Raw genomic sequence first — 57,243 nt, forward strand, 5'->3', positions numbered from 1 at the left:
CCAAATCCTGGATCCCTGAATTCCCAAATCCTGGATCCCTGAATTCCCAAATCCTGGATCCCTGAATTCCCAAATCCTGCACTGCTGTGCCCTAGAATTCCCAAATCCTATATCCCTGCGTTCCCAAATCCTGGATTCCTGAATTCCCAAATCCTGCATCCCTGAATTCCCAAATCCTGGATCCCTGAATTCCCAAATCCTGCACTGCTGTGCCCTAGAATTCCCAAATCCTATATCCCTGCGTTCCCAAATCCTGGATGCCTGAATTCCCAAATCCTATATTCCCTGAATTCCCAAATCCTGGATCCCAGAATCCCTGGATGGCACAGCTCAGTGTGGCTGTGTCACCAAATCCTGTGTCCCTGTGTGCCCCTGAGTTCCCAAATCCTATATCCCTGTGTTCCCAAATCCTATATCCCTGTGTTCCCAAATTTTGTGTCCCTGTGTGCCTCTGAGTTCCCAAATCCTGGATCTCTGTATTCCTGAATCCTGTGTCCCTGTGTGCCCCTGAATTCCCAAATCCTATATTCCCTGAGTTCCCAAATCCTGGATCCCTGAATTCCCAAATCCTATATTCCCTGTGTGCCCCTGAGTTCCCAAATCCTGGATCCCTGAATTCCCAAATCCTGCACTGCTGTGCCCTAGAATTCCCAAATCCTATATCCCTGCGTTCCCAAATCCTGCATCCCTGAATTCCCAAATCCTGTATTCCCTGGGTGCCCCTGAATTCCCAAATCCTATATTTCCTGAATTCCCAAATCCTGGATCCCAGAATCCCTGGATGGCACAGCCCGGTGTAGCTGTGTCGCCAAATCCTGTGTCCCTGGGTGCCCCGGAGTTCCCGAATCCTATATTCCCTGTGTGCCCCTGAATTCCCAAATCCTGCACTGCTGTGCCCCTGAATTCCCAAATCGTGGATCCCAGAATTCCCAAATCCTGCATCCCTGTGTACCTCTGTAATTCCCAAATCCTGGATCCCTGAATTCCCAAATCCTATATTCCCTGAGTTCCCAAATCCTGTGTCCCTGTGTGCCTAAATTCCCAAATCCTGTATCCCAGAATCCCTGGATGGCACAGCCTGGCATCGCTGCGTTCCCAAATCCTGTCCCACCAAGCCCTCCCGGATGTCCCCAAGCCCCTCCCTGGTGTCCCCAAGCCCCTCCCAGTGGTTCCCAAGCCCCTCCAGCTTGTCCCCAAGCCCCTCCCGGATGTCCCCAAGCCCTCCCGGGTGTCCCCAAGCCCCTCCAGCTTGTCCCCAAGCCCCTCCAGCTTGTCCCCAAACCCCTCCCGGATGTGCCCACAACCCTCCCGTTGGTCCCCAAGCCCCCCGGCGGGTCCCCAGGTCCCCCCAGCTTGTCCCCAAGCCCCTTCCGGATGTCCCCAACTCCTGCCGGGTGTCCCCAATCCTGTCCAGATGTCCCCAAGCCCCTGCCGGGTGTCCCCAAGCCCCTCCCGTTGATCCCCAAGTCCCCCCAGCTTGTCCCCAAACCTCTCCTGGATGTCCCCAAGCACCTCCCAGGTGTCCCCAAGCCCTCCCAGGGATCCCCAAGCCGCTCCAGCGGGTCCCCAATCCCCTTCCGGGTGTCCCCAAGCCCTTCTCGCGGGTCCCCAAGCCCTCTCTAGTGTCCCCAAGCCCCTCCCGTTGATCCCCAAGTCCCCCCAGCTTGTCCCCAGTCCCCTCCCTGGTGTCCCCAAGCCCCTCCCGGATGTCCCCAGTCCCCTCCCGCGGGTCCCCAAGCCCCCACAGCTTGTCCCCAAGCCCCTCCAGCTTGTCCCCAATCCCCTCCCGGATGTCCCCAAGCCCCTCCCGTTGGTCCCCAAGCCCTCCTGGTGTCCCCAGTCCTCCGTTGGGTCCCCATGCCCCCAGCTCGTCCCCAAGCCTCCCGGGTGTCCCTAAGCTCCCCCAGCTTGTCCCCAAGGCCCTCCCGTTGATCCCCAATCCCTCCTAACGTCCCCAAGCCCCCTCAGCGGGTCCCCAAGCCCTCCCTAGTGTCCCCAAGCCCCTCCTGGGTGTCCCCAGTCCCCTCTAGTGTCCCCATCCTCCCGATGTGCCTTAAGCCTTCCCAGTATCCCCAAGCCCCAGCGGGGCAAGCTCCCAGCTTGTCCCCAAACCCTCCTGGATGTCCTGGCCCTCCGTTGGTCCCTGCCCTCCCGGATGTAGGATGCCCCTCCCCAGTGTCCCCAAGCCCCTCCCGGATGTCCCCAAGCCCCTCCAGCTTGTCTCCAACCTCCCGGATGTCCCCAAGCTCTCCTGGTGTCCCCAATCCTCCCAAGGGTCCCTGCCCCCAGCTCGTCCCCAAGCCCTCCCGGGTGTCCTAAGCCCCACAGCTTGTCCCCAAGCCCTCCGGGAGTCCCCAATCCCCTCCCGGATGTCCCCAACCCCTCCCGGTGTCCCCAATCCCCTCCCGGCTGTCCCCAAGCCCTCCCTAGTGTCCCCAAGCCCCCAGCCCGCACCAGGTCGCTGTTGCTGCCCGCCGCTGGCCCCGCCGGGGGTCGCTTGGCTCGGGAGCGGCGCGGGGGCGACGGAGAGGGACATCTCGGGGCAGCGGCGGGCCAGCGGGACAGCGTCTGGGACATCGGGGGTGAGGGACGCCGCGACACGGCGGGAATCCCCAGCGAGGGGATCAGAGGGATGGGAGGTGCGGAAATGGGGTCGGCTCGTTATGGGGTGGGGAATGGGGAGAAGTTGGGGGGGAATAGAGTTTGGGGTTATGGGGGGACAGGATTGGGGTTTATGAGGGCAGATTTAGGGTTATGTGGGGGCAGAGTTTGAGGTAATGGGGTGATAGATTTGAGGGTTATGGGGGCAGAGTTTGGGGTAATGGGGTGACAGATTTGAGGTTATGGGGGCAGAGTTTGGGGTAATGGGGTGATAGATTTGGGGCTTATGGGGGCAGAATTGGGGGTTATAGGGGCGGAGTTGGGGTTACGGGGGCAGAATTCACAGTAATAGGGGCAGAGTTTGGGATTATGGGGGCAGAATTCACAGGTAATAGGGCAGAGTTGGGGGTCATAGGGGTGCAGAGTTTGGGGTAACAGGGGGACAGATTTGGGGGTTATAGGGGCGGAGTTGGGGTTACGGGGGCAGAATTCACAATAATAGGGGCAGATTTGGGGTTATGGGGGCAGAATTAAGTAATAGGGCAGAGTTTGGGTTCTAGGGGTGCAGAGTTTGGGGTAATGGGGACAGATTTGGGGTAATAGGGGGCAGAGATTTGGGGGTAATGGGGGCACAGTTCAGGGTTATGGGGCAAATTTAGGGCTTATGGGGCAAATTTAGGGCTTATGGGGGGCAGCAATGTTAGGGCAATGGGGGCAGAGTTGGGGGAATGGGAATAGAGTTTGGGGTTATGGGGGACAGGGTTGGGGTTATGGGGGCAGATTTAGGGGTTATGTGGGGGCAGAGTTTGGGGTAATGGGGTGATAGATTTGGGGCTTATGGGGGCAGAATTGGGGTTATAGGGGCGGAGTTGGGGTTATGGGGGGCAGAATTAAATAATAGGGCAGAGTTGGGGGTTCTGGGGGGCAGAATTGGGAGTAATAGGGGCAGAGTTTGGGGTTCTAGGGGTGCAGAGTTTGGGGTAACGGGGGATAGATTTGGGGGTAATGGGGGTAGATTTAGGGGTAATGGGGGACAGATTTGGGGGTTCTAGGGGTGCAGGTTTGGGGTAACAGGGGGATATTTGGGGTAATAGGGGCAGAGATTTGGGGGTAATGGGGGCACAGTTCAGGGGTTATGGGGCAAATTTAGGGCTTATGGGGCAGCAATGTTAGGGCAATGGGGGCAGAGTTGGGGGTTATGGGACTAGAGTTTGGGGTTATGGGGGACAGGGTTGGGGTTATGGGGGGATTTATGGGGGCAGAATTCACAGGTATGAGGCAGGTTGGGGTTCTAGGGGTGCAGAGTTTGGGGTAACCGTGGGACAGATTTGGGGGTTATAGGGGCAGAATTGAGGGTTATGGGGGACAGATTTGGGGGTAATGGGAAGCAGATTTGGGGGTAATGGGGTGATAGATTTGGGGCTTATGGGGGCAGAATTGGGGGTTATAGGGGCGGAGTTTGGGATTATGGGGGGCAGAATTCAAGGTAATGGGGGCAGAGTTTGGGGTTCTAGGGGTGCAGAGTTTGGGGTAACGGGGGACAGATTTGGGGGTTATGGGGACACATTTATGGCTAACAGGGACACATTTGGGGCTAACAGGGGGACATTTAGGGCTAACAGGGACACATTTAGGGCTAACAGGGACACATTTAGGGCCAACAGGGACACATTTAGGGCCAACAGGGACACATTTAGGGCTAACAGGGACACATTTAGGACCAACAGGGACACATTTAGGGCTAACAGGACACATTTGGGGCTAACAGGGACACATTTAGGGCCAACAGGGACACATTTAGGGCCAACAGGGACACATTTAGGGCTAACAGGGACACATTTGGGGCTAACAGGGACACATTTAGGGCTAACAGGGACACTTTTAGGGCTAACAGGGACACATTTAGGACCAACAGGGACACATTTAGGGCTAACAAGACACATTTAGGACTAAAGGGGGACACATTTATGGCTAACAGGACACATTTAGGGCTAACAGGGACACATTTGGGGCTAACAGGACACATTTAGGGCTAACAGGGACACATTTATGGCTAACAGGGACACATTTATGGCTAACAGGGACACATTTATGGCCAACAGGGACACATTTAGGACTAACAGGACACATTTGGGGCTAACAGGGACACACTTAGGGGCAATGGGAACACATTTAGGACCAACAGGGACACATTTAGGACTAAAGGGGGACACCTCCCCCCACTCACCCTGCTCCGGCTGCAGCGGGGGGGTCCCGGCCGTGCTCCCCTCCCCCATCCTGCCCCCCAGCCCCCCCCAGGGGGAGGGGCTGCAGGACTCCCCCCCGCTCGGCGGGGCTGGCGAGGAGGAGGAGGAGGAAGCCGAGTTGGAGGAAGGCCGAGTCAGGGGAGGAGGGGGCTGCTGGGACCCCCACCCCGCCGCGTCCCCAAAAGGGTCTGGCGAGGGGGCTTCCCGCCGGTTGGGGTCTGTGTCACCTCGGGGTGTCACCCTGCTGTCCCCCCAGAGCCCCTGGGGGAAATCGGGGGGGCTGCGGGGTCGGGGGGCTGGTTTGGGGTCAGTTTTGGGGTCAGTTTTGGGGCTCTGGGGGGTGTCTGACTGGGGGTTGTGCCACCGGTTGGGGTCTGTGCCACCCCCCGGTGTCACCCCTCTGTCCCCCCAGAGCCCTTCGGTGAAACTGGGGAGGTGACCGGAGGGGCTGTGGGGTCGGGGGGCTGTTTTGGGGTCAGTTTTGGGGTCAGTTTTGGGGCTCTGGGGGATGTCCGGCTGGGGGTTGTGCCACCGGTTGGGGTCTGTGCCACGTCGGGGTGTCACCCCGCTGTCCCCCCAGAGCCCCTGGGGGAAATCGGGGGGGCTGCGGGGTCGGGGGGCTGTTTTGGGGTCATTTTTGGGGCTTTGGGGGGTCCAGGGTCGAGAGTCCGGCGAGGGTCCTGGCGGGGGGTGACAGGGAGAGTCCAGCCCGGAGTCCTCGACATTCTCCGGGGACGAGGACGAGAAAGGTGACGAGGACGAGGTGAGGACATAGCTTCGGGGGGCTGCGGGAGACCCCCGGGGTTAGAGAGGGGTGACACGTGGGGGTCTCCATCCTACAGCCCCCCCCCCGGACCCCAAATCCTCACCCGGGAAATCCTCGGATTCGAACGCCGATTCCAACGGGGGGCCGAAGAGGGCGGCGGAGGGGAGAATGTCCTGGGGGGGCTTGGGGGGGACACTGGGACAGAGAGGGGACAGAGAGGGGTCAGCAGCCACCCCAGGACACCTCAAGGACAGAGAGGGGACAGAGAGGGGACAGTGAGGGGACACAGTGGGGGTCAGCAGCCACCCCAGGACACCTCAAGGGGGACAGTGAGGGGACAGAGAGGGGTCAGCAGCCACCCCAGGACACCTCAAGGACAAGGGGGGACAGAGAGGGGGTCAGCAGCCACTCCAGGACACCTCAAGGACAGAGGGGACAGCGAGGGGACAGTGAGGGGACAGAGAGGGGTCAGCAGCCACCCAGGACACCTCAAGGGGGACAGAGGGGGACAGAGAGGGGACAGAGAGGGGACAGTGAGGGGACAGAGGGGGTCAGCAGCCACCCAGGACACCTAAAGGACAAGGGGTGACAACCCCGAGCCACCCAGGATACCTCAAGGGGGACAGAAAGGGGACAGTGAGGGGTCAGCAGCCACCCAGGACACCTCAAGGACAAGGGGGACAGTGAGGGGACAGAGAGGGGTCAGCAGCCACCCAGAACACCTCAAGGACAGAGGGGACAGAGAGGGGACAGTGAGGGGACAGAGGGGGGGTCAGCAGCCACCCCAGGACATCTCAAGGGGGACAGAAAGGGGACAGAGAGGGGGTCAGCAGCTACCCAGGACACCTCAAGGACAGAGGGGACAGAGGGGGTCAGCAGGCACCCCAGGACACCTCAAGGACAAGGGGGACAGTGAGGGGACAGAGGGGGGTCAGCAGCCACCCAGGACACCTCAAGGGGGACAGAGAGGGGGTCAGCACCCAGCCAGGACACTTCAAGGAAAAGGGGGGACAGAGAGGGGACAGTGAGGGGACACAGTGGGGGTCAGCAGCCACCCAGGACACCTCAAGGGGGACAGAAAGGGGACAGAGAGGGGGTCAGCAGCCACCCAGGACACCTCAAGGACAAGGGGGACAGTGAGGGGACAGAGAGGGGTCAGCACCCACCCAGGACACCTCAAGGACAGAGAGGGGACAGAGAGGGGACAGAAAGGGGGTCAGCAGCCACCCAGGACACCTCAAGGACAAGGGGGACAGTGAGGGGACAGAGAGGGGGTCAGCAGCCACCCAGGACACCTCAAGGACAGAGGGGACAGAGAGGGGACAGAGAGGGGGTCAGCAGCCACCCAGGACACCTCAAGGACAGAGGGGACACAGTGGGGGTCAGCAGCCACCCCAGGACACCTCAAGGGGGACAGAGAGGGGGTCAGCAGCCACCCAGGACACCTCAAGGGGGACAGAGAGGGGGTCAGCAGCCACCCCAGGACACCTCAAGGGGGACAGAGAGGGGGTCAGCAGCCACCCCAGGACACCCCAAGGACAAGGGGTGACAACCCCGTGCCACCCCAATCCCGTACCTGTTCACTGCTGCCACCGGCAGACCTCTGCCCGCGGTGTCACCTGCGGGGACAGGGGACACGCTGGGGGTGCCACAGCCACTGCCACCCCCCGCCAGGACCCCTGGCCATCACCCAGTGTCCCCAAGATCCCCCAGAGGGTCTCACCCGCTGCCAGGGTCCCCTCGGGGTCGGTGTCACTCGAGGCTGGGGGCAGCGGTGCCACGTGTCCTGCGGAGGGGTGGCACTGAGGGGACACCGAGCCACCGCGACCCCAACGCTCTGGGGGGGCTTGGGAAGGGGGGTGACAAGGGGACAGGGAGTGGGGCTCAGGGAGGGTGGCATTGTCCCCAAGGAATGGGGTTCAGGGAGGGTGGCATTGTCCCCAAGGGGTGGGGTTAAGGAGGGTGGGATGTCCCCAAGGAATGGGGGTCAGGGAGGGTGGCATTGTCCCCAAGGGAAGGGACTCAGGAAGGATGGCATGTCCCCAAGGAATGGGGGTCAGGAAAGGTGGCATGTCCCCAGGGATTGGGTTGAAGGAGGGTGGCATTGTCCCCAAGGAAAGGGGCTCAGGGAGGGTGGGATGTCCCTAAAGACTGGGTTTAAGGAGGATGTGATGTCCCCAAGGTCATGGTCCCAGGAATGATGGGGTGTCCCCAAGGAATGGGGCTCAGAAGGGTGGCATTGTCCCCAAGGACAGGGTCTTAGGAAGGATCTGATGTCCCCAATGGAATGCTCCCAGGAAGGATGTGACATCCCCAAGGACAGGCTGTCAGGAAGAATCTGATGTCCCCAAGGAATGGGGCTCAGAAGGGTGGGATGTCCCCAGGGACAGGGCCCCAGGAAGGATCTGATGTCCCCAAGGAATGGGGCTCAGAAGGGTGGCATTGTCCCCAAGGACAGGGTCTCAGGAAGGATCTGACGTCCCCAAGGAATAGAGCTCAGAAGGGTGGCATTGTCCCCAAGGTCAGGGTCCCAGGAAGGATGTGACATCCCCAAGGACAGGCTCTCAGGAATGATGGGATGTCCCCAAGGTTCAATGTCCCCTCCCCGCAGTGCCACTCACGGGACGCCTGCCTGCGCACGGTGCCCTGCAAGACAAGGTGACAACGCTCAGGTCACCCCGCCAGCCTCCCAGGTGTCCCCACAACCCCCCCAGGCTCACCCCACCGCCGGGCGCCAGGATCAGATTTCCCACGGTGGCCTTCAGCTGCTCCACGGTGGCCTCGGCGCTGCCGGCGGCTTCCCGCGGCTGCACCGGCTTGATGTGAACGTAAAATTTCCGCGGCTCGTCCTCGTCGTAGTCGGAATCGCTGGAGGAACATTCCGGATGCTCCGCCTCGCCTGAGCCCCACATTAAGGCGATTTTTTGGGGCAATTTCCCGTCACATTCTAGAAAATTCCCTCCCTTTTTCCCCATTTTGTCCCCAGGATACTCCTCACCTGAGCCCCAATTTAAAGTGATTTTTTTTTAGGATTTCCCGTCACATCCTAGAAAATTCCCTCCCTTTTTCCCCCGTTTTGTCCCCAGGATACTCTTTGCCTGAGCCCAAATTTAAGGTGATTTTTTTTTTGGGATTTCCCGTCACATCCTAGAAAATTCCCTCCCTTTTTCCCCCGTTTTGTCCCCAGGATACTCCTCGCCTGAGCCCCAGTTTAAGGCGATTTTTTTTTGGGATTTCCCGTCACATCCTAGAAAATTCCCTCCCTTTTTCCCCACTTTGTCCCCAGGAATCTCCTCACCTGAATCCCAATTTAAGGCGATTTTTTTCAGGATTTCCCGTCACATCCTAGAAAATTCCCTCCCTTTTTCCCCACTTTGTCCCCCCAGGATACTCCTCGCCTGAGCCCCAATTTAAGCCGATTTTTTTTGGGATTTCCTGTCACATCCTAGAAAATTCCCTCCCTTTTTCCCCATTTTGTCCCCAGGATACTCCTCTCCTGAGCCTCACTTAAGGCGATTTTTTTCAGGGATTTCCTGTCACATCCTAGAAAATTCCCTCCCTTTTTCCCCGTTTTGTCCCCTGAGGATACTCCTCGCCTGAGCCCCAATTTAAGGCGATTTTTTTTTTGGGATTTCCCGTCACATCCTAGAAAATTCCCTCCTTTTTTCCCTGTTTTGTCCCCAGGATACTCCTCGCCTGAGCCCCAATTTAAGGCGATTTTTTTTTTGGGATTTCCTGTCACATCCTAGAAAATTCCCTCCCTTTTTCCCCCATTTTGTCCCCAAGGATACTCCGGGCGATGTCCGGGCGCACGGTGAATCCGTCCTCGTCCACCTCCGGGCAGCTCTGTGGGGACACGTTGGGGACATTCCCAGTGTTCCCAGTTTTTGGGGTGGGGTGGAGGGGTTGGGGGTTGCTGGGTGCTCACCAGGTCGTTATCCGGAGATTCCCTGGGGAGTGAGAGGGGGAGAGTCAGGTGGGGATGTGGGGAAAGGGGGTGGGAATTTGGGAATTTGGGGATGTGGGAATTTGGGGATGTAGGATGTGGGAATTCAAGGATATGGGAATTCAGGGATATGGGAATTCAGGGATATGGGAATTCAGGGATATGGGATGCAGGGATATAGGACGTGGGAATTCAGGGATATGGGAATTCAGGGATGTGGGAATTCAGAGATATAGGATGTGGGAACTCAGGGATATAAGATGTGGGAATTCAGGGATGTGGGAATTCAGGGATATGGGAATTCAGGGATATAGGATGTGGGAATTCTGGAATATGGGTTGCAGGAATTCAGGGATGCAGGGATGTGGAATTCGGGGATATGGGAATTCAGGTATATGGGAATTCAGGGATATGGGAATTTGGGGATATAGGATGTGGGAACTCAGGGATATAAAATGTGGGAATTCAGGGATGCAGGAATTCAGGGATATGGGAATTCAGAGATACAGGATGTGGGAATTCAGGGATTTGGGATGCAGGAATTCAGGGATGTGAGGATATTAGATGTGGGAATTCAAGTATATGGGAATTCAGGGATATGGGATGCAGGTATATAGGATGTGGGAATTCAGGGATGTGGGAATTCGGGGATGCAGGGATATTGGATACGGAAATTCAGGGATATGGGATGTGGGAATTCCGAGATGGAAGGATATGAGATGTGGGAATTCAGGGATGCAGGAATTCAGGGATATGGGAATTCAGGGATATGGTATGTGGGAATTCAGGGATATGGGAATTCGGGGATGTGGGATATTGGATATGGAAATTCAGGGATGTGGGATGTGGGAATTCCGAGATGGAAGGATATGAGATGTGGGAATTCAGGGATATAGGATGTGGGAATTCAGGGATACAGGATGTGGGAATTCAGGGATGCAGGGATATTAGATGTGGGAATTCAGGGATATGGGAATTTGGGGATGCAGGTATATAGGATGTGGGAATTCAGGGATATAAAATGTGGGAATTCAGGGATGTGGGAATTCAGGGATATGGGATGTGGGAATTCCGAAATGGAAGGATATGAGATGTGGGAATTCAGGGATATGGGATGTGGGAATTTAGGGATATAGGATGTGGGAACTCAGGGATGCAGGGATATTAGATGTGGGAATTCAGGGACATGGGAATTCAGGGATATGGGAATTCAGGGATATGGGAATTCAGGGATATGGGATGTTGGAATTCAGGGATATTAGATGTGGGAATTCAGGGACATGGGAATTCAAGGATATGGGAATTCAGGGATATGGGAATTCAGGGATATGGGATGTTGGAATTCAGGGATATTAGATGTGGGAATTCAGGGACATGGGAATTCAGGGATACGGGATGCGGGAATTCTGGGATATGGGATGCAGGAATTCAGGGATGCAGGGAATTCAGGGATGTAGGATGTGGAAATTCAAGGATGCGGGAATTCAGGGATATGGGAATTCAGGGATATGGGAATTCAGGGATATGGGAATTCAGGGATATGGGATGTGGGAATTCAGGGATCTAAGATGTGGGAATTCTGGGATATGGGATGCAGGAATTCAGGGATGTGAGGATATTAGATGTGGGAATTCAGGGATGCAGGAATTCAAGGATATGTGAATTCAGGGATATAGGATGCAGGGATATAGGATGTGGGAATTCAGGGATATAGGATGTGGGAATTCAGGGATATAGGATGTGGGAATTCAGGGATGCAGGGATATTAGATGTGGGAATTCAGGGACATGGGAATTCAGGGATATAGGATGTGGGAATTCAGGGATACGGGGTGCGGGAATTCAGGGATGCAGGAATTCAGGAATATGGCATGCAGGGATATAGGATGCAGGAATTCAAGGATATAAGATGTGGGAATTCAGGGATATAGGATCCTGAATTCCTGGGATCCCGCAGCAATCCCATCCCGTATCCCTCACCCCGCGTCCCTCTCGCGCTCCTTGCGGCTCAGCCCCGGGATCCGGAAGGCTTTGCTGCGGCTCCTCTTGGCTCCTGGGGAGGTCAGCAGGGGTCAGGGACAGCCCGGCCGGCCCGGCGCTCCCGGCGCCCCGCAGACGTACTTGCCTTCCTGCGCCGGAGCCAGCCGGTACTCGTCGAAATCCAGAGCTCCTGCCGGGGGGAGAGGGAGCAGGGGTCAGCCGGGAGGGTTGGGGGGTCGTTTGGGATTGTTTGGGGTCGTTTGGGATCATTTGGGATCAGGTGAGATCGTTTGGGATCAGCCAGGAACGTTTGGGATCGTTTGGGATTGTTTGGGGTCGTTTGGGATCGTTTGGGATCAGCCAGGATGATTTGGGATCGTTTGGGATCAGCCAGGATGATTTGGGATCAGCCAGGATGATTTGGGATCGTTTGGGATCAGCCAGGAACGTTTGGGATCATTTGGGATCAGCCAGGATCGTTTGGGATCAGCCAGGATGGTTTGGGATCATTTGGGATCAGCCAGGAACGTTTGGGATCGTTTGGGATCAGCCAGGAACGTTTGGGATCGTTTGGGATCAGCCAGGAGCATTTGGGATCAGCCAGGATGATTTGGGATCGTTTGGGATTGTTTGGGGTGGTTTGGGATCATTTGGGATCAGGTGAGATCGTTTGGGATCAGCCAGGAACGTTTGGGATCGTTTGGGATCAGCCAGGAACGTTTGGGATCATTTGGGATCAGCCAGGATGATTTGGGATTGTTTGGGATCAGCCAGGAACGTTTGGGATCCTTTGGGATCAGCCAGGATCGTTTGGGATCAGCTGGGATCATTTGGGATAATTTGGGACCAGCCAGGATGATTTGGGATCAGCTGGGATCAACCGGGATGGTTTGGGATAGTTTGGGATCAGCTGGGATAGTTTGGGATAATTTAGGATCATTTGGGATCAACTGGCATTGTTTGGGATCAGCTGGGATCAGTCAAGATCAGCTGGGATAATTTGGGGTCATTTGGGATCGTTTGAAATCAGCTGGGATTGTTTGGGATCAGCCGGGATCATTTGGGATCAGCCATTACCATTTGGGATCATTTGGGTTCAGTCTGGATCATTTGGGATCGTTTGGGATCCTTCAAGATAGTTTGGGATCATTTTGGATCATTTGGGATCAGTCTGGATCATTTGGGATCAGTCAGGATAGTTTGAAATCATTTGGGATCTTCCAGGATAGTTTGGGATCATTTGGGATCATTTGGGATCATTTGGGTCCAGTCTGGATCATTTGGCATCATTTGGGGTTGTTTGGGATCATTTGGGATAATTTGGTATAGTTTGGGATCAGCCAGGATCATTTGGGATCATTTGGGATTGTTTGGGATCAGCCAGGATAGTTTAGGATCCTTTGGGATCATTTGGGTTCAGACTGGATTGTTTGGGATTGTTTGGGATTGTTTGGGATCGTTTGGGATCATTTGGGATCGTTTGGGATCAGCCAGGATTGTTTGGGATTAACCAGGATCATTTGGGATAATTTGGGATGGTTTGGGATGATTTGGGATCCTTTGGGATGGTTTGGGATGGTTTGAGATCGTTTGGGATGGTTTGGGATCCTTTGGGATGATTTGGGATCCTTTGGGATCCTTTGAGATGGTTTGGGATGATTTGGGATTATTTGGGATAGTTTGGGATGATTTAGGATGATTTGGGATCCTTTGGGATGGTTTGGGATGATTTAGGATGGTTTGGGATGGTTTGGGATCCTTTGGGATGTTTTGGGATGGTTATTTGGGATGGTTTGGGATCATTTGGGATGATTTAGGATGGTTATTTGGGATCCTTTGGGATGGTTTGGGATGATTTGGGATGGTTTGGGATTGTTTGGGATGATTTGGGATCATTTGGGATGATTTGGGATCCTTTGGGATGGTTTGGGATGGTTTGGGATGGTTTGGGATGATTTAGGATGGTTTGGGATGGTTATTTGGGATGATTTGGGATGATTTAGGATGGTTTGGGATCATTTGGGATCATTTGGGATGCTCCGGGATCCTTTGGGATCATTTGGGATGGTTTGGGATCATTTGGGATGGTTTGGGATGGTTTGGGATGGTTTAGGATGGTTTAGGATCCTTTGGGATGGTTTGGGATGGTTTGGGATGATTTGGGATGGTTTGGGATGGTTTGGGATCATTTGGGATCATTTGGGATGCTCCAGGATCCTTTGGGATGGTTATTTGGGATGGTTTGGGATCTCACCCGGCCGCTCTCTGCCCGTCCCCTTGCTCTCGGCGAAGCGGCGCAGCAGCATCTCGGTGCCGATGTTCTCCACGTTCTGCTTGAACTCCTCGTGCACCTGAGGGGAAACCCCAAAAATGGGAATGGGATCGGGAATGAAGGGGGGAAACCCCAAAATGGGAATGGGATGGGGAATGAACAGGGAAAACCCCAAAAAATGGGAATGGGATTGGGAATAAAGAGGGAAAAAACCCTAAAAAATGGGAATGGGATCGGGAATGAACAGGGAAAAACCCCAAAAACGGGAATGGGATCGGGAATGAAGAGGGGAAACCCCAAAATGGGAATGGGATCGGGAATGAACGGGGGAAACCCCAAAATGGGAATGGGATGGGGAATGAAGAGGGAAAACCCCAAAAATGGGAATGGGATGGGGAATGAAGGGGGGAAACCCCAAAATGGGAATGGGATGGGGAATGAACAGGGAAAACCCCAAAAATGGGAATGGGATGTGAAAAAAACCCCAAAAAATGGGAATGGAATGGGGAATGAAGGGGGGAAAAAACCCTAAAAAAAAGGGGAATGGGATGGGGAATAAAGAGGGAAAAACCCCAAAAACCAGGAATGGGATGTGGAATAAAGAGCGGAAAAAAACCTAAAAAAACGGGAATGGGATGGGGAATGAAGAGGGGAAAAAAACCTAAAAAAAAAGGGAATGGGATGGGGAATAAAGAGGGAAAAAACCCTAAAACCCAGAAATGGAATGTGGAATAAACCCCAAAAAACAGGAATGGGATGTGGAATAAAGGGGGAAAAAACCCCAAAAACGGGAATGGGATGGGGAATAGAGGGGAAAACCCCAAAAATGGGAACGGGATGTGGAATGAAGAGGGAAAAAAACCCAAAAAAATGGGAATAGGATGTGGAATAAAGAGGGAAAATCAGGAATGGGATGTGGAATAAAGAGGGAAAAAAACCCAAAAACGTGAATGGGATGTGGAATAAAGAGGGAAAAACCCCAAAAACTGGGAATGGGATGTGGAATTAAGAGGGAAAATCAGGAATGGGATGTGGAATAAAGAGGGAAAAAACCCCAAAAAACAGGAATTGGATGTGGAATAAAGAGGAAAACAGGAATGGGATGTGGAATAAATAGGGAAAAATGGGAATGGGATGTGGGATAAAGAGGGGAAAAAAACCCCAAAACCAGGAATGGGATGTGGAATAAACCCCAACAACCGGGAATGGGATGTGGAATGAAGAAGAAAACAGGAATGGGACATGGAATAAATAGGGAAAAATGGGAATGGGATGTGGAATAAAGAGAAAAATGGGAATAGGATGTGGAATAAAGAAGGAAAGATGGGGATGGGATGAGGAATAAAGGGGAAAATCGGGCATGTCGGGGGGCTCAGGTGAGCTCACCTGGCCGATCTGGACGTGGGTATCCTCCACGGAGTGCGAGTAGGAGCCGATGAGACCCTTCATGTGCCGCAGGTGAGCTTCCTCCACCTCCTGGAAACGCTGCGGGGGGACAGCGGGGTTGGGAACGGGGGGATGTCCCCAAAAAAGGGTTTGGGGTGGGATGGATGTCCCCAAAAAGGGTTTGGGATGGGATGGGATGGGATAATGGGATGGGATAATGGGATGGGATGGGATGGGATGGGATGGGATGGGATGGGATGGGATGGGATGGATGGGATGGGATGGATGTTCCCAAAAGGGTTTGGGGTGGGTAGGATTGGGTGTAGGGGTGGGTGGGATGTCCTCAGGGAGGGGTTTGGGGTGGGTGGGATGTCCCCAAAAAAGGGTTTGGGATGGGATGGGATGGGATGGGATGGATGTTCCCAAAAAAGGGTTTGGGATGGATGAAATGTCCTCAGGGATGGGTTTGGGATGGGTGGGGTGTCCCCAGGGACATGGAGTGGGGTTTGGGATGGGTGGGATGTGCCCCAAAAAAGGGTTTGGGGTGGGTGGGATGTCCCCAAAAAAGGGTTTGGGGTGGGATCCCTTCCCACATCCCATCGGTGCCCATCCCTTCCCGGATCAATCCCATCCCAAATCCCACCCCACCCCATCCTATCCCAAATCCCATCCCATCCCAGCTCCCACCCCATCCCATCCCACATCCCATCCCATCCCACATCCCAGATCCCATCCCAGCTCCTACCCCATCCCAGATCCCATCAGTACCCATCCCTTCCCAAACCCCATCCCAAATCCTATCCCAAATTCTATCATTGCCCATCCCTTCCCAAATCCCATCCCAGATCCCATACCAAATCCCAGTGGTTCCCATCCCATCCCATCCCTTCCCAGATCCCATCCCTTCCCAAATCCCATCAGTGCCCATCCCATCCCAAATCTCTTCCCAAATCCTATCCCAAATCCCATCCCAGCTCCCATCCCATCCCAGCTCCCGTCCCATCCCAGATCTCAGATCCCATCCCAGATCCCACCCCATCCCAAATCCTATCATTGCCCATCCCTTCCCAGAGCCTGTCCCAAATCACATCCCTGCCCAGATCCCATCCCATCCCATCCCAGATCCCACCCCATCCCAAATCCCATCCCTGCCCATCCCTGTCCAGATCCCATCCCAAATCCCACCCCATCCCAAATCCCACCCCACCCCATCCAAATCCCATCCCTTCCCAGATCCCATCCCAGATCCCATCCCTGATCCCATCCCAGATCCCACCCCATCCCATCCCAAATCCCAGATCCCATCCCAAATCCCATCCCAGATCCCAGATCCCATCCCAAATCCTATCCCAGATCCCATCCTATCCCAGATCCCACCCCATCCCAGATCCCATCCCAAATCCCAGTGGTTCCCATCCCAAATCCCTTCCCAGATCCCACCCCATCCCAGATCCCATCCCACCCCACCCCATCCCAAATCCCACCCCACCCCATCCAAATCCCATCCCTTCCCAGATCCCATCCCAGATCCCATCCCAAATCCCACCTCATCCCAGATCCCACCCCATCCCATCCCAAATCCCATCCCAGATCCCACCCCATCCCAAATCCCATCCCAAATCCCATCCCATCCCATCCCAGATCCCAAATCCCACCCCATCCCATCCCAAACCCCATCCCAGATCCCATCCCTGCCCACCCCATCCCAGATCCCAGATCCCATCCCAGATCCCATCCCAGATCCCCATCCCATCCCAAATCCCACCCCATCCCAGATCCCACCCCACCCCATCCCAAATTCCATCCCAAATCCCACCCCATCCCAGATCCCATCCCAGATCCCACCCCATCCCATCCCAAATCCCAGATCCCATCCCAAATCCCAGATCCCATCCCAAATCCCACCCCACCCCATCCCAAATCCCATCCCATCCCATCCCAGATCCCATCCCATCCCAGCTCCCATCCCATCCCAGATCTCAGATCCCATCCCAAATCCCACCCCATCCCAGATCCCACCCCATCTCAAATCCTATCATTGCCCATCCCTTCCCAGATCCTGTCCCAGATCCCACCCCATCCCACATCCTATCATTGCCGATCCCTTCCCAGATCACATCCCAAATCCCATCCCATCCCACCCCATCCCATCCCAAATCCCATCCCAGATCCCATCCCATCCCAAATCCCACCCCATCCCAGCTCCCACCCCAGCCCATCCCAAATCCTATAATTGCCGATCCCTTCCCAGATCACATCCCAAATCCCATCCCTGCCAATCCCTGCCCAGATCCCACCCCATCCCAGATCCCATCCCACCCCACCCCATCCCAAATCCCACCCCACCCCATCCAAATCCCATCCCATCCCAGATCCCACCCCATCCCATCCCAAATCCCATCCCAGATCCCACCCCATCCCAAATCCCATCCCAAATCCTATCCCATACCATCCCATCCCAAACCCCATCCCAGATGCCATCCTTGCCCACCCCATCCCAGATCCCAGATCCCATCCCAGATCCCATCCCAGATCCCATCCCATCCCAAATCCCACCCCCGTCCCAGATCCCACCCCATCCCATCCCAAATCCCATCCCATCCCATCCCAGATCCCATCCCGTCCCAGATCCCACCCCCACCCCATCCCAAATCCCACCTCATCCCAGATCCCATCCCATCCCAGATCCCACCCCATCCCACATCCTATCATTGCCGATCCCTTCCCAGATTGCATCCCAAATCCCATCCCAGATCCCATCCCAAATCCCATCCCAAATCCCATCCCAAATCCCATCCCAAATCCCTTCCCACCCCAAATCCCACCCCAAATCCCACCCCAAATCCCACCCCAAATCCCACCCCAAATCCCACCCCATCCCAGATCCCACATCCCATCCCAGATCCCATCCCAAATCCCTTCCCATCCCAGATCCCACCCCATCCCACCCTATCCCAGATCCCAAATCCCACCCCATTCCCACCCCAATCCCCCAGCCCGCAGTTCGCACCACGGCCGAGTCCAGCATGCGCTGCTCGAAGTCAGCTCGGGCAGCGTTGTACTTCTCCACGGCTCTGCGCAGCGCCTCGCCCGCCTTCCGGGACTTGAGCTCCGCCTGCGCCACCGCCACGGGGACAGCCGGGGACAGCGTGGGGACAGCGTGGGGACAGCGTGGGGACAGCGTGGGGACAGCGTGGGGATAGACAGGGGACAGACAGGGGATAGAGAGAGATCGTCAGTAAGGGGATAGGGACCGGGCAGGGGACAGGGGACAGCCGGGGACAGCCGGGGGACAGCCGGGGACAGCCGGGGGACAGCCGGGGGACAGACAGGGACAGACAGGGACAGACAGGGACAGACAGGGGACAGAAAGAGATCGTCAGTAAGGGGACAGGGACCGGCCAGGGGACAGGGGACAGACGAGGAAAGACAGGGATTGTCAGTAAGGGGACAGGGGACAGCCGGGGGACAGACAGGGGACAGCCAGGGCACAGCCAGGGGACAGAGAGAGATCATCAGTAAGGGGACAGGGGACAGCCAGGGGACAGGGGACAGACAGAGATTGTCAGGGATGGGACAGGGGACAGCCAGGGGACAGGGGACAGACGAAGGAAAGACAGGGATAGTCAGGAAGGGGACAGGAATCATGAGGGAGAGGACAGGGGTCATCCAGGGGGACAGGGACCATCAGCAAGGGGACAGAGACCAGCCAGAGGGGACAGGGACCATCCACAAGGAAGACAAGGACCATCAGGGAGGTGACAGGAACACCAGGGAGGGGACAGGGGTCACTGTGGGGGAACAGGACCATCGGGGAAGGGTCAGGAATCCCAGGGGAAGGGACAAGAACCACTGAGGCAGGTGACAGTGACCATGGGGAGGGGACAGGGACCACAGGGGGGTGACAGTGACGATGGGGAGGTGACAGTGACCACTATGAAGGCCACAGGGGCCACCAAGGGCCACTCAGGCACCACCAAACCAGGGCCAGGGGAGACAGAGCTCAGCAGGGTGACAAATGTGGGGAGGTGACAGTGACCTGTCACTGAATCCTCCCACCGCGGGGAGGTGACAGTGACCATGGGGAGGTGACAGTGACCATGGGGAGGTGACAGTGACCATGGGGAGGGGACAGTGACCATGGGGAGGTGACAATGACCATGGGAAGGGGACAGTGACCATGGGGGGGGTGACAAGGACCACTCAGAGAGAGGTGACAGTGACCACAGGGACGTGACAATGACCATGGGGAGGTGACAGTGACCATGGGGAGGGGACAGGGAGGAGGAACACAACTACTGAGAGGGCACAGTGACCACTGAGGGAGGTGACAGTGACCACTGAGGGGGATGACAATGACCATGGGGAGGGGACAGCGACCATGGGGAGGTGACAGTGACCATGGGGAGGGGACAGTGACCACAGGGACGTGACAATGACCCCGGGGAGGTGACAGGGCAGAGTAACAGAACCACTACGAGGGGACAGTGACCATGGGGAGGTGACAGTGGACATGGGGAGGTGACAGTGACCCCAGGGACGTGACAACGACCCCGGGGAGGTGACAGTGCCCACAGGGAGGTGTCACCTTGTCGATGTCCTTCTGGCTGGTGGCCTCCCGGCGCAGCCGCTCGTACTCGTGGCACTTGCTGTGGTAGCTGTCCCTGGACTTGGGCAGCAGCTGTGTCACCCCCTGCAGCAGCTGGACAGCCGCCAGCGTCCCTGCCACCTCCTCCTTGGACTGAGGGGACAGCCAGGTCACCGGGATGTCACCCCCTGCAGCAGCTGTGTCACCCCCTGCAGCAGCTGTGTCACCCCCTGCAGCAGCTGGACAGCTGCCAGCATCCCTGCCACCTCCTCCTTGGACTGCGGGGACAGCTGTGTCACCAGGGTGTCACCCCCTGCAGCAGCTGGACAGCCGCCAGCGTCCCTGCCACCTCCTCCTTGGACTGCGGGGGACAGCCGTGTCACCGGGGTGTCACCAGGGTGTCACCCCCTGCACAGCCGCCAGCGTCCCTGCCACCTCCTCCTTGGACTGCGGGGACAGCCGTGTCACCAGGGTGTCACCAGGGTGTCACCAGGCTGTCACCAGGGTGTCACCAGGGTGTCACCAGGGTGTCACCCCCTGCAGCAGCTGGACAGCTGCCAGTGTCCCTGCCACCTCCTCCTTGGACTGAGGGGACAGCCGTGTCACCAGGGTGTCACCAGGGTGTCACCCCCTGCAACAGCCGCCAGTGTCCCTGCCACCTCCTCCTTGGACTGCGGGGACAGCCGTGTCACCAGGGTGTCACCAGGGTGTCACCAGGCTGTCACCCCCTGCAGCAGCTGTGTCACCCCCTGCAGCAGCTGGACAGCTGCCAGCGTCCCTGCCACCTCCTCCTTGGACTGCGGGGACAGCCGTGTCACCAGGGTGTCACCAGGCTGTCACCCCCTGCAGCAGCTGGACTGGGGGTTACTTGGGGACTCTTGGTGACACCCGCTGACCCCCGGTGAGCCCTGGTGACCCCTAGTGACACTTGGTGACACCTCGGGACACCTGGTGACACTTGGTGACCCTCGACGACCCCCGCTGACCCTCGGTGACACTCAGTGACACTTGGTGACTCCTGGTGACACTCAGTGACTCTCGGTGACATTTGGTGACACCTGGTGACACTGGGGGATGCTTGGGGACGCCTGGTGACATTCAGTGGCCCTCAGTGACACTCAGTGACACTTGGTGACCCTTGGTGACCCCCGCTGACACTCAGTGACATTTGGTAACACCCAGTGACACTTGGTGACAGTGACCCCTGCTGACCCCCGCTGACCCTCGGTGACCCTCTATGACCCCCGCTGACCCCCAGTGGCACTTGATGACACTCAGTGACACTCAGTGACCCTTGGTGACACCTGGTGACACCCGGCCTGGCCAGTGACACTTGGGGACACTCAGGGATGTTTGGGGACACTTGGGGACACTTGGGGACACCTGGGGACACTTGGTGACAGTGACACCCAGTGACACTGGAGGATGCTTGGGGACGCCCGGTGACATTCAGTGACCCTCAGTGACACTCAGTGACACTTGGTGACCCTCGATGACCCCCGGTGACCCCCAGTGACCCTCAGTGACACCCGGTGACACTCTATGACACCCGCTGACCCCCGATGACCCTCGGTGACACTTGGTGACATTTGGTGACCCCCGCTGACACTCAGTGACATTTGGTGACACCCGGTGACACTTGGGGATGCTTGGGGACACTTGGTGACAGTGACCCCCGCTGACCCCTGGTGACACTCGGTGACACCCAGTGACATTCAGTGACCCTCAGTGATCCCCGCTGAGCCCCGGTGACCCCCAGTGACAGCCGGTGACACTCAGTGACACCCAGTGACACTTGGTGACAGTGACCCCTGGTGACCCCCGCTGACCCTCAGTGACCCTCTATGACCCCCGGTGACCCCTGGTGACATTTGGTGACACCCAGTGACACTCAGGTACACTTGGGGATGCTTGGGGACACCTGATGACCCCCAGTGACACCCGGTGACACTCAGTGACACTTGGTGACAGTGACACCCGGTGACACTGGGGGATGCTTGGGAACACTCAGTGACCCTCGGTGACACTCGGTGACACTCAATGAACCTTAGTGACACTTGGGGACATTTGGTGACCCCCGGTGACCCCCGCTGACCCTCGGTGACACTTGGTGACGCTTGGGGACACCCGGTGACACTCAGTGACACTCGGTGACACTCGGGGATGCTTGGCGACACTTGGGGACACTTGGGGACACTCAGGAACACCTGGGCTGGCCGGTGACACTCGATGACCCCCGGTGTCACTCAGTGGCTCTTGGTGACCCCTGCTGACCCCCGATGACCCTCAGTGACCCTCGGTGACATTTGGTGACATCCGGTGACACTTGGGGATGCTTGGGGACACTCGGTGACCCCCAGTGACACCCAGTGACACTTGGTGACAGTGACCCCTGCTGACCCCTGCTGACCCCCAGTGACCCCTGGTGACCCCCGGTGACACTTGGTGACACCCAGTGACCCTTGGTGACCCCTGGTGACCCCCAGTAACACTCGGTGACCTTCAGTGACACTCAGTGACCCCTGGTGACACCCGGTGACACTTGATGACCCCTGGTGACATTTGGTGACACCTGGCCTGGCCGGTGACACTCGGTGACACTCGGTGACACTCGGTGACACTTGGGGACGCTTGGGGACACTCGAGAACACCCAGTGACACTTGGTGACCCTCAGTGACACTCAGTGACCCCCTCTGACATTCAGTGACACCAGGTGACATTTGGTGACCCCCCATGACCCTCAGTGACCCCCGATGACCCTCGGTGACACTTGGTGACACTCGGTGACACTCGGTGGCACTCGGTGACACCCGGTGACACTACCTTCCTGTGCACCCGTCCCTGCTCCTCGCCGTAGCGCGCGATGTCCCTGAGCAGCTCCTGCAGCTTCCGCACCAGCTCCAGGTGACACAGCGCCAGCTTGTCCGATGTCACCCGGAACACCTCCCACAGCGGGGCGAACGTCCTGCGGGGACAGCCGGCAGGGGGACAGTGTCACCAGAGTGTCCCCAGACTGTCCCAACACCTCCCACAGCGGGGCGAACGTCCTGCGGGGACAGCCAGGGGACAGTGTCACCAGAGTGTCCCCACAGTGTCCCCAGATTGTCCCCAGACTGGAACACCTCCCACAGGGGACAGCCGGCAGGGTGACAGTTGTCCCCACAGTGTCCCCAGAGTGTCCCCACAGTGTCCCCAGAGTGTCCCCACAGTGTCCCCAGACTGGAACACCTCCCACAGCAGGGCAAATGTCGCTGGGAGGGTGACAGTTGTCCCCAGATCGTCCCCAGATTGGGACACCTCCCACAGCGGGGCGAACGTCCTGTGGGGACAGCTGGCAGGGTGACAGTTGTCCCCACAGTGTCCCCAGGTTGTCCCCACAGTGTCCCCAGATTGTCCCCAGATTGGAACACCTCCCACAGCGGGGCAAATGTCCTGCCAGGGGACAGTCAGCAGGGTGACAGCTGTCCCCACAGTGTCCCCAGGTTGTCCCCAAGGCGGAGCTGGCAGTGTCACCTACCCCAGCTGGGTGCCGTTGGTCGCCATCTTGGACAGCTTGGCCATGGCCTTGGCGTAGTTCTCCTCGATGGTGGCCCTGGGGACAGCGGGGATGGGGTTTGGGGACATTGTCAGGGGGTTTGGGGACATTGTCAGGGGGTTTGGGGACATCTTCTGGGGGATTTGGGGATATTCTCAGGGGGTTTGGGGACACACTTGGGGGCTTTGGGGACACATTGGGGGGTTTTGGGGACACATTTGGGGATTTGGGGACATTCTCAGGTGTTTGGGGACATCCTCAGGGGTTTGGGGACATCCTCAGGGGTTTGGGGACATTCTCAGGGGGTTGGGGACATCTTCAGGGGTGTTTGGGGACATCTTGGGGTTTGAGGGATCCTCAGGGTTCTGGGACATTCTCAGGGGTTTTGGGGACACACTCAGGGGGGTCTGGGGACATTCTCAGGGGGTTTGGGGACATCTTCTGGGGATTTGGGGACATCTTCAGGGTTTGGGACATTCTCGGGGTTTGGGGACACCTCAGGGGTTTGGGGACATCCTTAGGGTTCTGGGGACACTCCAGGAGTTGGGGACATTCTCAGGGGCTTGGGGTAATCCTTAGGGGTTTTGGGGACACCCAGGAGTTTTGGGACATTCTCAGGGGGTTTTGGGGACATTCTCAGGGGGGGTTGGGACCCTACAGGGGTTTTGGGGACACATTTGGGGGTTTTAGGGACATCCTGGGGGTTCTTGTGGTCCCCAGGGGTTTTTGGGGACATCCTCAGGGGGGTTTGGGGACACATTTGGGGGTTTTCAAGACACACTTGGGGATTTGGGGACACTGCAGGGGGTTTTGGGGACATCCTCAGCGGGGTTTGGGGACATCTTCTGGGCATCTGGGGACATCCTGGGGGTTTTGGGGACATCCTCAGGGGCTTTGGGGACATTCCCAAGGGTTCTGGTGGTCCCCAGGGGTTCTGGGGACATTCTCAGGGGGGTTTGGGGACATTCTCAGGGCTTTGGGGACACTCCCAGGGGTTCTGGTGGTTCCTTGGGGGGATTTGGGGACATCTTCAGGGGTTTTGGGGACACCTTCAGGGGGTGTGGGGACATTCTCAGGGAGTTTGGGGACATCTTCAGGGGGTTTGGGGACACCCAGGGGATTTGGGGACATTCTCAGGGGGGTTTAGGGACATTCTCAGGGGGTTTGGGGACATTCTCAGGGGAGTTTGGGGACATCCCCAGGGTGTTTGGGGACAGCTTGGGGGGTATTAGGGGACATCTTCAGGGGTTTTGGGGACATTCTCAGAGGTCCTGGGGACACCCTTGGGGGTTTGGGGACATCCCCAGGGGTTTTGGGGACATCCTTGGGGGTTTTAGGGACACACTTGGGGATTTGGGGACACTCCAGGGGATTTTGGGGACACCCCAGTGATTTTGGGGACATCCTCAGGGGCTTTGGGAATCCCCAGGGGTTTTGGGGACATCCTTGGGGTTTTGGGGACACTCTCAGGGGTTTGGGAACACTCCAGGAGTTTTGGGGACATCCCAAGAGTTTTGGGGATCCCCAGTGATTCTGGGGACACTCTCAGGTATTTTGGGGACATTCTCAGGGGGTTTGGGGACATCCAGGAGTTTTGGGGACACCCCAGGTATTCTGGGGACATTCTCAGGTATTTTGGGGACACTCCCAGGAGTTTTGGTGACATCCTCAGGGGGTTTTGGGGACACCCTCAGGGGATCTGGGGACACCCCAGTGATTCTGGGGACACCCTTGGAATTTTGGGGACACTCAGCTATTTGGGGACACTGTCAGCTATTTGGGGACACTCCCTGGTATTTGGGGACACTCTCAGGGGTTTGGGGACATTCCCAGGGGTTTGGGGACACTCTCAGCTATTTGGGGACACTCTCAGTGATTTTGGGGACACTCTCATGGATTTGGGGACACTCTCAGGGGTTTGGGGACACTGTCAGCTATTTGGGGACACTGTCAGCTATTTTGGGGACACTCTCAGTGATTTTGGGGACACTGTCAGTGATTTTGGGGACACTCTCAGGTGTTTGGGGACACTGTCAGCTATTTGGGGACACTCTCAGCTATTTGGGGACACCCCCAGGGATTTTGGGGACACTCTCAGGGGTTTGGGGACACTGTCAGCTATTTGGGGACATTCTCAGTGATTTTGGGGACACTGTCAGTGATTCTGGGGACACTCTCAGGGATTTTGGGGACACTGTCAGTGATTTTGGGGACACTCTCAGTGATTTTGGGGACACTCTCAGTGATTTTGGGGACACTGTCAGCTATTTGGGGACACTGTCAGCTATTTTGGGGACACTCTTTGGTACCTCTCCCTCACGAAGTCGGCGAGCTCCTTGGTGTTGATCTGGCCGTGCTTCATGTTGTGGTACAGAACATCGAACCCTGCGAGCTTCTCGCCCTGGGGGGGAAAAATCCCAAATCCCAAATCCCAAATCCCAAATCATCCCAAATCCTAAATAATCCCAAATCCCAAATCATCCCAAATACCAAACCATCCCAAATCCCGAATTCCAAATAATCCCAAATCCCAAATCCTAAATGATCCCAAATCCCAAATCCTAAATAATCCCAAATCATCCCAAATCATCCCAAATCCCAAATAATCACAAATCCTGAATCCCTGAGACCCCAAATCCCAAATCATCCCAAATCCCAAATCCCAAATCATCCCAAATCCTAAATAATCCCAAATCCTAAATAATCCCAAATCCCAAATCCTAAATAATCCCAAACCCCAAACCCCAAATCCCAAACCCCAAACCCCAAACCCCAAACCCCAACCCCCAAATCCCAAACCCCAAATCCCAAACCCCAAATCCCAAATCCCAAATCCCAAACCCCAAACCCCAAACCCCAAACCCCAAATCCCAAATCCCAAACCCCAAATCCCAAACCCCAAACCCCAAACCCCAAATCCCAAATCCCAAACCCCAAATCCCAAATCCCAAACCCCAAATCCCAACACCCCTGGGGTATTTTTGGGGTATTCTTGGGGTATTCTTGGGGCATTTTTGGGGTATTTGCCCCCCCGACCCCAAATCCCAAATGCCAAATCCGAAATCCCAAATCCCAAATCATCCCAAATCCCAAATCCCAACCCCCCTGGGGTATTTTCGGGGTATTTTTGGGGTGTTTTTGGGGTATTTGCCCCCCGACCCCAAACCCCAAATCCCAAACCCCAAACCCCAAATCCCAAACCCCAAACCCCAAACCCCTGGGGTATTTTTGGGGTATTTTGGGGGTATTTTGGGGGTATTTTGGGGGTATTTTGGGGGTATTTTTGGGGTATTTGCCCCCCGACCCCAAACCCCAAATCCCAAATCCCAAATCCCAACCCCCTGGGGTATTTTTGGGGTATTTTTGGGGCATTTTTGGGGTATTTTTGGGGCATTTTTGGGGCATTTTTGGGGTATTTTTGGGGCGTTTTTGGGGTATTTTTGGGGTATTTTTGGGGTGTTTTTGGGGTGTTTTTGGGGTATTTTTGGGGTATTTTTGGGGTATTTTTTGGGGTATTTTGGGGTGTTTTTGGGGTATTTGCCCCCCGACCCCAAACCCCAAATCCCAACCCCCTGGGGTAATTTTGGGGTATTTTTGGGGTATTTTTGGGGTATTTTTGGGGTATTTTTGGGGTATTTGCCCCCCGACCCCAAACCCCAAATGCCTGTCCCGGTTTGGGGTTCAGGGGAACCCCGCGGGGGAAACTGAGGCACGAGGAGGAGGAAGAGGAAGAGGAAGATGGTGAGACGAAGCAGGAAGTGCCAGAAATGTCACTTCCTCCCCCAAAAACCGGATTGGGGACATTGAATTGGGGTTGGGGACAGCGACAGGGACAGGGACAGGGATGGGACAGGGACAGGGACAGGGACAGGGACAGGGACAGGGATGGGACAGGGATGGGGACAGGGACAGGGACAGGGACAGGGACAGGGAGAGGGACAGGGACAGGACAGGGACAGGAAGATGGGACAAGGACAGGACAAGGGACAGTGGCAGGGTGGGACAGGATGGGGACAGGGGACAGAGACAGGGACAGGGACAGGGACAGGGACAGGGACAGGGATGGGGACAGGGACAGGGACAGGGACAGGGACAGGGACAGGGACAGGGCAGGGACAGGGATAGGGACAGGGACAGGGACAGGGACAGGGACAGGGACAGGGATGGGGACAGGGACAGGGGACAGGGACAGGGACAGGGACAGGGACAGGGAGAGGGACAGGGACAGGGACAGGGACAGGGACAGGGACAGAGCAGCAACAGGACAGGGATAGGGACAGGGACAGGGACAGGGACAGGGACGGGGACAGGGATGGGGACAGGGATGGGGACAGGGACAGGGACAGGGACAGGGATGGGGACAGGGATGGGGACAGGGATGGGGACAGGGACGGGGACAGGGACAGGGACAGGGATGGGGACAGGGACAGGGACAGGGATGGGGACAGGGATGGGACAGGGACAGGGACAGAATCTCCCCACCCATCACCTCCCACCCTAATTAATTAATTAGCAGGATTAATGAAGGCACTGCGCCTTGAAAATTAAGAAAATTTTAAAAATATAGAAAATTAAGAAAATTTTAAAAATTAAGAAAATGAAGGAAATTTTAAAAATTAAGGAAATTAAGAAAATTAAGAAAATCAAGGAAATTAAGGAAATTAGGAAAATTCAGAAAATAAAGAAAATTAAGAAAATTAAAAAATCAAGAAAACTAAGAAAATTCAGAAAATTAGGAAAATTAAGAAAATTGAGGAAATTAAGAAAATTAAGAAAATTGAGGAAATTAAGAAAATTCAGGAAATTTTAAAAATTCAGAAAATTAAGGAAATTAAGGAAATTAAGAAAATTAAGGAAATTCAGAAAATTAAGGAAATTAAGGAAATTAAGGAAATTAGGAAACTTAAGAAACTTAAGAAAATTAAGGAAATTAAGGAAATTAAGGAAATTAGGAAACTTAAGAAACTTAAGAAAATTAAGGAAATTAAGGAAATTCAGAAAATTCAGAAAATTCAGAAAATTCAGAAAATTCAGAAAATTAAGAAAATTAGGAAAATTAAGAAAATTTTAAAAATTAAGAAAATTAAGAAAATTAAGAAAATTAAGAAAATTAAGAAAATTAAGAAAATCAAGAAAATTAATTAAGGCAATTAATTAAGGCAATCACCCTCCAAGGTGGTTTCCCACTTACCCAGAAGTGCTCAGTGAAATAGGACATCTTTGGGGACAGCCTTGGGGACAGCCTTGGGGACAGCGGGGACCCCGCAACCAGCTGCCGGCGCCCTGCAGGGACAGCAAGGTGACACCAGGGTGACACCAGGGTGACACAGGAGTGACACCAGGGTGACACCAGGGTGACACTGGGGGTGACCGGAGCTTTACCAGGGTGACACCGGGGGGGACACCAGGGGGGTCACCAGGGGTGACACCTGGGCTTTACCGTGGTGACACCGGGGGGGACACCTGGGCCTTACCAGGGGTGACATCGGGGGTGACACCAGGGCTTACCAGGGGTGACACCTGGGCCTTACTGGGGTGACACCGTGGTGACACCGGGGTCTTACCAGGGGGACATCGGGGCTTTACCAGGGGTGACACTGGAGCCTTACCGAGGGGACACCAGGGTGACACCAGGGGGGTCACCGGGGGTGACACAGGGGCCTTACTGGGGTGACACCGGGGGGGACACCTGGGCCTTACAGAGGGGACACCGGAGCCTTACCGGGGGTGACACTGGGGGTGACACCGGGGCCTTACTGGGGGGACACCAGAGCCTTACCGGCGGTGACACGGGGACCTTACTGGGGGGACACCAGAGCCTTACTGGGGGGGACACTGGAGCTTTACCGGGGTGACACCGTGGTGACACCGGGGTCTTACCAGGGGTGTCACCAGGGCCTTACCGGGGGTGACAACAGAGCTCTACCAGGGTGACACCGGAGCCTTATCAGGGGTGACACCGGGGCTTTACCGTGGGGACACCAGAGCCTTACCGGGGGTGACACCAGGGGTGACACCTGGGCCTTACTGGGGTGACACTGGGGGGACACCGGGGTCTTACCGGGGGTGTCACCAGGGCCTTACCGGGGGTGACAACAGAGCTTTACCAGGGTGACACCGGGGCTTTACCGTGGGGACACTGGGGCCTTACCGGGGGTGACACCAAGGGGGACACCTGGGCCTTACTGGAGGGACACCGGGGGTGACACCTGGGCCTTTTTGGGACGTCACCTGGCCCTTACCGGGGTGACACTGGGGGGTGACACCGAAGCCATACCGAGGGTGTCACCGGAGCCATACCGGGATGTCACCGGAGCCACACCGGGATGTCACCGGAGCCACACCGAGGATGTCACCGGAGCCTCCCCGGGCTCTCGGCACTGTCCCCACCCCGCACCGCTCCCGCCTGTCTCACGTTTCCCGGGAAAACGCGGCGCGTTGCCATGGAAACCGCAAGGTGTCCCCTTAATCCCACCCGGTGCGACCCCTCCAGAGGTGGTGACATCCCGGTAAACCGGAGGGGACACCGAGGGGACACCGGGGGGACACCGGGGGGTGGCGCCGGGCGCGACACCGGAGCCGCCGGTCAATAATAAATGAGAGGCTGCTGAGCGCGGCGAGGATGATATCGATCCATACCGGCCCTGCCCGCGCCCCCAAAAATCCCAAAAAACACCCCAAAAATCGCCCCAAAAATACCCAAAAACATCACAAAAACACCACAAAAATCACACCAAAAATACCGCAAAAATCATCCCAAAAACCCCTCAAAACACCCCAAAAAATACCCCAAAAACACCCAAAAAATCCCGATCCGCACCGGCCCTGCCCGCGCCCCCAAAAATCCCAAAAAATATCCAAAAAATACCCCAAAAACACCCCAAAAATCCCGATCCACACCGGCCCTGCCCGCGCCCCCAAAAATCCCAAAAATATCCAAAAAATACCCCAAAAACACCCCAAAAATCCCGATCCATACCGGCCCTGCCCGCGCCCCCAAAAATCCCAAAAAACACCCCAAAAAATACCCCAAAAACATCACAAAAACAGCCCAAAAATCCCGATCCATACCGGCCCTGCCCGCGCCCCCAAAAATCCCAAAAAATATCCAAAAAATACCCCAAAAACATCACAAAACCACACCAAAAATCACACCAAAAATACCGCAAAAATCATCCCAAAAATACCCCAAAAAGCACCACAAAAACACCCCAAAAAACGCCCCAAAAAACACCCCAAAAATCACCCCAAAAACACCTCAAAAACACCCCAAAAAACGACCCAAAAACCACCAAAAAACTACTCCAAAACCACCCGAAAAAACACCCCAAAAATCATCGAGAAGGACCCGAAAATCCCGATCCGCACCGGCCCAAAAATCACCCTAAAAACACCCCAAAAATCACCCCAAAAATACCCCAAAAACACCCCAAAAACACCCCAAAAACACCTCAAAAACACCCAAAAAAACACCGAGATGAACCCAAAAATCCCGATCCACACTGGGCCTGCCCGCGCCCCCAAAACCCCAAAAACACCCCAAAAATACCCCAAAGAAACCCCAAAAACCCCCCAGAAGATCCCCAAAATCCCGATTTTCCCCCAAACCCTACCCGCGTCCCCCAAACACCCCAAAAACCACCCCAAAAACCCCCAAAAACGCCCCAAAAACACCCCAAAAACCCCCAAAAACCACCCAAAACCACCCCAAAACCCCTGAGAAGAACCCAAAAATCCGATTTTCCCCAAACCCTACCCAGCGCCCCCCAACTCCCCAAACCACCCCAAAACCACCCCAAACCCCAAAAGACCCCCCAAAATCCCCTAAAACACCCCAAAAAACACCCCAAAAATCCCGATTTCTCCCCAAAGCCCCAAAAACACCCCAAAAACCACCCCAAAAACAGCCCAAAAAACCCAAAAAACACCCAAAAACACCCCAAAAAACACCCTAAAACCCCCAAAAATCCCGATTTCTCCCCAAAGCCCCAAAAACACCCAAAAACACCCCAAAAAACACCAAAAAACACCCAAAACCACCCCAAAAATACCCAAAAAACCCCAAAAATCCCGATTTCCCCCCAAATGGAGCTCGCTGGGGGGGTCGCTCTGAGCGCGGGACCCCCAAATATGTCCCCAGATGTGTCCCCAAGCTGTCCCCAAGCTGTCCCCAAGCTGTCACCTCCCCGGTTCCCCATCATGCACCGGAGAGCGACAAAACAGGAAACCCCAAAAATCGGCGCCACCCGCCCGAGTCCCCCCCCGAGCATCCTCGGTACACCGGGGGGTCTGGGGGGTCACCGGGGGGTCACCGGGGGGTGACAGGGGGTGACAGGGGGGTGACAGGGGACCCCAAAATCCCCCCGTACCGGCAGAGCCACCTGTGTCACCAGCGCGGCGCGGTTGTCGCCGGTAAAACGGCGCGGAGGGGACACCGGGAGGGGTTTGGGGGGGATTGGGGGTTACCGGAGCCCCAAATCCCACCGGATCCCCCCGCCGGACCCCCGAATCTATCCCTACCGGACCCCCAAATCCCACCGGACCCCTAAATCCCTACCGGACCCCCAAACCGATCCCGACCGGACCCCCAAATCCCTACCGGACCCCCGAACCGACCCCAACCGGACCCCCAAATCCAGTCGGACCCCCAAACCGACCCCAACCGGACCCCCAAATCCGGTCGGACCCCCAAATCCCACCGGACTCCCAAATCCCTACCGGACCCCCAAATCGACCCCTACCGGACCCCCAAATCCCGCCGGACCCCCAAACTCACCGGACTCCCGACCCTACCGGACCCCCAAATCCGGTCGGACCCCAAACCGGACCCCTACCGGACCCCCAAACCGACCCCTACCGGACCCCCAAATCCCACCGGACTCCCGACCCCTACCGGACCCCCAAATCTCTACCGGACCCCCAAACCGACCCCTACCGGACCCCCAAACCGACCCTCGCCGCTCCCGCCCGGCCGCAATCGCCCCGCCGGTCAAAGTCCCCTCCGGTGACCGCCGTGTCCCCGGGCGGAGCGGGGAGTGCGGGCTGGGGGGGCTGCGGTAGGACCCTCCGGTAACCCCGAACCGCAGCCGTGACCTTCAGCGGGGACCGGGGGGGACCGGAGGGGGGTTGGAACCCCAAAAGCCTTCCGGTAACGGGCGGAACGGCGGGAAAACGGTGGGACCGGAGGGGGGTTCGCACCCCAAATTCCCCCGGTAACGGGGAACGGCGGGCGGACCGGAGGGGTATTGGAACACCAAATCCCTCCCGGTAACGGGCGGAACGGCGAGGGGAGCGGGGTGGTACCGGAGGGACCGGCGGGGGGGTTCGTACCCCAAAACCCTTCCGGTAACGGGGGAACGGTGGGACCGGAGGGGGGGTTCGCACCCCAAAATCCTCCCGGTAACGGGTGGAACCGGAGGGACCGGCGGGGGGGTTGGAACCCCAAATTCCCTCCGGTAACGGGGAACGGCGGGAGGAACGGGGAGGGACCGGAGGGGGGGTTGGAACCCCAAATTCCCTCCGGTAACGGGGAACGGCGGGAGGAGGAGGGTGGGACCGGAGGGACCGGAGGGAGGGCTTGCACCCCAAATCCTGCCGGTAACGGGGAACGGCGGGAGGAACGGGGAGGGACCGGAGGGGGATTCGCACCCCAAAACCCTTCCGGTAACGGGCGGAACGGCTGAACCCCGAAAGGAGGAGGAGGAGGAGGAGGAGGAGGAAGCGGAGAAGCGAGCCGTGCACCTGCAGCGCGGGAGGCGGCGGGGGTGGGCGGGGGAAGCACCGGCAGCGCGGCTCTATCACCGGGCGGAGGATCTCCGGTACGGCGGGGCGGGGGGGAGCTGCGGGCGGGGAGAACCGAGCGGGAACGGGCGGCTCGGTGCTGCGGGGAGCTCGGCGGCGGGGCTGCCACCGGGGGAACCACCGGAGGTACCGGAGGAACCACCGGGGGAACCGGTGGAACCACCGGAGGCACCGGAGGCATCACCGGGGGAACCGGAGGAACCACCGGGGGAACCGGAGGAACCGGAGGAACCACCGGAGGAACCGAAGGAACCACCGGAGGAACCGGAGGCATCACCGGAGGTACCGGAGGAACCACCGGAGGTACCGGAGGCATCACCGGAGGTACCGGAGGAACCACCGGGGGAACCGGGGGAACCGGAGGCATCACCGGAGGATCCACCGGAGGAACCGGAGGAACCGGAGGCATCACCGGAGGTACCGGAGGCTCCACCGGAGGCACCACCGGAGGCTCCGGGGCGCTCCGGTACCACGCGGGACTCACCTGCGGGGTCGCCGCCGCCCCCCGCCCCGTTCCGCGCCGCGCCGCCGCCCCGGGAGCGCGCCGGGACCGGCGCTGGCCACGCCCCCTCCCGCCGAGCCGCGCCGCCATTGGCCAGCACGGTGACCGCAGCCGCTCCCCATTGGCCGAGCCGCCGCCGCGCCGGGGGAGGGGCGGGGCTTGATTTGCATATTTAAAGCGGCCGCCGCCCCGCCAGCCGAGCGGGAAGGAGCCGCCCGTGCCGGGGATGGAGAGATGTCGCTGTCCCCAGGCTGTCACCGAGCCCCGGCTGTCGCTGTCCCCAGGCTGTCACCGAGCTCTCGCTGTCACCCTTGCCGGCAGCGCCACCGCCCGCCGCGCCGCTCCCGGTGCCGCCGCTGCCACCCAACACCCCGCCGGTTGTCACCCTGCCTGTCCCCACCCTCCGCCGGTTGTCACCCGGCCTGTCCCACCCGCCGGTTGTCACCCGTGCTGTCCCCCCCCGCCGGTTGTCACCCGCCCTGTCCCCTCCCGCCGGTTGTCACCCTGCCTGTCCCCCCCTGCCGGTTGGTTGTCACCCTGGCTGTCCCCCCATCGGTTGTCACCCTGCCTGTCCCCCCCTGCCGGTTGTCACCCGGCCTGTCCCCCCCCGCCGGTGCCAGCCGGTGCCTCGCTCCCCGCTGAGCTCATCCCTTGTCACTGTCGCAGCTGCGGGAGAAGCCACCGAGCCACCGGCAAGGCGGGGACAGGGGGAGGCGACATGGGGAGGCGACATTCCCGGCGGGAATTCTCCGAGCGTCACGCGGTGGCTCCGGTTACCGCCGCCGCCTTTTGTCGCCGGCGACACCTGGCAGGTGCCACCGCGCTGGGGTGGCGCTGCCGGTGACACCGCAGGGAGGCAGGGAGGGGACAATGGCTTGGGGACAATGGGGTGACGATCCCCGCGCGGCTCAGCCAGGGTCGGGTCGCTGTCACCTCCGTGTCCCCGCGGTGTCCCCGCGGCCACCGGCAGGGTGACAATGGCGGGGAGAAGCCACCAGACCCCGAGCAGGGACAGGATTTTGGGGCTGGGGGGACAGCGACAGCCGCGGGGACAGTCGCGACCCTCGGGGGACAGAATCCCCCCGGAGCCACCTCCCCAAAATAGCCCAGCGAGGAGAGAGGGGATGGGGAGGAAGGGAATTTGGGGAAGGGGAGGTTTGGGATTGGCTGGAAGAGGAGGTTTGGGGTGGGAAGAGAAATTTGGGGTGGGAAAGAGGGTTTGGGGTGGGGAGAGGAATTTAGGGTTGGAAGGGGAGGTTTGGGATTGGCTGGGAGGGGAATTTGGGGTGGGAGGAGAATTTGGGGTTGGAAGGTTTGGGGTGAGGAGAGGAATTTAGGGTTGGAAGGGGAGATTTGGGGTTGGAAGGAGAATTTGGGGTGGGAAGAGAAGATTTGGGGTGCGAAAGAGGGTTTGGGGTGGGAAGGAGAGGTTTGGGAAGGGGAGGTTTGGGATGGGAAAGGGAATTTGGGGTTGGAAGGAGAATTTGGGGTGGGAAGAGGAATTTGGGGTTGGGAAGAGAAGGTTTGGGGTCGGGAAGAGGAGGTTTGGGATTGGCTGGAAGGGGAATTTGGGGTGGGAAACGGAATTTGGGGTGGGAAGGAGAATTTGGGGTTGGGAGAGGAGGTTTGGGATTGGCTGGGGGAGTGGGAATTTGGGGTGGGAAAGGAAGGTTTGGGGTGGGAAGGGGAATTTGGGGTTGGGAGGGGAGGTTTGGGGTGGGTTTGAGGTGGGTTTTGAGGAGGTTTGGGGTGGGAAGAGAAGGTTTGGGGTGGGAAAGAGGGTTTGGGGTGGGAAAGGGAATTTAGTGTTGGAAGGGGAGATTTGGGATTGGCTGGAAGGGGAGCTTTGGGGTGGGAAGAGAAGATTTAGGGTGGGAAGAGGAGGTTTGGGATGGGAAAGGGAATTTGGGGTGGGAAGAGGAATTTGGGGTGGGAAGGGGAATTTGGGGTTGGAAGGTTTGAGGTGGGAAGAGGAATTTGGGGTTGGAAGAGAAGGTTTGGGATTGGCTGGAAGGGGAATTTGGGGTGGGAAGGTTTGGGGTGGGAAAGAGGGTTTGGGAAGGGAAAGGGAATTTGGGGTGGGAAGGGGAGGTTTGGGAAGGGGAATGTGGGGTTGGAAAGAGAAGGTTTGGGGTGCAAAGGGGAATTTGGGGTGGGAAAGAGAGGTTTGGGATTGGCTGGAAGGGGAATTTGGGGTTGGGAGGAGAATTTGGGGTGGGAAGGGGAGGTTTGGGGTTGGAAGGGGAATTTGGGGTAGGAAGGAGGTTTGGGAGGGGTTTGGGGTGGGTTTGGAGTGGGAAGGGGAGCTTTGAGGTGGCTTTGGGGTTGGAAGGGATGGCTTTGGGGTGGCTTTGGGGTGGCTTTGGAGGGGATTTTGTCCCCTGATCCTGCCAGGTTTGTGGGGCGACACGAGGACACCCCAAACACCCCCAAAACCCCCCAAAATCCCCAGAAACCCCATAAATCCCCCCAAAAACCCTCAAAACCCCCAAAAATCCCCCCAAAAATCCCCCAAAAAACCCTCAAAATCCCCCCCAAACCCCCCCAAACCCCCCAAATCCCCCGAAAACCCCAAATCACCCCCAAACCCTCAAAACCCCCATAAATCCCCCAAAATCCCCCAAATCCCTCATAACCACCCAAAATCCCCTGGAATCCCCAAAATCCCAAATCCCCTAAAAACCCTCAAAATCCCCAAAATCCTGAAACTAAAACCTCCAAAATCCCCCAAATCCCCTCAAAACCCCCAAATCCCCCAAAAAAGCTCCTCCTCCTCCTCCTCCCCCTCGCGGTGAGCTGCAGGGTTGCGATGAGGATGAGGATGAGTTGCAGTTGCCATGGCAACGCCGCATCCCAGCGCAGAGCATCCGGAGCCTCCCCGAACCCCCCCGGAGACCCCAAAAAATCCCCCAAAACTCGTCCAGGGGTTGGTGAGAGTCTATAAGCAGTTCCACCCCGAAAAAACAAAAAAAAACCCCAATAAAAGCAAAAAAATCCACCAAAAAACCCTAAAAAACAAAAAATAAATCCCCCAAAAATCCCCAATACAGCCGAAAAAATCCTCCAAAAAAATCCCCAAATCCGCCCAAAAAAATCCTCAAAAATCCCCCAAAAATCCTCAAAAAACCTTTTTTTTCAAAAAAACCCCAAAAAATCCCCCAAAAACCAAAAAAAATCCCCCAAAAACCACCAAAATCCCCAAGAAATCTCCCAGAAAAACCCCCAAAACCCAAAAAAATCCACAAAAAAACCCAAGAAATCCAAAAAAATCCTCAAAAAAACCCCAAAAAATTCCTCCAAAAAAATTCCCAAAAAATCTCGATAAAAACCCAGAACCCAAAAAAATCTCAAAAAAAAACCTCAAAAAAAAAAAAATCCTCAAAAAAACCCCAAAACCACCCAAAAAAATCCTCCAAAAAATCCCCAAAAATCCTCCCAAAAAAACCCCAAAAAAATTCCCCAAAAAAATCCCCCCAAAATAACTCCCAAAAACCCCAAAATCCCTCAAAAAACCCTAACCCCCCCCGGAGACCCCAAAAAATCCCCCAAAACTCGTCCAGGGGCTGGTGTGAGCCTATAAGGAGTTCCACCCCGAAAAAACAAAAAAAAACCCCAAAAATCCCCGCAAAAAACAAAAAAAATCCACCAAAAAACCCTAAAAAACCAAAAAAAATCCTCCAAAAATTCCCAATAGCCCCGAAAAAATCCTCCAAAAAAATCCCCAAATCCACCCAAAAAATCCTCAAAAAAAACCCCAAAGAATTCCCCCCAAAACCAAAAAAAATCCCCCAAAAGCCCCCAAGAAATCTCCAAAAAAAACCTATAACCCAAAAAAATCCTCAAAAAACCCAAACCCACCCAAAAATCCTCCAAAAAAACCCCAAAATTCCCCCAAAAAACAAAAAAATCCCCCAAAAACCACCAAAACCCCCAAGAAATCTCTCAAAAAACCTAAAACCCAAAAAATCCTCAAAAAACCCCAAAAAATCCAAAAATCCTCAAAAAACCCCAAAAAATCCTCAAAAAAATTCCCCCAAAAAACCCGATAAAAGCAAAAAAAAATTACTCCAAAAAGCAACAAAAAAACTAAAAATCCCAAAAAAAACAAAAAATTCCCCAAAAAATCCTCAAAAAATCCCCAAAAAATCCTCAAAAATTCCCCAAAAAATCCTCAAAAATCCCCAAAAAATCCTCAAAAAATCCCCAAAAATCCTCAAAAAATCCCCAAAAAATCCCCAAAAAATCCCCAAAAAATCCTCAAAAATTCCCCAAAAAATCCTCCAAAAATCCCCAAAAAATTCCCCAAAATTCCCCAAAAAATCCTCAAAAATTCCCCAAAAAATCCACAAAAATTCCCCAAAAAATCCCAAAATTCCCCAAAAACCACCAAAACCCCCAAGAAATCTCCCAAAAAAAACCCTAAAACCCCAAAAAAATCCCAAAAAACCCTAAAAAAAAAAAAAAATCCTCAGAAATACCTCAAAAAATCCTCCAAAAGAAATAAAAAATTCCCAAAAAAACAACCAAAAAAAACCCTAAAACCCCAAAAAAATCCACAAAAAAACCCCAAAAATCCCGCAAAAAAAACCCCAAAAAATTTTCCCAAAATAACACCGAAAAAACCCAAAATAACCCCCAAAAAACCCAACAACAAACAAAAAGAAATCCCCCAAAACCAACAAAATCCCCCAAAAACCCCAAAACCAAAATAACCCCCAAAATATCCCAAAAAACCCCAAAAAACCTCAAAAAAAACCCCAAAAAAATCCCTCCAAAAAAGCCCCAAACCCCCAAAAATCCCCAAAAATCCAAAAAAAAAAAAAATCCCAAAATCCTCCCACCTCAAAAACCCCAAAAATTCTTTCCAAATCCCCAAATCCCCTAAAAAAACCCCAAATAAATCCTAAAAACCCCAAAAAAATCCTAAAAAAATCCTCAAAAATCGACAAAAAATCTTCAAAAATAAAAAAAAATCCTCAAAAACTCCCCAAAAAATCCCAAAAAAATACCCCAAGAAATCCCAAAAATCCCCAAAAAAACCCACAAAAAATCCCTCAAAAAAGTCCTCAAAACCTCCAAAAAATACCCCAAAACCCTCAAAAAATCCCCCAAAAAATCCCCAAAAATCCCATTAAAATCCCTCAAAATCTCCCCAAAAATTCCCATAAAAATACCCCAAAAATAAAAAAAAAACCTGCAAAAAATCCCAAAAAAATCCCCAAAAAAATCCCAAAATTCCCCTTCCCACCTCAGCCTTACAACCCCAACCCATCCTTTCTCCAATCCCGAAATCCCCAAAAAAACCCCAAAAAAATCCTCAAAATTAAAAAAAAAAATCCCTCAAAACCCCCCCAAAAATCCCCCAAAAATACCCCAAGAAATCCCAAAAATCCCCAAAAAAACCCACAAAAAATCCCTCAAAAAAGTCCTCAAAACCTCCAAAAAACACCCCAAAACCCACCAAAAAATCCCCCAAAAAATCCCCAAAAAATCCTCAAAACCCTAAAAAAAATCCCTGAAAAATCCCTAAAAAATCCACAAAAAAATCCCCAAAAATACCATTAAAATCCCTCAAAATCTCCCCAAAAAATCCCATAAAAATACCCCAAAAATAAAAAAAAAAAACCTGCAAAAAATCCCCAAAAAAATCCCAAAAAAATCCCCCAAAAATCCCAAAACTCCCCTTCCCACCTCACACAACCCCAAACATCCTTTCCCCATCCCCAAATCCCCAAACCCCAAAAAAAATAAAAAACCCCCAAAAATAAAAAAAGACCCAGAAATCCCAAAATCCTCAAAATTAAAAAAAATCCCTTAAAAACCTCCCAAAAATACCCCAAAAAAATACCCCAAGAAATCCCAAAAATCCCCAAAAAACCCACAAAAAATTCCTCAAAAAAATCCTCAAAACCTCCAAAAAATACCCCAAAACATTCAAAAAATCCACAAAAAAAATCCACAAAAAATCCTCAAAACCCTAAAAAAATCCCGGAAAAATCCCAAAAAAATCCACCAAAAAATCCCCAAAAATCCCATTAAAATCCCTCAAAATCTCCCCAAAAAATCTCATAAAAATACTCCCAAAAAATCCCTCAAAACCCTCCAAAAAATCCCCAAAAAACCCAAAAAAATCCCAAAAATTCCCCTTCCCACCTCAGGCTTACAACCCCAACCCATCCTTTCCCCATCCCCAAAATCCCCCAAAAAAACCCCAAAAATCCCCCAAAAAATAAAAAAAAACCCCAAAATAAACCCAAAAAACCCCCAAAAAATCCCCCAAAAATCAAAATAAAACCAGAACTCCACCTGGAATGAAATCTCTTTAATTTTTATTTCTCACCCATTGGGAAGGTGACGTGCAAGGTGGGAATCCTCTCGGTGCTTTTTGGGGTTTTTTGGGGTTTTTGGGGTCACAGGAACCCCAAAAAAAAACCTCAAAAAATCCCCAAAAATATCACAACCTCCCCCAAAAAAATCCTCAAAAAAATTCTCAAAAAATTCCCCAAAAATCCCCTAAAAAAAACCCCAAAAAATCCTCAAAACCCCAAAAAAATCCTAGAAAAAATCCTCAAAAATCGACAAAAAATCTGCAAAAAAACCCAAAAAAATCCTCAAAATCAAAAATCCCGAAAAAAACCCCAAAAAATACTCCAAGAAATCCCCAAAAAAAACCCACAAAAACCCCCAAAAAATCCCTCAAAAAAGTCCTCAAAACCTCCAAAAATGCCCTAAAACCTCCAAAAAATCCCAAAAAAATCCCCAAAACCCTAAAAAAATCCCTTAAAAATCCCTAAAAAATCCCAAAAAATCCCATTAAAATCCCTCAAAATCTCCCTAAAAAAATCCCAAAAAATCCCCAAAAAATCCCAAAAATCCCCAAAAAATCCCAAAAAAATCCCAAAAAATCCCAAAAAAATCCCAAAAAAATCCCCAAAAAATCCCAAAAAATCCCCAAAACCAAAATCCCAAAATCCCAAAATCCCCTTTCCCCCTCAGCCTTACAACCCCAACCCATCCCTTTCCCCATCCCCAAATCCCCCAAAAAAACCCCAAAAAAACCCCAAAAAATAAAAAAAAACCCCAAAATAAACCCCCAAAAAAAATCCCAAAAAACCCCCAAAAAACCCAAATAAAACCCAAACTCCACCTGGAATGAAATCTCTTTAATTTTTATTTCTCACACATTGGGAAGGTGACGTGCAAGGTGGGAATCCTCTCGGTGCTTTTTGGGGTTTTCGGGGTTTTTTGGGGTCACAAAAACCCCAAAAAAACCCCAAAAAAAACCCCAAAAAACATAAAAATCCCAACCTTTCCAGCAGAGAAAAATCCCATTTTTAAAGCACTAAAGGTGAAACATTCAGTGCAGAAATATTTCAAATACAATCAAACCATCAATTGGGATTTTTTTCTGGGTTTTTATGGGGTGGAAAAAAGGGGTGAAGATAAATAATTCACCCCATAAAAAACCCACAAAAAATTGGATTTTATTTTTTTTTTTTTTTTTACAGTTTACACGATTTTTTTTGAGTTTTTTTAGGGTTTTTTTATCTTAAAAAGTTAATACAAAAAGAGCCAGCGAGGAGAAATTCTAGAAAATTGGGGTTAGTGTTTGTTTTGGGTTGGGGATTTTGGGGGAAATTTGGGGGATTTAGGGATTTTGGGGATTTTGGGTAAATCTCCTTTTTTTTTGGGGTGTAAAATCATTTTTTTGGGGGATAAAATCGTTTTTTGGGGGTAAAATCAGGTTTTTGGGGTAAAATCTGCTTTTTGGGGTAAAATCAGGTTTTTGGGGGTTAAATCTTTTTTTTGGGGGGTAAAATCGCTTTTTTTGGGGGATAAAATCACTTTTTGGGGGGCAAAATCAGGTTTTTTGGGGATAAAATCACTTTTTTTGGGGTGTACAGTCATTTTTTTGGGGTAAAAATCAGTTTTTTTGGGGTAAAATTGCTATTTTGGGGGTAAAATTGCTTTTTTGGGGTGTAAAATCATTTTTTTTGGGGGGATAAAGTCACTTTTTGGGGGGCAAAATCAGGTTTTTTGGGGTGTAAAATGCCTTTTTTGGGGGTAAAATTGCTTTTTTTGGGGGGTAAAACCACTTTTTGAGGGCTAAAATCCCTTTTTTGAGCAGTAAAATCACTTTTTTGGGGGGAAAAACCACTTATTTTGGGCAAAATAACACTTTTTTTGGGCGGAAAATGACTTTCTGGCTGTAAAATGACTTTTTTTGGGTGAAAAATCACTTATTTTGGGAAAAAAAACCACTTTTTTTGGGCGGAAAATGACTTTTTTTGGGTGGAAAATCACTTTTTTGGGGTGAAAAACCACTTTTTTGGGGGTGAAAAATCACTTTTTTTGGGTGAAAAATCATTTTTGGCAGAAAACCACTTTTTTTGGCTGTAAAATCACCTTTTTTTGGGTGAAAAATCACTTATTTTGGGCAAAAAACCACTTTTTTTGGGCGGAAAATGACTTTTTATGGGTGGAAAATCACTTTTTTGGGGTGAAAAATCACTTTTTTGGGGTGAAAAATCACTTTTTTTGGCGGAAAACCACTTTTTTTGGCTGTAAAATCACTTTTTTTGGGTGAAAAATCACTTATTTTGGGCAAAATAACACTTTTTTTGGGCGGAAAATGACTTTTTATGGGTGGAAAATCACTTATTTTGGGCAAAATAACACCTTTTTTGGGCGGAAAATGACTTTTTATGGGTGGAAAATCACTTATTTTGGGCAAAATAACACTTTTTATGGGCAGAAAATTACTTTTTTGGGGTGGAAAATCACTTTTTTGGGGTGTAAAACCACTTTTTTTGGGTGTAAAATGACTTTTTTTGGGTGTAAAATCACTTTTTTGGGGTGTAAAACCACTTTTTTTGGGCGGAAAATGACTTTTTTTGGGTGAAAAATCACTTTTTTGGGGTGTAAAACCACTTTTTTGGGGTACAATCGCTTTTAGGGTCACACCACCAGGGACCCCCCGAGGTTATCCCACCTTTGCCCCCCAAAAAAATAACCCAAAACCCCAAAATATTCACCTGTGGGAATTTAGGGTGAGGCAGGAAATTGGGGAAAAAACAACAAAAAAATAACAAAAAATCCCAAAATTTACCCTGTTGATCGAGGAGGGAACTCAGTGTCACCCCTGGGAGGGTTTGGGGACCTCAAAGCCACCAGGGTGACCCCAAAACTGCCATGGGGACCCTAAAACTGCCATGGGGACCCCAAAACCATCCTGGGGACCCTAAAACCACTCTGGGGACCCCAAAACTGCCATGGTGACCCCAAAACTGCCATGGGGACCCTAAAACCACCCTGGGGATCCCAAAATGACCCTGGTGACCCTAAAGCCACCAGGGTGACCCCAAAACTGCCATGGTGACCCCGAAAACTGCCATGGGGACCCCAAAACCATCCTGGGGACCCTAAAACCACTCTGGGGATCCCAAAACCACCCTGGGGACCCCGAAAACTGCCATGGGGACCCCAAAACCACCCGGGTGACCCCAAAACCACCATGGGGATCCCAAAACTGCCATGGTGACCCCAAAACTGCCATGGGGACCCCAAAACCATCCTGGGGACCCCAAAACTGCCATGGGGACACCAAAATCACCCTGGGGATCCCAAAATCATCACAGGGAACCCAAAACCACCATGGTGACCCCAAAACTGCCATGGTGACCCTAAAACCACCCTGGGGACCCTAAAACCACTCTGGGGACCCCAAAAACATCACAGTGACCCCAAAACCACCAGGGTGACCCTAAAGCCACCATGGGGATCCCAAAACCACCCTGGTGACCCTAAAAACCACCAGGGTGACCCCAAAACTGCCATGGGGATCCCAAAATGACCCTGGTGACCCCAAAACCAGAAGGACGACCCCAAAATCACCGTGGTGACCCCAAAAACCACCCCAGCTGTCCCTTGTCCCCAGAGCATGCAGGGTGACACCGAGGTGACACTGAGGTGACCTTGCTGTCCCCTTTGGGGCGTTTAGGGACACCTGGGTGGCTCGGGGACAAGGACAAGGAAGCTCTGGGGTGCAGAATTGTCCCCAAAGCCATCAGAATTCCACCTGGGTGGCTCGGGGAGGACATTGAGGAACTTTTGGGGTGCAGAATTGTCCCCAAAGCCATCAGAGGAACTTTTGGGGTGCAGGATTGTCCCCAAATTCTGCTCTGGGGTGCAGAATTGTCCCCAAATCTCAGAGCTCCACCAGAGTGGCTTGGGAAGGTTTGGGGACCCCAAAACCACCACGGTGACCCCATGGAGGTGCCACCACACCCTCATTGTCCCCCTTTGGAGCGTTTAGGGACATCTGGGTGGCTCGGGGACAAGGACAAGGAAGGTCTGGGGTGCAGAATTGTCCCCAAATCTCAAAACTCCACCTGGGTGGCTCGGGGAGGACATTGAGGAACTTCTGGGGTGCAGGATTGTCCCCAAAGCCATCAGAACTCTGCTCAGGGAGGAGGACGAGGAAGGTCTGGGGTATGGAATTGTCCCCAAAGCCATCAGAGGAAGCTCTGGGGTGCAGGATTGTCCCCAAGGCCATCGCCTGGGTGGCTCAAGGGGGACATTGAGGACAGTTTGGGATGCAGAACTGTCCCCAAATCCCAGAACTCTACCTGGGTGGCTCGGGGAGGACGTTGAGGAACTTTTGGGGTGCAGAATTGTCCCCAAAGCCATCAGAGGAAACTCTGGGGTGCAGGATTGTCCCCAAGGCCATCAAAACTCCACCTGGGTGGCTCGGGGAGGAGGACAAGGAACTTTCAGGGATCAGAGCTGTCCCCAAATCTCAGAGCTCCACCTGGGTGGCTCGGGGAGGAGGACAAGGAACTTTTGGGGATCAGAGCTGTCCCCAAATCTCAGAGCTCCACCTGGGTGGCTCGGGGAGGAGGACAAGGAACTTTTGGGGTGCAGAATTGTCCCAAAATCTCAAAACTCCACCTGGGTGGCTCAGGGATGACACTGAGGAACTTTTGGGGTGCAGAACTGTCCCCAAATCTCAGAACTCTGCTCAGGGAGGAGGATGAGGAACATTTGGGGTGCAGAACTGTCCCCAAAGCCATCAGAGCCAGCTCTGGGGCGCAGGATTGTCCCCAAAAGCCATCAAAACTCCCCCTGGGTGGCTCGGGTGGCTCAGGGAGGAGGATGAGGAACTTTTGGGGTGCAGAACTGTCCCAAAATCCCAGAACTCCACCTGGGTGGCTCAGGGAGGATGACATTGAAGAACTTTTGGGGTGCAGAACTGTCCCCAAAATCCCAGAACTCCACCTGGGTGGCTCGGGAAGGACGATGAGGACAGTTTGGGGCGCAAGGACTGTCCCCAAGGCCATCAGAACTCCACCTTGCAGGCCGGGAAGGTCTCGTCCTGCATGGCCACGGTGCTGTTGCTGCCCAGCACGGTGATGCCCAACTGCTGCTGCCGCTCGTGGGTCTCCTGGTACCACTCGTGCATCACCAGCGAGTCGAACGTGGGGATCAGCGTCACCTGAGGGGACAGGGGACAACAGGGCGGGGTCAGCGGGGAGGGGAGGGACAGCCGGGAGGTGTTACCGGGGAGGGACAGCCGGGAGGTGTCACCAGGGCAGGGGAGGGACAGCCGGGAGGTGTCACCAGGAGGGACAGCCGGGAGGTGTCACCAGGGCAGGGGAGGGACAGCTGGGAGGATTTGGAATCGCTGGAATATCGGCGAGGGACAGCCGGGAGGTGTCACCTGAGGGGACAGGGGACAGCAGGGCGGGGTCACCGGGGAGGGGAGGGACAATGGGATGGTGTCACCTGAGGGGACAGGGGACAGCGCCACGGGGTCAGCAGGGAGGGGAGGGACAGCCGGGAGGTGTCACTGGAGTGGGGAGGGACAGCCGGGAGGTGTCACCTGAGGGGACAGGGGAGGGACAGCCGGGAGGTGTCACCGGGAAGGGAGAGCCGGGAGGATTTGGAATCGCTGGAATATCGGCAAGGGACAGCCGAGAGGTGTCACATGAGGGGACAGGGGACAGCGCCATGGGGTCACCGGGGAGGGGAGGGACAGCCGGGAGGTGTCACATGAGGGGACAGGGGACAGCGGGACGGGGTCACTGGGGCGGGGAGGGACAGCCGGGAGGTGTCACCAGGGTGGGGAGGGACAGCCAGGAAGATGTGGCGTCGCTGGAATATCGGCGAGGGATGGCTCGGAGGAATTGTCACCAGCCCAATGGTGGGAAGGGGCGCACAGGACACTGTCACCCCCGAAATATCGGCAAGGGACACCCAGGAGAATTCGTCACCTCCCTGGGCACTAGGGAAGGGACAGCCAGGAGGAATTGTCACCACCCCAGTGGTGGGAAGGGGCACACAGGAGAATTTGTCACCCCTGGAATACTGGCAAGGGACACCCAGGAAGCCTTGTCACCCCCCCAGCAACAACAAGAGGCATCCAGGACACTTTGTCACCCCCCAGCACCATGAAGGGACACCCAGGACACTTTGTCACCCGCCAAGTATCAAGAATGGACACCCAGGACAATCTGTCACCCCCCAACAAGATGAAGGGACACCCAGGACACTTTGTCACCATGAAGGGACACCCAGGACAATTTGTCACCAGGAAGGAACACCCAGGACACTTTGTCACCCCCCAACAACAAGGGGCAACCAGGACACTTTGTCACTCCTGAAATATTGGGAATGAACACCCAGGACACTCTGTCTCCCCCCAACAAGATGAAGGGACACCCAGGACACTCTGTCACCCCCCAGCACCATGCAGGGACACCCAGGACACTTTGTCACCAGGAAGGAACACCCAGGACACTTTGTCACCCCCATCACCCCGGAGCTGACCAACCCCACCCCACCCGGAGCTCACCTGGATGTCCACCCCCCACTGGTGCTTGCCGGTCAGCAGCGCGTCCAGCAGCGGCCGCAGCACTCCCTCCTTCAGGTGGTCATCGCCGCTGACCACGTAGCACAGCGAGCGGATCCGCCGGAAGAACTCCTCGTCCACCGTCCTGGCGCTCCACGAGCCGGGCAGGTACGCCAGGTCCACGTACACCGGGGGTCCCTGGGGGGCTGTGGTGGTCCTCGAGCCTGTCAGGGAGAGGGGACCGAGGTCACAGCTGTCCCCAAAACCCCGCGGTGTCACCCTGATCGCACCCCCTGGTTGTACCTGCCGGTGACGCCCGGCCAGCTCCGGCCGCCGGCCGCGGTCGGGCGTTGCGGGGATCTGCGCCGGGCTGGACTTTCTTGTCCCCGAGGGGCAGCTTGGCTTTGTCACCGGTGGGAGGCCTGGCCTTGGTGGCCGAGGAGGGGACGCGGGGCGGCTCGGCCTTGGGGACGGCGGGCGCTGACCCCACGCGGGACGGCGTCCTCTTCACCTTGGCGCCGGGCAGCTCCCTGCGGCCGGAGGGCAGCGCCTCGGGGTCAACCATGCAGATGCCGGGCTGGGCGGGGAGGGGACAGGGGTCCTTCAGAGGGGCGGGCAGAGGGTCGCAGGGTCGGGTGACACCGCCGCGGGGCGGCCGCTCCGAGTCCTCGTCCGACTCCAGCCCGTCGGCCAGGATGGACGGGCAGTCCTCGGTGGCCGGAGGGACGTCCGAGTCGGAGAGGGTGGGCAGCGACTCGCTGACCGAGGTGGGGGGCGTCTCGCCCGGCCGGCCCCGCGGCGGCGCCAGCTCCTGCGAGGGGTCACTGTCTGACGGCTCCCGCGGGCTGGCGGCGGCCGAGGCTGACCGCTCGGACTTGGGGTGCTCGAACTCGCAGGGCGACACCAGGCACAGGTCCACGTCGTGGGGCGAGTCCGAGCGGCGGCCGGGCCGCGGGGCCGAGTCGCCGTCGGCCCAGGGCGGGTGGTGACACGGCCGCAGCGGCAAGGACAGCCCCCCCTTGGCGGCCTCGGCCTCGGCGGCGTCGCCGGAGCGCCGGCCGTCCTCCGGCGGCGACTCGCTGACCGGCGGCAGCACCTGCTCGAAGGACACCGACAGCGACTCGTCCACCTCGGTGGAGTGCGGCGAGCCCACCTCGGCCGGCAGCGAGGGCGTGGTGATGGTTGGGGACACGTCGGGGACGTCGTCCTTGAAGGGGCTGAGCGACAGGCACCCCGCCTGCTTGTCCGAGCCGTCCGGCGCGCCTTTGCCCCCTCCGGCCGCCGGCCACGCCGTGCTCTGCCGGCCGCCGCCCGGTTCCTCTGCTCCGTCCTCCACCGGCGACTGGTGGAAGGGCGTGTGGCCGGCGCTGGCCGGCCCCGAGCTGGCCGGGGACATCATCTCCAGGGTCTTCTCCTCGGAGCTGCCGCAGGGATCCTCGGCGCCCTCGGCACCGTGGTTGAGCAGCCCGGTGGGCGTCAGGTCGAAGTTGACGCTGCGGTCACTCTTGGGGGTCTTGGCCAGCGGGGACGGGGGGCACACGGCCCTCAGCGGGCTGCTCTCGGGGTGCCGCGGGCGCTGGGGGCTCTCGGGGTCCTCCAGGCCGTTCTCCAGGCAGGACGGATCGCCCGGGCGCCGGTTGTTCTCCAGGGACAACGGCTCCAGCTCGCTGTCGGCCGTGGCGATGCCTTCATCCGCGGATTCCTCCTTCCTCCTCCTCCTCCCGCCATCCCGCTCGGCCTCGGGCAGCATCTCCTCGGGGGAGGAGGACTTGGAGCCGTCCGACGGCTCCTTCCGGGGCGATTTGGCCTTGGCTTTCTCCGGCTCCTTCTTCAGGGTGGACTTCTTGGCGCCGCCAACCTTGCCCGCGGCTTTGCGGCTCTCCTGGACCGGCGTTTTCCTGGCCGCAGCCTTGGCCGGAGCTTTGGCCTCGGCCTTGCCGTCCTTCGAGTCCTTCCTCAGCGTCTCGGCCTTCACCTCCTTCTTCACCACCTTCACCTCCTTCTTGGCCTCCACCTTCCCCTCGGCCGCCTCGTCCTTCTTCGGCGGCTTCTTCTCCTCCTTTTTGGCCACCGGCTCCTTCTTGGGCGCTGCTTTCTCCTTGCTCGCCTTCGGCTTCGCGTCGCCCTTCGCCTTCTCGGCCGCCGGCTCCGGCTTGGCTCGGCCATCCTTGGCTTTGTCCTCCTCCGACCCCATCCTGGCCACGTCCCCCAGGGGTTTCGGCTTCTCCTTGCTCCCACCCTTCACCTCCTTCTTCTCCACCTTGGCGGCTTTCTCCTTCGGCGCCGCGACTTCCACCAGGCTGAGCTTGGACCCTGATTTAAGGCTCTCCTTGCTCTCCGCCCTCTTCTTCGGCGGCTTCTCCACGCCCTTCAGGTCGTTCTTGGTCACCACGGGGTGCTTGAGGAACTCCAGGTGCTTCACCTTCTCCAGCCCTTCCAGGATGCGCGCCTGCGGGGTGCAGCCGGGGAACAGCACCCGGATGATCTTCTCGGAGCGGCTGACGGGGTGCCACACCAGCAGGACGCACACCGAGGTCAGGCACTGCAGCGGCAGCTCCTGCTCCTTGGGGAACCCGTTCCCCGACCACTGCTGCAGGAGAAATTCCAGCTCCTTGGTGCCCTTCACCGGGTTGAGAACGTACATGTCCAGCCGGCCCACGCCCATCTTCTGGAAGAGCACGGTGGGCTCGGCGCGAGGTCCGCCGTCCCTGGCCAGCAGGTTGGGCTGGATCCCCAACCTCTCCAGGTAGCGCAGGGTCAGCGCCGCCTCGTCGCAGCTCTTCAGCACCCGCGAGTCGCCCTCGATGTCCTTCAGCTTCTCGGAGGCGTTGAGGAACACCACGCCCAGCTCGGGCGAGATGAGGTTCTTGGCCCAGTCGCCGTTGCCCTGCGAGCTCTGATCCTCCTCCAGCTCGGCCAGCTTCCTCTGCAGCAGGCTGTTGATGCCGGGCAGGCTGTCCGTCCCGGCGTGCGTCACCAGGATGGAGTCGATGCGGTCCAGGTGCCTCACCAGCTTCCAGAAGGACGACTTCGGGTTGGAACCGCCGTTGACCAAGACGTTGAAGCCGTTGACGGCGAAGAACGCCGAGTCGCCGCGCCCGCCGGGGAAGATGTAGCAGCAGGGCTTGGAGAGCTTCAGGAAGCCCACCATGGTGGGAGGCTCCAGGAGGTCGAAGGGGGATTGGGGCTCCAGGGACTCGGCCAGGTACTCCATGAACTCCTCCAGGCCTTCCATCTCGGGCAGGACGCAGCCCGGGTTGTAGCGCAGCTCGATGAAGTCCTGCAGGTTGTGGTGCTCCAGGCCCGAGTCGCGCCACTCGCCGAAGTCGGGGCAGCTGATGGTCAGCCTGGCCTTGGCCGAGGGGTCGGCGGAGCTCAGGATGTCCCCGACCTGCGGAGAGGGATCACCTTTGGGGTCGGGGTGGCCCGGGATGGGTTAAACGCTTGGATCGGCGCCTGCTGCCGGCTTTTTGGGGGATTTTGGGGTGGCAGCTCCCTCTGTGGGGTGGGAGGTTCCCAAGGGGGGATTTCCCTGACCCTTCCACCCCAGCTGTGCCCCCCTGGCCGGGCAGTCGAGGATCTGCTGCCCTGAATCCCCATGATCTGCTGCCCTAAACTCCCAGGATCTGCCCCACTAAACTCCCAGGATCTGCCGCCCTAAATTCCCAAGATCTGCCCCCCTAAATTCCCAGCATCTGCCCCCCTAAATTCCCAGGATCCACTCCCCTAAACCCCCAGGATCTGCACCCCAAACTCCTAGGATCTGCCCCACTAAATTCCCAGGATCTGCCCCATGAAATTCCCAGGATCAACTCCACTAAACTCCCAAGATCTGCTACCCTAAATTCCGAGGACCCATTCCCCTAAACCCCCAGAATCTGCCACCCGAAATCCCCAGCATCTGCCACCCCAAACTCCCAGGATCTGCCCTTTTCCCTGCCCCAAAACACCCCCAGAATTTCTTTCCCAAACTCCCAGCATCTGCACCTCTAAATTCCCAGGATCCACTCCCCTAAATTCCCAGGATCTGCACCCCTAAATTCCCAAGATCTGCACCCCCAAACTCCTAGGATCCACTCCCCTGAATTCCCAGGATCTGCACCCCAAACTCCTAGAATCTGCACCCCTAAATCCTTAGGATCTGCACCCCCAAACCCCCAGGATCTGCACCCTTAAACTCCCAGGACCTGCGCCCCTAAATTACCAGGATTTTCCCCTTTTCCCACCCCCAGGATTTTCCCCACACGCTGCAGGGAGTGGGAGGACATGACAGCATTGCCGAGGAGCCGACGTGCTCAGACTGCATCTCTGGCAATCCTACAAATCCCACAATCCCACAAATACCGCAATCCCGCAAATCCCACAAACCCCACAATCCCACAAACCTCCTTGTCGGTGAAGATGTGCAGGAAATCCCGCAGGCAGAAGCAGCCCGTCTGCAGCAGCAGCTCCCCGCAATCCCACAATCCCCACAAACCCCACAAACCCCTGAATCCCACAAATCCCACAATCCCACAAATCCTACAATCCCACAAATCCCTCAATCCCACAAACCCCACAAACCCCACGATCCCACAATCCCGCAAATCCTGCAATCCCAGAAATCCTGCAATCCCAGGAATCCCACAAACCCCCCAAACCCCACAAATCCCTCAATCCCAGAAATCCTACAAATCCTACAATCCCACAAACCCCACAAACAAACCTCCTTATCAGTGAATATCTGCAGGAAATCCCGCAGGCAGAAGCAGCCCGTCTGCAGCAGCAGCTCCCCACAATCCCACAATCCCCACAATCCCAAACCCCACAAACCCCACAAATCCCACAATCCCGCAAATCCTACAATCCCACAAACCCCACAAATCCCCCAAACCCCACAAACCTCCTTGTCGGTGAAGATGTGCAGGAAATCCCGCAGGCAGAAGCAGCCCGTCTGCAGCAGCAGCTCCCCGCAATCCCACAAACTCCACAAACCCCACAAACACCCCAAACCCCACAAATCCCACAATCCCGCAAATCCTACAATCCCACAAATCCCTCAATCCCACAAACCCCACAAACCCCGCGATCCCGCAAATCCCACAATCCTGCAAATTCCAGAAATCCTGCAATCCCAGGAATCCCACAAACCCCTCAAACCCCACAAATCCCTCAATCCCAGAAATCCTACAAATCCTACAATCCCACAAACCCCAAAAATCCCACAAACCTCCTTGTCGGTGAATATCTGCAGGAAATCCCGCAGGCAGAAGCAGCCCGTCTGCAGCAGCAGCTCCCCGCAATCCCACAAACCCCTCAATCCCCCAAACCCCACAAACCCCACAAACCCACAAATCCCTGAATCCCACAAATCCCACAAACCCCGCGATCCCGCAAATCCCACAATCCTGCAAATTCCAGAAATCCTGCAATCCCAGGAATCCCACAAACCCCTCAAACCCCACAAATCCCTCAATCCCAGAAATCCTACAAATCCTACAATCTCACAAATCCCACAAACAAACCTCCTTGTCAGTGAATATCTGCAGGAAATCCCGCAGGCAGAAGCAGCCCGTCTGCAGCAGCAGCTCCCCGCAATCCCACAAACCCCACAAATCCCTCAATCCCAGAAATCCTACAAATCCCTCAATCCCACAAATCCTACAATCCCACAGATCCCTCAATCCCACAAACCTCCTTGTCGGTGAATATCTGCAGGAAATCCCGCAGGCAGAAGCAGCCCGTCTGCAGCAGCAGCTCCCCGCAATCCCACAATCCCCACAATCCTGCAAACCCCCCAAAACCCCTCAAACCCCACAAACCCCACAATCCCCCAAACCCCACAAACCTCCTTATCAGTGAATATCTGCAGGAAATCCCGCAGGCAGAAGCAGCCCGTCTGCAGCAGCAGCTCCCGGCAATCCCACAAACCCCACAAACCCCACAAATCCCTCAATCCCAGAAATCCTACAAACCCCACAATCCCACAAACCCCACAAATCCCTGAATCCCACAAATCCTACAATCCCACAAATCCCTCAATCCCACAAACCCCACAAACCCCGCAATCCCGCAAATCCCACAATCCCGCAAATTCCAGAAATCCTGCAATCCCAGGAATCCCACAAACCCCACAAACAAACCTCCTTGTCGGTGAATATCTGCAGGAAATCCCGCAGGCAGAAGCAGCCCGTCTGCAGCAGCAGCTCCCCGCTCTGCTCCACGCACGGTCCCGCCAGCACCAGCAGCTTGTGCTGCGACACGTCCGTCACCAGGTTCCGCAGCTGGGGACATCGGGGGACACCAGGGGACATCAGGGGGGACAGCAGGGACATGAAGGGGACATCAGGGGGGACACAAAGGGGACACAGAGGGGGGACAAACGGGATATCAGGGACACAGAGGGGACATGAGGGGACACAGAGGGGGTATCAGGGACACCGCGGGACGTCAGGGGACATGAAGGGGACATCGGGGGACGTCAGGGACAGCAGGGACATCGGGGACGTCAGGGACACAGAGGGGATATCAGGGACACAGAGGGGACATGAAGGGGACACAAAGGGGACAGCAGGGACACAGAGGGGACATCAGGAGACATCAGGGAACACAGAGGGGACATCAGGGACACAAAGGGGACACAGAGGGGACACAGAGGGGACACAGAGGGGACACAGAGGGGACACAGAGGGGACACAGAGGGATGGTGGTATTGGGATTCACTCTGGATTGGGATTCACTGGGATCAGGATCAGGACTCCCAGGATCAGGATTAACCAGGATTGGGACTGGGATTCACCCCGGACTGGGATTCACCGGGATTGGGATTCCCAGGATCAGGATTCCCCCAGGATCAGAATTCACCCGGGATTGGGATCAGGATTCCCGGGATCAGGATTCACCAGGATTGGGATCAGGATCAGAATTCCCGGGATCAGGGTTGGGATCAGGATTCCCAGGATCAGGATTCACCAGGATTGGGATCGGGATCAGGATTCCCGGGATCACAATTCCCAGGACCAGAATTCATTGGGATCACAATTCCCAGGACCAGAATTCATTGGGATCAGGATTCCCAGGATCAGGATTCCCAGGATCAGAATTCCCAGGATCAGGATTCACCGGGATTGGGATTGGGATTCACCAGGATTAGGATCAGGATTCCCAGGATCAGAATTCCCTGGGATTGGGATCAGGATCAGAATTCCCAGGATCAGAATTCCCGGGATCAGAATTCCCTGGGATTGGGATCAGGATCAGAATTCCCGAGATCAGAATTCCCAGGATCAGGATCGGGATCAGGATTCCCAGGATCAGGATTCACCGGGATTGGGATCAGGATCAGAATTCCCAGGATCACAATTCCCCGGACCAGAATTCATTGGGATCAGGATTCCCAGGATCAGGATTCCCAGGATCAGGATCAGAATTCCCAGGATCACGATTCCCAGGATCAGGATTCCCAGGATCACAATTCCCAGGATCACAATTCCCAGGACCAGAATTCATTGGGATCACAATTCCCAGGATCAGAATTCCCAGGATCACAATTCATTGGGATAGGATTCCCAGAATCAGGATTCCCCGGGATCAGGATTCCCCAGGATTGGGATCAGGATCAGAATTCCCGGGATCAGGATTGGGATCGGGATCACAATTCCCAGGATCAGAATTCATTGGGATCAGGATTCCCAGGACCAGAATTCATTGGGATCAGGATTCCCGGGATCAGAATTCCCAGGATCAGGATTCCCGGGATCAGGATTCACCAGGATTGGGATCGGGATCAGAATTCCCAGGATCAGGATTCCCAGGATCACAATTCCCAGGATCAGGATTGGGATCAGGATCACAATTCCCAGGATCACAATTCCCAGGATCACAATTCCCAGGATCACAATTCCCAGGATCACAATTCCCAGGATCACAATTCCCAGGATCACAATTCTCAAGATCACAATTCCCAGGATCACAATTCCCAGGATCACAATTCCCAGGATCACAATTCCCAAGATCACAATTCCCAGGATCACAATTCCCAGGATCACAATTCCCAAGATCACAATTCCCAGGATCACAATTCCCAGGATCACAATTCCCAAGATCACAATTCCCAGGATCACAATTCCCAGGATCACAATTCCCAGGATCACAATTCCCAGGATCAGGATCACAATTCCCAGGATCAGGATCACAATTCCCAGGATCACAATTCCCAAGATCACAATTCCCAAGATCACAATTCCCAGGATCAGGATTGGGATCAGGATCACAATTCCCAGGATCACAATTCCCAGGATCACAATTCCCAGGATCAGGATTCCCAGGATCACAATTCCCAGGATCAGGATTCCCAGGATCACAATTCCCAGGATCACAATTCCCAAGATCACAATTCCCAGGATCACAATTCCCAGGATCACAATTCCCAGGATCACAATTCCCAAGATCAGGATCACAATTCCCAGGATCACAATTCCCAGGATCAGGATCAGGATCACAATTCCCAAAATCACAATTCCCAGGACCAGCCCTCCCCGTCCCTCCCCGCTCACCTCGTCGCACAGCGATTTGTCGGAAGGGTTGAGCAGCACCAGCGTCTCCAGCACATCCCCGCGGTGGTGCAGCGTCCTCTGACCTGCCAGGTGACACCAGCCTGTCCCCAGCTGTCCCCAAGGGGGTGGCAGTGCCACCACCCGCCCTGCTTTCCCGGTTTTCCGGCGGAAGAGGGACAGGCGGTGTCCCCACCGCGGGGGACAAGGGACACACTTCCCGTGTCCTTCCTGTCACCGGGAGAGGAGGGAAGGGGACAGGGGACAGGTTGGGGACAGCCTGAGTGCCACCAGGGGGGTTTTGGGGGTTAAAATACCCTAAAAGCACCCGAAACACCCAGTGGGGAGACTTTGGGGTAGATCCGGGGAGTTTGGGGAGGAAGTTTTGGGAATTTTGGGGAACAAATTCTGGGAGTTTCGGGGGAAAAATTCTGGGATTTCAGGGAGCAAATTCTGGGAATTTTGGGGAACAAATTCTGGGAATTTTGGGGGACAAATTCTGGGATTTCGGGGAGCAAATCCTGGGAATTTTGGGAGCAAATCCTGGGAGTTTGGGGAGGAAGTTTTGGGAGTTTTGGGGAACAAACTCTGGGAGTTTCGGGGAACAAATCCTGGGAATTTTGGGAGCAAATCCTGGGAGTTTTGGGGAGCAAATCCTGGGATTTTGGTGGACAAATTCTGGGAGTTTTGGGAACAAATCCTGGGAGTTTTGGGGAACAAATTCTGGGAGGTTTGAGGAACAAATTCTGGGAATTTCGGGGAGCAAATCCTGGGAGATTTGGGGAACAAATCCTGGGAGTTTTGGGGAACAAATCCTGGGAGTTTTGGGGAACAAATCCTGGGAGATTTGGGGAACAAATCCTGGGAATTTGGGGAACAAATCCTGGGAATTTTGGGGAGCAAATCCTGAAAAGGTGGGAAAAAACCGCAAAGCAGCTCCAGCTCGATCTCCATCCATGAAAATTCCCATTTTCTCCACCCACGAAAAAATCTCATTTTCCCGAGGAGAAGCAATCCCCTCCTCACATGGGGAATCACGAGGTTTGGGGTGTGTGGGGTGAGCACAAAGCCAGCTCTGATCCCACAAATCCAGGCTGAGGGAACAGGGAGAAATAACTCCTCCTTCCCGCCTTTCCAGGATTCATTTTTTCCCGTTTTTTTCCCTGTTTTTTTCCCATTTTTTTCCTGTTTTTTCCCATTTTTTCCCGTTTTTTTTCCCATTTTTTCCTGTTTTTTCCCCATTTTTTCCCGGTTTTTCCCGTTTTTTTCCCATTTTCATCCCGTTTTTATCCCATTTTTTCCCTTTTTTTTCCCATTTTTTCCCGTTTTTTCCCGTTTTTATCCTGGTTTTTTCCCATTTTCTTCCCATTTTTTCCCATTTTTTTCCCATTTTTTTTCCCAGTTTTTCCCGGTTTTTTCCCATTTTATCCCATTTTTTCCCATTTTCATCCCATTTTCATCCCATTCTTTCCCGTTTTTATCCCATTTTTTCCCGTTTTTATCCCATTTTTTCCCGTTTTTATCCCATTCTTTCCCATTTTTATTCTGTTTTTTCCCATTTTTTCCCTTTTTTCCCCAATTTTTTCCTGTGTTTATCCCATTTTTATCCCATTTTTCCCCATTTTCTTCCCATTTTTATCCCATTTTTTCCCCTTTTTTATCCCCGTTTTTATCCCATTTTTTCCCTTTTTCCCCTTTTTTCCCATTTTTTCCCGTTTTTTTCCCCTTTTTTCCCCGTTTTTTCCCTGTTTTATCCCATTTTTTCCCATTTTAATCCCATTTTTATCCCATTTTTTCCCCTTTTTTCTGTTTTTTCCCATTTTTATCCCCATTTTTTCCCCTTTTTTTCCCATTTTTTCCCTTTTTTCCCCTTTTTTCCCTTTTTTTCCCATTTTTTCCCTTTTTTATCTCATTTTTTCCCATTTTTATCCCATTTTTTCCCATTTTTATCCCATTTTTTCCTGTTGTTTTCCCGATTTTATCCCATTTTTTCCCATTTTTTCCCGTTTTTTCCCTTTTATATCCCATTTTTTCCCGTTTTTTCCCTTTTATATCCCATTTTTTCCCGTTTTTTCCCTTTTATATCCCATTTTTTCCCGTTTTTTCCCTTTTATATCCCATTTTTTCCCTTTTTTTCCCATTTTTTCCCGGTTTTATCCCATTTTTATCCCTTTTTTTCCCCCTTTTTTCCCATTTTTTCCCGGTTTTTTCCCATTTTTTCCCCTTTTTTTCCCATTTT

General features: G+C 54.8%; 2 protein-coding genes and 1 long non-coding RNA gene across 5 annotated transcripts; all 3 read right to left on the bottom strand.

Moving 5' to 3' along the window:
• Positions 1–4,784: 4,784 nt before the first annotated feature.
• LOC146420631 (F-BAR domain only protein 1-like) lies at positions 4,785–33,693 on the bottom strand (the record flags this gene model as incomplete). Its single annotated transcript, XM_085048065.1, has 20 exons — positions 33,606–33,693; positions 28,512–28,603; positions 25,630–25,721; positions 23,303–23,377; positions 22,609–22,750; positions 19,785–19,937; positions 18,207–18,311; positions 15,197–15,295; positions 13,793–13,889; positions 11,684–11,728; positions 11,539–11,611; positions 9,542–9,563; positions 9,405–9,459; positions 8,334–8,512; positions 8,235–8,259; positions 7,337–7,399; positions 7,190–7,232; positions 5,717–5,808; positions 5,327–5,632; positions 4,785–5,146 (listed from the first exon to the last, which is right to left on the bottom strand). Coding segments are annotated over exons 2-20 (2,055 nt in total), but the record flags the coding sequence as incomplete, so codon positions are not given.
• Positions 33,694–41,385: 7,692 nt separating this feature from the next.
• Positions 41,386–43,466, bottom strand: LOC146420632 (uncharacterized). 3 transcript variants are annotated; one of them, XR_014849087.1, is made up of 5 exons: positions 43,277–43,466; positions 42,552–43,237; positions 42,030–42,175; positions 41,864–41,969; positions 41,386–41,801 (listed from the first exon to the last, which is right to left on the bottom strand). It is a non-coding gene; the product is annotated as an uncharacterized LOC146420632 (long non-coding RNA). The 3 variants fall into 3 exon arrangements; XR_014849086.1 differs by lacking the exons at positions 41,864–41,969; positions 42,030–42,175 and having other exon boundaries at positions 41,388–41,570; positions 42,450–43,237; positions 43,277–43,463; XR_014849085.1 differs by lacking the exons at positions 41,864–41,969; positions 42,030–42,175 and having other exon boundaries at positions 41,388–41,822; positions 43,277–43,462.
• A 152-nt stretch (positions 43,467–43,618) lies between these two features.
• On the bottom strand, positions 43,619–55,235 carry LOC146420633 (microtubule-associated protein 1S-like; the record flags this gene model as incomplete). Its single annotated transcript, XM_085048066.1, has 7 exons — positions 43,619–43,770; positions 44,211–44,631; positions 44,962–45,117; positions 46,477–46,697; positions 46,777–49,864; positions 52,596–52,736; positions 55,008–55,235. Coding segments are annotated over 5 exons (3,834 nt in total), but the record flags the coding sequence as incomplete, so codon positions are not given.
• Positions 55,236–57,243: the final 2,008 nt, after the last annotated feature.

Source organism: Lichenostomus cassidix, unplaced genomic scaffold, assembly GCF_008360975.1.
Source record: "Lichenostomus cassidix isolate B80296 unplaced genomic scaffold, HeHo_3.0 HiC_scaffold_811, whole genome shotgun sequence".
Classification (NCBI taxonomy): domain Eukaryota; kingdom Metazoa; phylum Chordata; class Aves; order Passeriformes; family Meliphagidae; genus Lichenostomus; species Lichenostomus cassidix.